The following is a 71,467-nucleotide window of genomic DNA, read 5'->3' on the forward strand; positions in this document are numbered from 1 at the left end:
AGGGCGGGGGGGAGCTCGGAGAGGGCCGGGGGGAGCTCGGTGAGGGCGGGGGGGAGCTCGGAGAGGGCGGGGGGGGAGCTCGGAGAGGGCGGGGGGGAGCTCGGAGAGGGCGGGGGGGAGCTCGGAGAGGGCGGGGGGGAGCTCGGAGAGGGCAGGGGGAGCTCGGAGAGGGCGGGGGGGAGCTCGGAGAGGGCGGGGGGGAGCTCGGAGAGGGCGGGGGGGAGCTCGGAGAGGGCGGGGGGGAGCTCGGAGAGGGCGGGGGGAGCTCGGAGAGGGCGGGGGGGAGCTCGGAGAGGGCGGGGGGGAGCTCGGAGAGGGCGGGGGGGAGCTCGGAGAGGGCGGGGGGGGAGCTCGGAGAGGGCGGGGGGGAGCTCGGAGAGGGCGGGGGGGAGCTCGGAGAGGGCGGGGGGGAGCTCGGAGAGGGCGGGGGGGAGCTCGGAGAGGGCGGGGGGGAGCTCGGAGAGGGCGGGGGGGAGCTCGGAGAGGGCGGGGGGGAGCTCGGAGAGGGCGGGGGGGAGCTCGGAGAGGGCGGAGGGGAGCTCGGAGAGGGCGGGGGGGGGGGAGCTTGGAGTGCCTTCTCCAAGGAGTTTAGGCTGTCTGAACTCTGGTGCTGGAACCCCGTGTGGCTGGGTGCCATTGCTATTTTTGATGTATATTAATGATTTGGATTAAATTTAAGTTCATGGGTGACATGGAATTTGGTCGGGCGGTTAATGGTGAGGAGGATAGCCATAGATGCAGGAGGATATCAATGCACTGGTCAGGAAGGCAGAGCAGCAAGCAAATGGATTTCAAGCTGGAAAAGTGAGATGTGACGTACTTGGGGAGGGCTAACAAGGCAAAGGATTACACGATGAATGGTCGGACCCTGGAAAGTACAGAGGATCAGAAGGACCTTGGGGTACATATCCACAGATCCCTGAAAACAGCATGACATGGTGGCACAATGGTTAACAGTGCTGCCTCACAGCACCAGGGACCAGGGTTCAATTCCAGGCTGTGTCACTGTGTGCAGAGTCTGCATATTCTCCGTGTCTGAGTGGGTTTCCTCTGGGTGCTCTGGTTTTCTCCTACAATCCGAAAGATGTACTAGTTAGGTGCAGTGGCTATGCTAAATTCTCCCTCAGTGTACCTGAACAGCACCAGAGTGTGGTGACTAGGGGATTTTTACAGTAACTTAATTGCAGTGTTAATATAAGCCTACTTGTAACACTGATAAATAATCTTAAAAATAAGGTGGTTAAGGCAGCAAATGGGATACTTGTATTTATTAGCTTCGGCATAGAATGTAAGAGCAGGGAGGTTACGATGGAGCTGGTTAGGCCACAGTTAACAGTCCTGTGTGCCACACTATCGGAAGGATGTGATTGCACTGGAGAGGGTGCAGAGGAGATTCGCCAAGATGTTGCTTGGGCTGGAGCGTTTCAGTTATGAAGAGAGTCTGGTTAGGCTGGGATTGTTACTTAAAGCAGAGAAAGCAGAGAGGGGACCTGACTGAGATGTACAAAATTATGAGGAATTTAGAACCATAGAAAAGTTGCAGCACAGAAGGCGGCCTTTCGGCTATGCCAGCTCAAAGACACCCATCTGCCTGCACCTGGACCAAAACCCTGTGGTTTACAGCACTTAAAGTGCAGATCCAGGTACTTTTAAAAAGAGTTTAGGGTCTCTGCCTCCACCACTCACCCGAGCAGTGAATTCAGACACCCACCACCCTCTGTTTAAAAAATTCTTCCTCATTTCCCCTCTACACCTTCTGCCACTTATCTTGAATGTATGTCCCCGGGTTCTCGAATTCTCCACCAAGGGAAACAATTTTATCCTGTACACTCTTTCCCACATATTTTATTTTTAAATTTACTTATTAGTCACAAGAAGGCTTACATTAACTGAGTTAATTTTGTACACATTTATCAAGTCACCCCTCACCCTTTGTTTCAAGGAAAAACCCCAATTTATCCAATCTCTCCTCATAGCTACATTTTTCTAGCCCTGGCTCTATTCTTGTAAACCTCCTCTGCACTCTCTCCAGAGCAATGATGTCCTTCCTCTAATATGGTGATCAGAACTGCACACTATACTTCAATTGTGGCCTCACCAGTGTTTTATACAATTCCAACATTGCATCCTTACTTTTATATTCTATACCTCTGCCAATGAAGGAGAGCTTTCCAAATGCCTTCTTTACAACCTCGTCCACTTGAACTGCTGTCTTTAGGGACCTGTGCACTTGTACGGCCGATCTCTCACTTCATCAACCTTTCTTTGTATATTCCCATTTATTGTGTATTCCCTATAATTGTTCCACCTCACTAAATGCATTATCTCATATTTCTCTATGGTAAAATCCATCTGCCACTTTACCGTCCACTTCCGCAACCCATCAATATCGCTTTGTAGATCCTCTTTACTATGCACGACTTGACCAATCTGTGTCATCTGCAAATTTTCCAATCGTGCCCGCCACGCCCATGTCCAAATTGTTAATATACAACACAGGGGTCCCAACACCGAACCCTATGGAACATTTGAAACAACTCTCCATTTCAAGGGCATCCATTGACCTTTGTTTCCTGTTACGAAGCCAACTTTTGATCCAGTTTGCCACATTACCCTGTATCCCATGGGCTTTTACTTTTTTGACCAATCTTTCATGTGGGAGCTTGTTAAACATCTTGCTAAAATCCATGTACACAACATCCACTGCATTACCTTCATCAAGCCTTCTTGTCTTGATATGGTAGATATCCCCTTTACCCTTTGCAGAGGGGTCAATAACCTCAGCGCATAGATTTAAGGTAAGGGGCAGGAGATTTAGAAGGGATTTCAGAAGAAACTTCTTCACCCAGAAGATGGCGGGAATCTGAAACTCTCTGCCTTCGAAGGTGGTTGAGTCCAAAACTCTGGTAACATTGAAGTAGTATTTAGATATTTACTCTTGTTGCCGTAACCTCTAGGGCTATAGGCCAAGAATTGGAAAATGGGTTTGGTGCAGTCAGATCTTTGAATGTTGTTTTTACAATGGGCTGAATGGCCTACTTGTGTGCTGCAAATGTTTAGGAAACTATGAATCGAGGGCTGCAAATTGAGGGAGTTATCAAGCCTTACCCTGACACTCATCGCAGTTCCCGATCCCGGTGAGACAGGTGCTGTGCGAGTTACAACCACAATCGATATCGCACTCTATGCCGGTCTGATTGACGGAGTCTGGGTCTGAGGTCCAACCCAGCTCACAGTTACAGGAGTAGTGGGGGGGCCCACTGCACCAGCCATGTGTACAGTCATTGTAACATCTGGGAGAAACAAAGAGAAACACAACGAGTTACGGAACAGCCCACGGATACGATCGGCATGCGGACTGTGACAAGCTGTTTGTATCTGGTGGAGGGCGAACGCAGGTGACAGACGAACACACCAATGCGGAGATGCAATTTGGGAGAGTCACAGCTGCTCTATGCTTCAGAGGTCACCACAAAAGCGGAGGGAGGCCTTTCGGCCCATCCTGTCTGTACCGGCTCTCCAAACGAACATCATGAATTAGTGCCATTCCCCTGCACATTTTTTCGACTCAGATAATCATCTAACATCCCCTTGAATGCCTCAAATGAACCTGCGTCCACCACACTTCCAGACAGAACATTCCAGACCCCAACCACTCGCTGCGTGAACAAGTTCTTTCTCACATCAAGTTTGCTTCTTTTGCAAATTACTTTAAATCTGTGCCCTCACGTTCTTGGTCTTTTTATGAGCAGGAACAGTTTCTCCCCATCTACCCTGCCCAGTCCCCCTCATGCTTTTGAGCAACACTTAAATTCGAGGGGGGGCAGCTGCTCCTCCATCCCCACTCCACATCTTCCCATTCCTTCACCCCATCACCACCTCCTCCACAGGTCTCCCGCATCCTCCCCCCGCCTCTTGCATCCCATCCCCTCTCCCTCTTTCCCACTCCCCTCTCTTCCCCAGTCCTTGGCCCTCCAGACTCTGGTCCTCTCCCCCTGCTACCCGACTCTGGCCTCTGCCCCCCTCCCCCGACCATGGCCCACCCCCCTCAACCCCCCCCCCCCCCACCACCGGGTGGAGGCTCTGCTCCGCCCAGACTCTGCCCTCCCCCCCGGGACTCTGGCACCCCCCCCCCCCCCCCCCCCCACCCGACTCTGGGACCATCTCCCCCCCTGATTCTGGCCCTCTTTTCTCTTCCCCCCCCCCCGCCGACTGTGGCCCTCTTCCCCCCCCTGATTCTGGCCCTCGCGCCTCATTCCCCACTCTGGCCCTCTCCTCAACCCCCACCCGCCTCCCCGCAACGACTCTGTTTGGAAACATGCAGTAGATGCTAAGAATGCAGGCTAATAATTGCTTTTAGCTCGGTGTGTGTTATTTTGCAGAGTTAATGGATCATTTGTTTATTTAGGCTCTTCTGAGATTTTAGATTAGGTACACAGAGTGCTATGAATTTTTGATTAGCTTGATTTGCAGGGCAGAGTCAGGAAATTGATGGGAGGAGCTAAACTTGCAGGAAAGAAATACCGTTTTTAGTTTATTCAAAAAAAAGGGAGTTACTGCCTGGACTGCTGGAAGAAATCAGTGTCTCCCTCTGAAAAGACTTCTTGGCGAGCTGCAGGAAGTTACAGCAAGTACGCCTGTGTTTTACTAACTAATTGTAAAGAGGGGTTTTAAGTCCATAAGAGGAATATTGCTTGAAATGGAATGATAGGTTAGCAGTTAAGACTTGTATGTTGTCATGTTTAAGAATTCTTCAATTATTAAAAAATTAAACTAACTCATTTGTTATAGTTAAACTGTGTTGTTAAATAAATTATGTTTTGATAAAAGCTTCCCAGTGTTTCAGTAGAATTGCATCTGGGGTGAAATATCTTATCCTCAAACTAATGCCAAAATAGGAGATTGTTGGAGTCGAGTCTAACTTCACAATATGCCTTGGGATTTTTGACTGGTACTTAAACACTCTCCATTTCTATTCCCATCTCTCTCCTGTCTTTCTCTCCCACCCTATTTCTCACTCTGTTTCTTTGCCAGTCCCTCTCTTTCACTCGCCCTCAGTCTCTCTCTCACTTCTCCCAATCCCCCACGCGCACTATCTTTTTCTGCAGTCCTGCGAGTCTCCCTCGCCTCTCCACCCTCATTTCCGTCCACTCTCCAAACACAACTCTCCCTCTCCCAGCTCCTGTTCTCCTCCAAATGCCTCAGTCTCACCCCACTTTCCCCTCCTAACTCACGTCTTGTTACAGTATGAGCTGCCATCACCGGCGTATCCTCGGTTACAGTGACATTCAAAGGATTCAAAGGTGTTCTTGCAGGTGGCAAACGAGTTACAGTTGTCCATTTGGAGGCGACACTCGTCGATGTCAGGACAGACCCCATAGGACCAGCTGGCTGGCTCACTGACCGACAGGTTGTACAGACCCAGCAGAGCTGCCGAACAATTCTCAAATCCTCGAAGACTGGAGAAATCCCCGGGCAAACACCTGGGGAAACAGCAGTGGACATGTGAGAAAGGCAGCAGACAGTGCTAATCGCACACAGACACCCAGATACCAGACAGTGCTAATCACACACAGACACCCAGAAACCAGACAGTGCTAATCGCACACAGACACCCAGATACCAGACAGTGCTAATCACACACAGACACCCAGAAACCAGACAATGCTAAACAAACACAGACACCCAATTACCAGACAGTGCTAATCAAACAGACACCCAATTACCAGACAGTGCTAATCAAACACAGACACTCAGATACCAGACAGTGCTAATCACACACAGACATGTCTCAAGTCAGTCACTGACCCACTCACCAACACAACATAGCTCTCCTGACCATTACCTGCCAATAGTGGGATTGTCGGAGTTCCCACACCAACCGCACTCAAAGTTTTGCAGACAGTCCTTACAGGTGAGGAATCGTGAGCAATCCATACATTGGCTGACTGAGTGAATACTGCAAATAAGAGACGGGACACAGCTTCATAAAGGTGTGCATTTAAATTCATCCGGCGTCTATATGGATTTCAGTAAGGCATTTGACAAAGTCCCACATGGCAGGTTGGTTAAGAAGGTTAAGGCTCATGGGATACAAGGAGAAGTGGCTAGATGGGTGGAGAACTGGCTTGGCCATAGGAGACAGAGGGTAGTGGTCGAAGGGTCTTTTTCCGGCTGGAGGTCTGTGACCAGTGGTGTTCCGCAGGGCTCTGTACTGGGACCTCTGCTATTTGTGATATATATAAATGATTTGGAAGAAGGTGTAACTGGTGTAATCAGCAAGTTTGCGGATGACACGAAGATGTCTGGACTTGCGGATAGCGAAGAGCATTGTCGGGCAATACAGCAGGATATAGATAGGCTGGAAAATTGGGCGGAGAGGTGGCAGATGGAGTTTAATCCGGATAAATGCGAAGTGATGCATTTTGGAAGAAATAATGTAGGGAGGAGTTATACAATAAATGGCAGAGTCATCAGGAGTATAGAAACACAGAGGGACCTAGGTGTGCAAGTCCACAAATCCTTGAAGGTGGCAACACAGGTGGAGAAGGTGGTGAAGAAGGCATATGGTATGCTTGCCTTTATAGGACGGGGTATAGAGTATAAAAGCTGGAGTCTGATGGTGCAGCTGTATAGAACGCTGGTTAGGCCACATTTGGAGTACTGCGTCCAGTTCTGGTCGCCGCACTACCAGAAGGACGTGGAGGCGTTAGAGAGAGTGCAGAGAAGGTTTACCAGGATGTTGCCTGGTATGGAGAGTCTTAGCTATGAGGAGAGATTGGGTAGACTGGGGTTGTTCTCCTTGGAAAGACGGAGAATGAGGGGAGATCTAATAGAGGTGTACAAGATTATGAAGGGTATAGATAGGGTGAACAGTGGGAAGCTTTTTCCCAGGTCGGAGGTGACGATCACGAGCTCAAGGTGAGAGGGGCGAAGTATAACTCAGATATTAGAGGGATGTTTTTTACACAGAGGGTGGTGGGGGCCTGAAATGCGCTGCCAAGTAGGGTGGTGGAAGCAGGCACGCTGACATCGTTTAAGACTTACCTGGATAGTCACATGAGCAGCCTGGGAATGGAGGGATACAAACGATTGGTCTAGTTGGACCAAGGAGCGGCACAGGCTTGGAGGGCCGAAGGGCCTGTTTCCTGTGCTGTACTGTTCTTTGTTCTTTGACGCACACAACCCTGAGAATGTAGTGTATGTACACACACTCTCTCTTTGCACTGGCAACAGATCCCCAATTCTCCTGTACCTTGTTTCTCTACTGCCGTCCACCACATATTCTCTGGCTGCATGATGGAATTAAACCCAAGCATAGGCACTGGGACGGGAGGGAGGGTGAGGAGAGGGGGGGTGATGAGAGGCAGTGGGATGGGGGGCCGGCGTGGGGCAGTGGGACGGCGAGGGGGAGCGTGCCGGGGGGAGGGGGGGGCAGCGCAACGGGGGCTGCAGGGCACTCACCTGTCATACCAGTCCCGACACTCCCCAGACGGGTATTTGGCGAGGTAAGTGGTGAAGAGGAAGCAGGTATGTGTGGACGCACACCAGGCACACTGGCTGGAATTGTTCAGACACTCGGTGCACATTGATTGCCTGTGAAAGAGGAACAATCCTGTCAGCAATGTGTCAAACGGAGCCATTGACAGCAATGTGGAGGAACATGACCCAACGCAGCTCTGAGCATCTTTCACCTCAGCCCGCTGCTCCTCCTTGCCCCCTCCCGCCCTGGCGCCCTCCCCGGCGCCCTCCCCCTTCTGCCCCGGCGCCCTTCCCGCGCCCGCCCCCTCTCCATTTCACCCGCTTGTTTGCCCACTATGCCCTGGCCCTATAGGTTGACTCCAGCGCTGCTGCTCACTGGTGACAGGGTTTGGGGCAGCCAGCTGGGGAGCGGATGCCAGTGGGTGACCTCCCTTTTCGGATGCACTGGAAATCTCCCTTCCTGTTGCCGTTGATCTGCCACTCACAGAAGGGATCCTGGAAAGGGAGAGGAGAAAGTGAACCGATTGGAGGAGGACAGAGGCTTCGCAAATCACACGGAAGACACTCAGTGGGATCTCACCGTGCTGCAGGAGTGGCAGTCTGTGTACTCGCTACACAACACGCAGTGTCCCGGCGACAGGACCAGGGGCCTCTTCCTCCCACAATGGCTGTCCACACCTGATATCCGCTGGTGACAAGTGCTGCTGTCCGAGCACCAGCCACAGGCCTGGTCAGCCAGGCAAGCGAGGCAGGATGGGTAAGAATCGCAGTCCTCTGTTCGAAATGGTTCCAGGAAGTGGAAGGAAATTTCCTGGAAGGAAGAGGAACCAGTTCAGTTTCTGTCACAGGAAAATTCTCAAATTCCAGTCAGTTTTAAAACAAAACGGCAAATATTCACACACAGGCAGACTGGCTGCACAGGGTCACCCAGGGCACTCTGTACTCGGCCCTAAACACAACCATACAGCACAGATCCACTGAGGGCTCCACCCAGTGAAATGCAAGCAGGCAGTGCATTGGCCCCCGCAAAGCGGGCAGCGCGACGGCCCCCGCAAAGCGGGCAGCGCGCCGGCTCCCCGCAAAGTGGGCAGCGCGCCGGCCCCCCGCAAAGCGGGCAGCGCGCCGGCTCCCCGCAAAGCGGGCAGCGCGCCGGCTCCCTGCAAAGTGGGCAGCGTGCCGGCTCCCTGCAAAGCGGACAGCGTGCCGGCTCCCCGCAAAGTGGGCAGCGTGCCGGCTCCCTGCAAAGCGGACAGCGTGCCGGCTCCCCGCAAAGCGGGCAGCGCGCCGGCTCCCTGCAAAGCGGACAGTGTGCCGGCTCCCTGCAAAGTGGGCAGCGTGCCGGCTCCCTGCAAAGTGGGCAGCGTGCCGGCTCCCTGCAAAGCGGACAGCGCGCCGGCTCCCTGCAAAGCGGACAGCGTGCCGGCTCCCTGCAAAGTGGGCAGCGTGCCGGCTCCCTGCAAAGTGGGCAGCGTGCCGGCTCCTACAAATGTGCAGTGCCAACCCCCTCAAGTGTGCAGCATACTGGCACACAAGGAGACGCACATGCGGAGACATGCTGCCTTTCCAGCTGGTCACCCTCACACACCTTCCCAGCAACACAGAGAAGCGGGTGCTGGAACTGCTGTGTGGTTGGGATGGATCCTGCAGTAATCCTGTACTCACTGATGTGTCAACAATGTTGGAGCGTTCCCAGGTGAGCGTCATCTCACTGGTCTGCCCATTGCCAGAGTTATTCAGGGAACCCTCCAGGCGGATCACGTACTTGTTCCCACGTTCGAGGTTGGGGAAAAGTCGGTCTCCGCTGTTTCTCTGCAGGAGCCGAGTTTCCTTTTCTGGTTGGCCAGCCCAGTGTCCGACCTCCTCCTGCCCAAAAGGGAGAGAACAGGGAGATGTTATCTGACCATCCGACAGCTCACCCTCCTGTGTCATATCCCAGCTCTCACTCCACCTTCCCAAATCCTTACAAGCTCCCACCTCACATTCAAGCCTCCTGTTAGTATCTCAAATCCCAGACAAGGCCCTCCAGCATCGTAGCCCCCATTACCATTTCAAATCCCAGACCAGCCACCCCAGCCACATCCCTTGTTACCATCTTAAATCCCACCTCCCCGTCTCCAATAGAAGACTCCAGTTAACTGTTCTCTACAAGCAATGAAGTGCCTATTCCTCACCATCTCCAAACTGTTGGCTGTGCGCCCTATCTTCGCCACAACATTCAAACGCTGAAGTTGCACCTTAACCTGGACATTGTCTGAAGGAGCAGGAGAATCAAAGAGAGGATGAATGAATCCCTGATAAACCATGACCGCATCAAGCTCCGTACTGGGATTCTGGATCAACGTCGGGGTCATGGTAATCTCAACCTGTGGAGGAGAGAACAGGAACGATCAGAATGACCACAGCACGGAGAGGGTGCTGGGAAGGAAGGGGGGGGGGGGGAAAACATGAGGGGAGAGAAAGAGAGGGGGGATGAGGGGAAAGAGGGGGATGAGGGGAGAGAAAGAGAGGGGGGGGATGAGGGGAGAGAAAGGGGGGGAACGAGAGGAGAGGAAGAGGGGGAATGAGGGGAGGGGGCGTGGACGGGACGGGAGGGGAAGGGGGGAATGGAGGGGGGAAACAGTGAGTGAGGCAGAGAGGGGGAAAGGGGAGGAACTGGAGGGGGGAGACTGGAGGGGGAGGGGGGAGACCGGAGGGGGAGGAGGCAGGGTTTCGGGGAGGCTGGCGGGGTTTTAGGAAGGCTGGCGGGGGAGCACAGGGAGGGGAACGGGGACGCGGGGGGGAACTTGGCGTCTCCGAGTGTGCACTGAACTTTCCACATTGCTCACTTTGTCAGGCTGTGAGATGTTCCGGGGCTGCATGTATGTCACCAGCTGAAGTCCCGGCATGAAGTTTAATATCTGGCACTGCTCCAGTGCAGTGATGAAGGTGGTTTCTGATCCCCACCAGCCATAGATTCCAGAAACTGGCTCCACCTGACATTTCAGCGGATCTGGAGAGAGATCAGTAACAGTAACCACAAACATCATCAGCCTGCAGACTGGGTTCCCCATTGTTCACCAATTCACATGATCCCAGGGCCAGTTGGTCACTTGATCCATCACTGTTCCATAACAAGATCCCAAGATCAGTTTGGTCACAGGATCCTCGCGCTATAAAGAGATTTCAGGACCAGTTTGGTGACTGAATCTATGTGCAAAAACAGGATCAGTTGGTCACTTGATCTCCATTCTGCAAAGAGACTTTCGGATCAGTTTGATCACTGGCCTTCATCACTTTAAAGCGACCCCAGGACCAGTTTGATCACCGGCTGTCTGCTCTATAAAAGGTATCCAACAGTCAGTTTGGATACTGAATCTCTGCTTTATAACAGGATGATGTGGAGATGCTGGCGTTGGACTGGGGTGAACACAGTAAGAGTTTTAACAACACCAGGTTAAAGTCCAACAGGTTTATTTGGTAGCAAATACCATTAGCTTTCGGAGCGCTGCTCCTTCGTCAGATGGAGTGGAAATGTGCTCTCAAACAGTGCACAGAGACACAAAATCAAGTTACAGAATACTGATTAGAATGTGAATCCCTACAACCAACCAGATCTTAAAGATACAGACAATGTGGGTGGAGGAAGCATTAAGCACAGGTTAAAGGGATGTGTATTGTCTCCAGACAGGATAGCCCGCAAGTCCAGGAGGCAAGCTGTGGGGGTTACTGATAACGTGACATAAATCCAACATCCCGGTTTAGGCTGTCCTCATGTGTGCGGAACTTGGCTATCAGTTTCTGCTCAGCGACTCTGCGCTGTCATGAGTCGTGAAGGAACACACGACAGCGCAGAGTCGCTGAGCAGAAACTGACAACCAAGTTCCGCACACATGAGGGCAGCCTAAACCGGGATGTTGGATTTATGTCACGTTATCAGTAACCCCCACAGCTTGCCTCCTAGACTTGCGGGCTATCCTGTCTGGAGACAATACACATCTCTTTAACCTGTGCTTAATGCTTCCTCCACCCACATTGTCTGTATCTTTAAGATCTGGCTGGCTGTAGGGATTCGCATTCTAATCAGTATTCTGTAACTTGATGTTGTGTCTCTGTGCCCTGTTTGAGAGCACATTTCCACTCCATCTGATGAAGGAGCAGCGCTCCGAAAGCTAATGGTATTTGCTACCAAATAAACCTGTTGGACTTTAACCTGGTGTTGTTAAAACTCTTACTGTTATAACAGGATCACATGGTCAGTTTGGTCACTTGATCTATATTATATAAAGAGATCTCACGATCAGTTTGATCACTGGATCTCAGATCTACAAATAGATCCTGGATCACTTTGACAGCCTGTACGGAAGTGTGTGAGATTGGGATCAATTTGACAGGCTGTAAGGCAGTGAGAGAGAAATCTAGGATCAGTTTGACATCTGTAAGCCAGTGAGAGAGATCTGGGATCAGTTTGACATCTGTAAGCCAGTGGAGACAGCCAGGATCAGTTCAACAGTCTGCAAGGCCATGAGAGAGATGTGGGATTGGTTTGACAGTCTGTAAGGCAGTGAGAAAGAGTCGGGGTCAGAGTGACAGTCTGTAAGGCAGTGAGAGAGATCCGGGATCAGTTTGATAAGTCTGTAATGCAGTGAGAGAGGTCGAGGATCAGTGTGACAGTCTGTAAGGCAGTGAGAGAGACCCGGGATCAGTTTGATAAGTCTGTAAGGCAATAACAGAGATCCAGGATCAGTGCGACAGTCTGTAAGGCAGTGAGAGAGATCCGGGATCAGTTTGACAGTCTGTAAGGCAGTGTGACAGTCTGGAAGGAAATGCGAGAGATCCGGGATCAGTTTGACAGTCTGTCAGGCAGTGAGAGAGATTCGGGATCAATTTGACCGTCTGTAAGGCAGTGAGAGAGATCTGGGATCAGTGTGACAGTCTGTAAGATAGTGTGCGAGATCCTCGATCAATTTGACAGTCGGTAAGGCAGTGTACGAGATCCGGGATCGGTTTGACAGCCTGTAAGGCAGCGAGAGAGATCTGGGATCAGTGTGACAGTCTGTAAGGCAGTGTGTGGGATCTGGGATCACTTTGACATGCTGAAAGGCAGTGTGTGTGATCCTTGATCAGTCTGGCAGTCTGTAAGACAGTGTGAGAGAACCGGGATCAGTGTGACAGTCTATAAGACAGAGAGAGAGATCCGGGATCAAATTGACAGTTGGTAAGACAATGTGACAGTCTGGCAGGAAATGCGAGTGATCCGGGATCAATGTGACAGCCTTCTAGGCAGTGAGAGAGATCTCCGATCAGTTTGACAGCCTGTAAGGCAGAGAGAGAGATCCGGAATCAGTGAAACAGTCTATAAGACAGAGAGAGAGATCCGAGATCGGTTTGACAGTCTGTGAGAGATCCGTGAGGAGAGTGACAGTCTGAAAGACAGTGAGAGAGATGCGGGATCAGTGTGACAGTCTCTAATACAATGGGAGAGATCTGGGATCAGTGTGACAGTCTGTAAGGCAGTGAGAGAGATCCGGAATGAGTGGGATAGTCTGTAAGGCAGAGGGAGACATTCAGGAATAGTATGACAGTCTGTAAGGCAATGTGTGAGATCTGGGATCAGTTTGATATGCTGAAAGGCAGTGTGTGAGATCCTGGATCAGTCTGGCAGTCTGTAAGACAGTGAGGGAGATCCGGGATCAGTGGGACAGTCTGTAAGACTGTGAAAGATCCAGGATCAGTTTGACAGTCTGTAAGTCAGTGTGAAAGATCCAGGATCAGTGGGATAGTCTATAAGGCAGAGAGAGATATCCGGGAATAGTTTGACAGTCTGTAGCGCAATGTGCGAGATCTGGGATCAGTTTGACAGTTTGTAAGGCAGTGTAAAAGATCCAGGATCAGTGGGTTAGTCTATAAGGCAGAGAGATACATTCGGGAATAGTTTAACAGTCTGTAATGCAATGTGCGAGATCCGGGATCAGTTTGACAGCCTCTATGGCAGTGTGTGAGATACGGGATCAATCTGGTAGTCTATAAGACAGTGAGAGAGATCCCGGATCAGTGTGACAGTCTGTAAGGCAGAGAGAGAGATCCCGGATCAGTTTGACAGTCTGTAAGGCAGAGAGAGAGATCCCGGATCAGTTTGACAGTCTGTAAGGCAGAGAGAGAGATCCAGGATCAGTTTGACAGTCTGTAAGACAGTGCGACAGTCTGGAAGGAAATGTGAGAGATCCGAGATCAGTGTGACAGTCCTTAAGGCAGTGAGATAGATCTGGGATCAGTGTGACAGTCTGTAAGGTACTGAGAGAGATCCGATTTCAGTGTGGCAGTCTCCGGGATCAATTTGATCTGGGATCAATTTGACTGTAAGGCAGTGAGAGAGTTCAGGGATCAGTGTGACTGTCTCTCAGGCAGAGAGAGAGAGAAATCTGGGATCAGTGTGACAGTTAGTAAGGCAGTGTGAAAGATCTGGGATCAATGTGACAGTCTTTAAGCCAGTGAAGAGATCCCGGATGGATTTGGCAGTCTGTAAAGCAGTGAGAGAGATCTGGGATCAGTGTGACAGCTTGTAACACAGTGTGAGAGACCCGGGATCAGTTTGACTGTCTGTAAGACAGGGTGAAAGATCCAGGATCAGTGGGATAGTCTATAAGGTAGTGAGAGATATCCGGGAATAGTTTGACAGTCAATAAGGCAATGTGCGAGATCTGGAATCAGTTTGACATGCTGAAAGGCAGTGTGAGAGATTCTGGATCAGCCTGGCAATCTGTAAGACAGTGTGGGAGATCCGGGATCAGTTTGACAGTCTGTAAGGCAGTATGTGAGATCCGGGATCAGTGTGACAGTCTATAAGGCAGTGAGAGAGATCCGGGATCAGCGTGACAGTCTGTACGGTAGTGAATGAGATCTGGGATCAGCGTGACAGTCGGTAAGGCAGTGTGACAGTCTGGGAGGGAACGAGAGAGATCCTGGATCAGTGTGACAACCTGCAAGGCAGTGACAGTCCAAAGATGTGCGGGTTAGGTTGATTAGCCAGGTTAAAATTGCCCCTGAGATGCGTAGGTTAGAGGGATTAGCGGGTAAATATGTGGGGGTAGGGCCTGGGTGGGATTGTGGTCGGTGCAGACTCGATGGGCCGAATGGCCTCGATCTGCACTGTAGGGTTTCTATGAGGGTTTCTATGACAGAGATCCAGGATTAGTGTGACAGTCTAGAAGGTATTCTGAGAGATCCGGGATTAGTGTGACAGTCTGTAAGACAGTGAGCGAGATCCTGGATCAGTTTGACAGTCGGTAAGGCAGTGAGAGAGATCCAGCATCGGTTTGACAGTCTTTAAGGCAGTCTGGGAGATCCATGGTCAGTGTGACAGTCTGTAAGACAGTGAGATAGATCTGGGATCAGTGTGACAGTCTGTAAGGCAGTGTGTAAGATCTGGGATCAGTTTTACAGTCTCTAAGGCAGTCTGAGAGATCGGGGATCAGTGGGGCAGTCTATAAGGCAGACAGAGTGATCTAGAATTAATTTGACAGTCTGTAAAGCAAAATGTGAGATCTGGGGTCAGTTTGACATGCTGAAAGGCAGTGTGTGTGATCCTGGGTCAGTGTGACAGTCCGTAAAGCAATGAGAGAGATCTGGGATCAGTTTGACAGTCTGTTAGGCTGTGTGTGAGATCTGAGATCAGTTTGACAGTCTCTAAGGCAGTGAGAGAGATCCAGGATCAGTTTGACATTCTATAAAGCAGTGGGTGAGATCCGGGATCAGTTTGACAGTCAGTCAGGCAGTGAAAGAGATCTGGGATCAGTGTGACAGTCTGTAAGCTAGTGAGAGAGATCCTGGATTAGTGTGACAGTCTGTAGGAAGTGTGAGTGAATCTGTGTGATAACAGGGACAAGGACCAACCTTTTGCTATATTGATGAATGAGTTCTGTGAACACAGGCCGTAGTGCAACCTCGAGCAGAGTCCGCCATCCTGTCAGACCATGACTGATTAGCTGTTTTCTCAACTGAACTTTGTCCTCAACCCTCATAACTGTTGATTCCTTTTGTCTAGCTCAGTGTTGAGTAAATTCAATGACTCGCAGCCTCCAGTATTCTCTGGGGGAGAGAATTCCACTGCTGACCACCCTTGGAGAGAAAGCATTTCTCCCCTTCGCCGTCTTAAATAGTACTCCATGGATGGAAACAATAGAAAGTCATCTGCAACAGACAGTAGGTTGTTTTCCTTTGAACAGTCAGATGTTTTACCTGTGACAGGGAGGCAGGCAGCTGTCTGAACGCACCACCCTAGTGAGCCTGGGCCTTGAGGAGGTGACACCCGACTCTGTCCAAATACCAAACACGACTGGCAGTCTGCGAGGAGCTGGGCCAATCCGAGACAGCCCACATGAGGACACTGAGAGAACAACAGGCTGTCAGTGCCTGGAGCAGCTTTCACCCCCTCCTTAGCTCACCCATCCCCATATACACCCCTCCCCCTGTTTCCCTTATACATCCCTCACCACACAGACACACCCCCCGTAAACACACCCCCCGACACACACCCCCCCCCACACACACACACCACCACCCCCACCCCCCCATATTCACCTCTCCCCCCACTCACACCCCTCCCCCCGTTTCCCTTATACATCTCTTACCACACACACACCCCCCATAAACACACCCCCCCGACACACACACACCCCCCCGACACACACACACCACCCCCTACACACACACACCACCCCCTACACACACACACACCACCCCCTACACACACACACCACCCCCTACACACACACACACCATAAACACACACCCACACACCACCCCCGACACACACACACCACCCCCTACACACACACACCACCCCCTACACACACACACCACCCCCTACACACACACACACCATAAACACACACCCACACACCACCCCCTACACACACACACCACCCCGTACAGACACACACACACCCTACGCGCACACACACACCACCCCCTACACACACATGTCCGTCCATTCCCCCCCCACCCCCGGACTCACCGTACTGTGTTGTTGGTAACTCTGACACCGTGACTGACACCACACACAATCGGGGTCCTTGTTGCAGCCTTGCTCTACATCATAGAGTGAGCAATAATCCAAGTGGACCTTCAACAAATGGTGAGCACAGATCAGGACAAGAGGGAGAGGACAGGCTTCACTCGTACTCCTGCACTGACACTGCTCTGTCAGATGGCATCAGACTGGGCCGGGGCTCCAGACAGGATCCAGACTGAACAACCATGCCATACAGGACAGGATCCAGAACCAACCATCCCCCTAGATAGGATCCAGAACTAGCCATTATCCGAGACTGGATCCAGATTGAACCACTGTCCCAGACAGAATCCAGACCCAGCCATCGCCTAAGACAGGATCCAGACCCAGCCATCGCCCTCGACATGATCCAGACCCAGCCATCATCCCAGACAGGATACAGTCTGAGCCACTGTCCCAGATGGGATACTGACCGAACCACCGTGACGGACAGCGTCCAGACCCAGCCATCGTCCCAAGCAGGATTTAGACCCAGTCATCACTGCAGACAGGATCCAGAATGAGCCATCATCCAAGACAGGACCCACTGTCCCAGACAATGGAGTCGTGTCCCAGACAGGAGGGGTGCTGTATCCCAGACATGGGCAGCCGTGTCCCTGCCACTGGAAACAGTCTCGTCACTCTCCTGCCAGCAAAACCCTGCATAACACTGAAATTCTGAATTGAATTTTCTTGCAATCCTCTGGCTCCAAGGAGACCCTTGCCAAATTCTTCAGTCTCCCCAGTATGAATGAACACCCGCATCACTTGCATCAACTTGTAAGTCACCATTACAGCCCCTCGAAAGCCTTGACAAGTGCCTGAGACCTGACCAGTGTTTGGTCAAGGTTTAGCTAATCTATACTGAGTTTAACTTTAACTGTCTCAATTTCTCTTGCCTCCATCGAACCATTTGTGTCCAGCACACTCCACCCCTTTCAGCACCCTCTCGGAGATTCTTGCAAGGTGTGACATTTGGTCCAGCGTCCACCTTCTCTTGGGACTCTGCTCCCCCCAGACTTTTACCCCTTCCTCAAACGGCTAATGAGATATTCCACCAAGGAGACAATCCATACTTACATTTTGGACCAACACCTGAGAGACAAAAATTGGAACCTTGTAGGCTATAAGGTCACCCATGGGTCGACCGCTGTATCCCCCGGCAACAAGCAGGATATTTCCGTTCATCACTGCGGCAACATGGGAATAACGTCCTCGGAAGGATTTACTCTCTCGCCCTGAGAAAAGATAAGCAAAATAAATTCCAGCCCTAAGTGTCTAACGGTGAGGCACAATCTGTGCTGTACTTGTCCTGGGAATGTTTGATGGGGCAGCACGGAGGGAGTTTTACTCTGCATTTAACCCCGTGCTGTACCTGTCCTGGGAATGTTTGATGGGGACAGTGTATCTGTACATCTGTATCTAACCTCGTCCCTTGGGGTTAGGGCGGCACGGTAGCACAATGGTGGCTCACAGCACCAGGGAATCGGGTTTGATTCCCCATTTGGGTTACCGTCTGTGTGGAGTTTGCACATTTTCCCTGTGTCTGCGTGGGTTTCCTCCGGGTACTCCGGTTTCTTCCCACAGTCCAAAGATGTGCGGGTTAGGTGGATTGGCCATGCTAAATTGCCCCATAGTGTCAGGGGGCAAATACGTGGGGTTATGGGGATAGGGCCTGGGTGGGAGCGTGGTTTGTGCAGAGTCGATGGCCTCCTTCTGCAATGTTGGGATTCTATATCATAAATTATACTGGCAACGGTAACCTGGAAAATTAGTTAATCGAATGATTTTGAGACAGATTCTTCGATTGGCACATGTTAGAACCATCCAGCAAGCAGACTCAGCTAAGATACATTCTAATGAGAAAGAAAGATTCTAGGCAAGGGCTCACTAACCATGACTAACTAGGGAAGTTAAAAACAGCATCAAATTGAAAAAAGCGTACAATTTGACCGAGGTTTGTGACAAGTCAGAAGATTGGACAAAATATTGTCAGTGAGTACATTCAAGAAAGAGATTGATAGATTTCCAAATACTAAAGACATCTTGGGGCATGGGGATTGTGCAGGGAAAATGGTCCTGAGGTATAGCAACAGACATGATCCCACTGAACAGAACGGATTCGAGGAGCTGACTGGCCTAATCCCAGTTCCTATATACAAAGCAGCAAAGGATGTTCAAAAAGAAAAGGAGGGAGAAATTAAAGCTCGAGAGAAAGCTAGCTAGAAAAACAGATAACAGTTTAAGTATGTGGTTTATAAAGGAAAAGAATAACGAAAGTGATTGTTGGTCTGTAGTAGGATTTGATGGAGGATAAGGAAATGGCAGATTAATTGAATAAAAATTTTCCATGTGTCTTTATGGTAAAAGATACAAATAACATCTCAGGAATAATTGGAAGTTAAGAGGTGACAGGGAGGAAGGAACTTAAAGCAGTTACAATCGCCAGAGAATACATACTGAGAAAATTAACAGAACTAAAGGTAGACGAATCCCCAGGTCCTGATGGAATTCATCTGAGGGTTTTAAAAGAAGCAGCTAGTGAGATAGTTAATGCATTGGTTTTAAAGTCTGTAGATTCTGCAAAGGTCCCATGAGATTGGAAAATTGTGAATGTAATGCCTCGATTCAAGAAAGATGGGTGACAAAAAGCAGGAAACTACAGGCTAGTTAGCTTAACATCTGTCAAAATACCAGAATGTATTCTTCTTAACGTGGCTATAACAGGGAACTTTGAAAATCTCCATCAGGCAGAGTCAACATGGTTTTGTGAAAGGAAATGTTGATAAATTTATCAAAGTTCTCTGAGGAAGTAACAAGCAATGTAGGTAAAGGGGAACCTGTGGATGTGCTATATATGGATTTCCAGAAGGCAGTTAACAAGGTGCCATATCTAAGGTTACTACACAAAATAAGAGTTCATGATGTAGAGGGTAACATATTAGCATGGATAAAGGATTGGTTAGCTAACAGGAAACAGAGAGTAGACATAAATGGGTCATTTTCAGATGCGCAAGGTGTAGCAAGTGGAATGCCACAGGGATTAGTACTCGGGCCTCAACTATTTACAACCTATATATCAATGATTTGGATGAAGGGACTGAATGTATGGTTGCTAAATTTGCTGATGACACAAAGAGAGCTAGGGGAGTAAGTTGTGAAGAGGGCATCAGGAGTCTGCAAAGGGAGACAGACAGCTAAATGAGTGGGCAAAAACTTGACAGATCGGAGTATAATGTGGGAAAAAATGAACTTGTTTGCTTTGGCAGGAAGAATAGAAAAAGAGAATAATCAATTGACAGAATTGTGTAAATGGAGAGGTTGCAGAATGCTGCAGCACAGAGCACTGGTATTTAGTTTGCAGGTACAGCAAATGATTAGGAAGAAAAATAGAATATTGTTGTTTGCTGCAAGGGGAATGGAATAGAAAAGTAGAGAGGTTTTGCTACAGTGGTAGAGGGTGTTGATAAGACCACACCTAGAGTACTGTGTACAGTTTTGGTCACCCTATTTAAAGGATCTAGGGTGCTTCACAGGACAGTATAGAGGGAGCTGAATTCTGCGCCCTTCTCATCCTCCTTGAATTGTCTGCAGCCTTTGACCAGATAGCTTTCCCACATCCTCCTCCTCCAACACCCTCTTCACTGTCATCCAGCTGGGTGGGATCTGCTGTCACCCAGTTCCATTCTTATCTGGCTAATTGAGGCCGGAGAGTCATTTGCACGCAAATCAGATTAGCCACGATGTTATTGAATGGCAGAACTGCAGGCTGGGGGGTGCTGAACGACGTATCTGCTCCTAAATTTTGCGTGGTGTTCTCTTACCATCACCGGTGTTGATCAGGAGACCAAGCTCCTCGCTGGAGACCCACTGGTGGCAACCCAGGTGGTAGAAAAAGATGTCACCATCGTAACACTTCTCCTCGTGATAGTGAATGTGAACATTTCCCCCTAAGATCAGAGAGAACAGCATCAGGTTAAGCTTAGAGCACTGACATCATCATCTCATGGTGATATATCAACATCATGGGGTGAGGGGTGGGTTATCATTGACCAGAAACTGAACTGGACTAGCCAAAAAAATACTATGACCATAAATGCAGGTCAAAGGTTGGGAATCCTGTGGTGAGTAACCCACCTCCTGTCTCCCCAAACCTGTCCATCATCTACAAGGCACAAGTCAGGAGGGTGGTGAAATACACTCCACTTGCCTGAATGAGTGCAGCCCCAACAACACTCAAGAAGCTCGACACTATCCTTGACAAAGAGCTTGATTGATTGGTACCCCATCCAATACCTTAAATATTCATTTCATAGATGAATACTTGGAAGGGCGGGGGGGGGACATGGGCTTGTCTTATGAGAAAAGGATGGACAGACTTGACATGTATCCACGGGAATTTATAAGAGTAAGAGGTGACTTGATAGAAACATATAATGATCCCGAGAGGTATTGACAGGACGGATGTGGAGAGGATGCTTCCTCTTGTGGGAAAATCTAGACGTTCCTTCCAGATCTCCTGACTCACCTGCGGAACCACATGCACACCGATCACACGATCACGCACAAACACACACACCACCCAACTTAACCACATACACACTGATCACTTGCGTACTAACTTCATCTCAGACACACCAATCGCATGCGCACGCATGTATACCAGCTAACTGCCTCACAACCTTCTGCTGCAACCTCTCCCACACATGGATCCTTCACAATCCCGCTGCGCTCACATGCGATGGGCCTCACCGTACACCACCATGTAGTTGCCGATTATGGTGGCAGAATGAAAGGCTCGCTCCCTGGGGCTGCTCGAGGACGGCTTCGAGTTGAGGGTGCTCCAGTAACGCAGATCAACATGGAAGATGTCCGTCGTGTTTGTCCGATAGCTGAACCTGTGATAGAGAAACATCAGAATGGTGAGCAACTGTCCAATAACTGAGACATCACAATAGGAACAAAACAGCTACTGTCTACTGCTCTAGACATGGGGCTGTACACACTGCGCATGGACTGTCTCTTTGGGGGAGTGTACATTGTGTACATGGACTTTCCGCTTGGGGCAGTGTACACTATGTACATGGTGTGTCTCTGTGGGAGTGTGCGCTGTGCACATGGGGTGTATCTCTGTGGGAGTGTACGCTGTATCCACGGAGTGTCTCTCTGGGGGAGTGTATGCTGTGTGCGCACGGATTAAAGTTTTTTTTTAGTTTCTATTTATCAGTGTCACAAGTAGGCTTACATTAACACTGCAATGTTACTGTGAAAATCCCCTAGTCACCACACTCCAGCGCCACTTCGGGTACACTATGGGAGAATTTAGCATGGCCAACGGACCTATTCAGCATGTCTTTCGGATTGTGGCGGGAAACCGGAACACCTGGAGGAAACACGCAGACACGGGGAGAATGTGTAATCTCCGCATAGATAATTACCCAAGCTGGGAATCAAACCCGGGTCCCTGGTGCTGTGAAGCAGCAATGCTAACCACTGTGTCACCATGCCGCCCCACACATGGAGTGTGTTCTGGGGGATTGTACACTGTGTACATGGGGTGCGCCTCTGGGAGAGTGTAATCTGTATACATGGGGTGTGTCTCAGAGAGTGTACATTGTATACATGGGGTGTTTCTCTGGGAGAATGTACACGGAGTGTGTCTATGGGTGAGTGTACTCTGTACATGGAGTGTGTCGCTGGGAGAGTGTACACAGTGTGTCTCAGGGTATCTGCCCACCTCACTGACCTTGGTGACACACGGTGCCCCCCATGGACAAGCAGCGTTCGTGATGCTGGATGAAAAACCATGGAGTGAGCAGCCACTGCCGGGCTCTTCCCTCCCGTAGGAATAACCTCCTCCCAGATTGTTTTTTCCAGGTTAAATCGAAACATCTCGGCACTAAACTGGTCAAAGGCTGTCCTACCTAATGGGATAGAAACAAAACATTATACGCAGGCAGACGGGCGCAGGCGCACGCAGGCAGACGGGCGCAGGCGCACGCAGGCAGACGGGCGCAGGCAGACAGACAGGCGCACACACAGACTCACCTCCATGGACATAGAGATAATTTTCCACCACAGTAGCTGCATGTGCTGCCAATCCTGGTGGGCTGTGAGAATGAACAGCTGACAGCAGCTTCCAACTCTCGGTTAGTGGCTCATACAGCCAGATATCATTGGCCAGGGAGCCATTTGCCAACTGGCCACCAAACAGCACCATTCGTCCTTTCCACTCAACAGCAGTGTGAGAGTGCCGGCCAGGCTGCAGGAACAGAGCACAACAGCATCTTAACACTCATTTAACAGCATTTACAGAAAGGACAGAAAGAGGGGGTGGTCCTAAGTGGAAGAGAGAGGTGAGAGTGGGCGGGGACAGTGGGGCGAGAGTGTGAGGGGTGGGCAGGTCTCGAGGGGTGCGGGTTGTTGCTTTAGTTGGAATTATTAGGCCATCAAGGACTCTGGATGTGAAACTTTTTTTTATTAATTCACGGACATGGGCCTCGCTGGCTGGCCAAAATTTATTGCCCATCCCTAGATGCCTTGAGAAGGTGGTGGTGAGCTGTCTTCCTGAATCGCTGCAGTCCACATGCTGTGGGTTGACCCACAATGCCGTTAGGGAGGGAATTCCAGGATTTTGACCCAGTGACTGCGAAGGAACGGCGATATATTTTCAAGTCAGGATGGTGAGTGGCTTGAAGGGGAACTTGCAGGTGGTGGTGTTCCCATGTATCTGCTGCCCTTGTCCTTCTAGATGGAAGTGGTCGTGGGTTTGGAAGGTGCTGTCTAAGGATCTTTGGTAAATTGCTGCAGTGCATCTTGTAGATAGTACACACTGCTGCCACTGAACTGAACGTCAGTGGTGGAGGGAGTGGATGTTTGTGGATGTGGTGCCAATTAAGCGGGCTGCTTTGCCCTGGATAGTGCCGAGCTTCTTGAGTGTTTTGCAGCTGCACCCATCCAGGCAAGTGAGGAGTATTCCATCACACTCCTGACAGGTGTCTTGTAGATGGTGGACAGGCTTGAGGGAGTCAGGAGGTGAGTTACTTGACATAGTATTCTGGGAGGGTAATGCAACTGAACCTTCAATTACACTTTGCTCAGGTACTGTAACATTTCAGGGCTTACGTCTGCTGATTAGCATTCAATCACAGCCACCCACCGGGACAAATTCAAATCATTGACAGTCCAGCAAATGGTAAAGCTAGTGGCCAGGGGCAGAGGGGGGGAGGGCGGGTGGTGGGAGAGATACCTTGACACAGAGGGGCAGCGGATGAGTTCAGACACTGAGGGACGGGGGCAGATGCTGCCTCAAACCTGAGGGAGCGGACAGCTGCTTACCGGAGAGGGGCTGAGTAAACTTCGATGCCACTGATTACTCGTGAAGTTGTATCGAATAAGATCGCCCAGGACTTCATTCAGATCGAAACCTGCAAGAGTACATAGAAGAATCATAGAATCCCTACAGTGCAGAAGCAGGCCATTCGGCCCTTCGAGCCTGCACCGACAACAATCCCAACTGGGTCCTAACCCCTTAACCCTATGTATTTACCCTGCCAAATCCCCTGACACTAACGTGCAATTTAGCATGTCCAATTCACGTAACCTGTGTATCTTTGGACTGTGGGAGGAAACCGGAGCTCCCGGAGGAAACCCACGCAGACAAGGGGAGAATGTGGAGACTCCACACAGACAGTCACCTAAGGACAGAATTGAACCCAGGTCCCTGCTGTGAGGCAACAGTGCTAACCACTGTGCCACCGTTCTGTACATAATGGAAGATGGCAAAGAAGAGTAGTCCAGCCCGCCCACCCGCGCCATTCAATACGATCGCTGATGGCGTGTGGCTTCAACTCCATTCTCCCACCCACTCCCCAATTCCCATTCCCTGAGAGATCAAAAACCTATCTATCCCCCAACTTTTAATATATTCAGCAATGAGCTACCACAATCCTCTGGGGTAGAGAATTCCAAAGATCCACAACCCTTTTGATGAAAGTGATTTCTCCTCATCTCAGTCCTAAGTGATGCTTCCCCCCAACCTCTTATCCCGGGTCTGTGCCCCGTGATTCCCTAGATTCCCTGACCAGCGGAAACAATCCTGGTGTCCACTCCGTCAAGCCTATAGCCGGATGGCTAAGTGTCTATAAAGCATGATGGGAAAATGGTCAACCTTGCAGCAGCACGAGAACTCTGAAAAGAGCTGTGGTTGCAGTTTCACGAACTGACCTTGTTGACCAGGCATCTGAGGTGACATGTTATCGTCAGGTGGATAAAAACGCTCTTTTCATGCTAATAAATACTGCGACTCCCTTGTACTCTGAGATTTCAGCTGAAAGGTGACATAATGGACAGTACCTGGTTCTTGGCTGTGTTGGCCATACACCACAAAAGAAAACTCCTTGTCCAGCCAACAACTAATCACTACTGCAATGCTTTCGGCCCCAGAGGGGCAGTGAGCAAGGTCAGAGGAGTTAGGCTAATCTGGAATAAAATCAGCAGCATACGACAGAGGATAAATGTTTATAAAATCATGAGGGGCATAGATAAAATGAATAGCTAACGTCTTTTCCTCAGGATAGGGGAACCCAAATTAGAGGACATAGGTTAAATGTGAGAGGTGAAAGATTTAAAAGGGATCTGAGCGGCAACTTTTTCACACACAGAGTGGTGTGTCTATGGACCGAGCTGCCAGAGGAAGTGGTAGAGGCGGGTACTATTGCAACATTTAAAGACATTTGGACAGGTGCGTGGATGGGAAAGGTTTAGAGGGTTATGGGACAATCACAGGCAAATGGGAGTAGTTCATTTCATGAAATCTGGTTAGTATGGACGAGTTGGGCTGAAGGGCCTGTTTTCACGCTGTATATCTCTATGGCTCTATGAGCTATAATTGCAGAAGGTGCTAAACTAAGTGCTGATAAGAGGAACGACAGAAAGGATGTGTCATGTTTACCACAGCTGCTGAACAAATGGATAACTCCAGGTCCTGAGGGTCGTGAGCACACATGGCCAGAGAGAGAGAGATCTTCAAACATTCTGGAGGTTGGAAGGAAACATATTAAAGTGGGAAGTTCGGCGTCTCAGCAGTGACAACTCGGGAAGAACCATCACGGCGGAGAAGATGACCCATTGGAGCGAACCTGGCCAGCTTGCCTTGCACGGGTAATATCCAAATCTAAGCTTTGAGTCTTGTGATTTATTGTGAGTTCCAAGCTATGAGTTTAACAAGCAGTGAGAAGCAATTCAATGTCTGTTCATTGCTTTGAGTGATTCGAGAATCAGTAAAGAGTAGGTTGTATGGAACTTTATGCCAGTGTCTCATTGCAGTAACTTCATTGCAGTGTTAATGTAAGCCTACTTGTGACACTAATAAATGAACTTAAACTGAATGGAGGATTGATTAACAGACAGTGTCTCTGTGTCTGCTACGTTGGTTGACACATTATCGAGACTAGGATCGACAAGCTCCAACAGAACCTTGTAGGTTTCAATGAGATGGTCTCTGATTGTTCTAAATGCCGACAATATAAATTTATACAAATATACCATTTACTCAGCCTGCTTGTCTCAGGGATGAATCTTCAACTCTAAAGCAAGCATATCCTTTCTGAATTAGAGAGACCAAAACTGCACACAGTATTCCACGTGTGGTCTCACTAAAACCCTCTGTAACTGGAGCAAGACTTCCTTATTTCTGTACTCCAATCCGTTTGCAGTAAAGGCCAGTTTGCATTTGCCTTCCTAATTGCTTGCTGTATCTGCATTCTTGCATTCCTTGTATGAGTACACCCAATTCCCTCTCAATATTAACATTTCATAAAATCCTTACAGTGCAGAATGAGGCCATTTGGCCCATTGGGTCTGCACCAACCACAATCCCACCTAGGCCCTATCCCCATAACCCCATGTATTTTCCCCAGCTAGTCTCCCTGACACTAAGGGGCAATTTAGCATAGCCAAACAACCCAACCTGCACATCTTTGGACTGTGTGAAGAAACCAGAGCACTTGGGGGAAATCTACGGAGACACGGGGAGAATGTGCAAACTTCACACAGATAGTGACCCAAGCTGGGAATTGAACCTGGGTCCATTGTGCTGTGAGGCAGCAGTGCTAACCACTGTGCCACCATGCCACCCACAAGTTTATTCAAAATTCTGCCTCTCCATTCTTATTACTGAAGTGAATAACCTCACACATTGCCACAATATACTCCATCCACCACCGTCCTGTCCATCTCTTGACCTGTCCATATTGCTCTGCAGCCTCCTCACAGCTTACATTCCCAACTGGCTTCATATGGTCAGCAAACTAGACTCGGTGCTCTCAATCTCTTTGTCTAAGTCATCAATATAAATCATAAGTAGCTGAGGCCCCAGCACTGATCATATTGACACTCAGCCTGTGAGAATGCCTCATTTATCTCGACTCTCTGCTTTCTGTCTGTTAATCAATCCTCCATTCAGTTTAAGTTCATTTATTAGTGTCACAAGTAGGCTTACATTAACACTATAATGAAGTTACTGTGAAAATCCCCTAGTCGCTACACTCCGGCTCCTGTTCGGGTACACTGAAGGAGAATTTAGCATGGTCAATGCACCTAACCAGCACATTTTTCCGACTGTGGGAGGAAACTGGAGTACCCGGAGGACACCCTGGCGCTGTGAGGCAGCAGTGCTAACCACTGTGTCACTGTGCCTCCATCTATGCTAATATATTTCCCCTACTCCATGAGCCCTAACATTTTGTGTGGCAGCTTATCAAATGACTTAATAAAAACAAAGTATACTATATCTACTGGTTCCCCTGTATTGAACCCACAAACTAAATCCTCAAAAAAAACCCCAAATAACTTTGTCAAACACGATTTGGTAAAACCATCTCGACTCGGTCTGGTTATACGATGATTTTCTACATAAATGCAATATACTGCGGATGCTGGAATCGGGAACAAAAACAGAAAAACGCTGGAAAATCTCATCTGTGGAGAGAGAGTAGAACGAACATTTCGAGTCGAGATGACGCTTTGACAGAGCTGAAGGGAAAGAGGCTCTGACGAAGGGTCATCTAGACTCGAAACATTGGCTCTACTCGCTCTCCACAGATGCGGTCAGACCTACTGAGATTTTTCAGCATTTTTATGATTTTCTACATGTTTTGTGAAAACTTCTTTTGTCACAGATTGCAGCACTTTCCCCAATGATCGATATCAGGCTAACGAACCCGTTTCCTCACTCCCTCCTTTCTTGAATAGCGGTGTTGCATTTGCTAACTTCCGATCCACCATGAGTTTTTACAATCTCGAGAATTTCTGGAAATCATCGTCAGCATACTCACTGCTTCTGAAGCCATCTCTTTTGATATGATGCCATCAGCTCCAGGGTTCATTTTTTAAAGACAACAATGGTTTCATGGTCACCATTATATTTCTGATTCCATATGTTTGATTGAGTTTAAATTACACCATCTGCCATGGTGGGATTCAAACCCGGGTACCCAGAGCATTATCCTCGGTCTCTGGATTGCTAGTCAAAGAACAAAGAACAGTACAGCACAGGAAACAGGCCCTTCGGCCCTCCAAGCCTGTGCCGCTCCTTGGTCCAACTAGACCAATTGTTTGTATCCCTCCATTCCCAGGCTGCTCATGTGACTATCCAGGTAAGTCTTAAACGATGTCAGCGTGCCTGCCTCCACCACCCTACTTGGCAGCGCATTCCAGGCCCCCACCACCCTCTGTGTAAAAAACGTCCCTCTGATGTCTGAGTTATACTTCGCCCCTCTCAGCTTGAGCCCGTGACCCCTCGTGATCGTCACCTCCGACCTGGGAAAAAGCTTCCCACTGTTCACCCTATCTATACCCTTCATAATCTTGTATACCTCTATTAGATCTCCCCTCATTCTCCGTCTTTCCAAGGAGAACAACCCCAGTCGACCCAATCTCTCCTCATAGCTAAGACCCTCCATACCAGGCAACATCCTGGTAAACCTTCTCTGCACTCTCTCCAATGCCTCCACGTCCTTCTGGTAGTGCGGCGACCAGAACTGGACGCAGTACTCCAAATGTGGCCTAACCAGCGTTCTATACAGCTGCATCATCAGACTCCAGCTTTTATACTCTATACCCCGTCCTATAAAGGCAAGCATACCATATGCCTTCTTCACCACCTTCTCCACCTGTGTTGCCACCTTCAAGGATTTGTGGACTTGCACACCTAGGTCCCTCTGTGTTTCTATACTCCTGATGACTCTGCCATTTATTGTATAACTCCTCCCTACATTATTTCTTCCAAAATGCATCACTTCGCATTTATCCGGATTAAACTCCATCTGCCACCTCTCTGCCCAATTTTCCAGCCTATCTATATCCTGCTGACAATACCACTGCACCACCACCTCCTCTGCATATACTATAATGGGAACTCCAGTGTAGTATTTCAGTGCAGCATTGTGGCACGTGGAGAAACATTATTCGTCTGCAACAATTCACCCCAGATCCCAATCTGTGATGGCATTGGCATCTCAATGGGATTTTATGTGAGTGCTTTCTCTTTGGGATGGATCCTGTGTGTTAAGGCTTTGTGTAGGAGTTTCCACACTGCCTGTGTAGCTCTACTAGCCTTGATCCAGGGCCAATCTTTCAAGTCTCATGTTGGGCAATTAATTTTCATAGAATCATAGAATCCCTACAGAACAGAAGGAGGCCATTTGACTCATCGAGTCTGCACCAACCACAATCCCACCCAGGCCCTACCCCCACAACCCCATGCATTTACCCTAGCTAGTGCCCCTGACACTAAGGGGCAAATGCAGCATGGCCAATCCACTTAACCTGCACATCATTTCTCTTAAATATTTTAGTCAAAATACATTTCTACTTGCTTTTACCAAAATGAGCCCTTGAACTAAATATTACAATCAATTCTCCCCAGTAGAAGTTAGAAATCTCATATTCTGAAATCTCAAGATTATATATATCTTCAGCATTTACTGAATTGTCAGAAGCATGTTTTAGAGGGGGCAGTTACTCAATGGTAGGTAGACCAAATACGAGAACTTACAACTAATTAAAGAATTAAAGACTGTACAAACCTGTGAGGGGAAAACTTGAACTTTATTGTTAATCTGTGTCAAGCCAACTCGTTCGTTTTAATGTTGCCATCTGACGCTGAAACTGAGCATGCACAGTAAGAAGCCTCACAACACCAGGTTAAAGTCCAACATGTTTATTTGGTTGCACGAGCTTTCGGAGCGCTGCCCCTTCATCAGTTGAGTGGGACTCACCTGATGACGGGGCAGCACTCCGAAAGCTTGTGCTACCAAATAAACCTGTTGGACTTTAACCTGGTGTCGTTAGGCTTCTTACTGTGCCTACCCGAGTCCAACGCCGGCATCACCACATCATGAGCATGCACAGGAAGTGCTCCCCCTAGTGGTGCGGCAGAGATAAACACACCCTCTCTGGATTTTAGTCCCTCAAATTTCTCCAGAATTTTGTCTCTGTTGGTATTAATTACCTTAAAGCTCTCCACTCTGTTTAACCCTTAGTCACTCACTCTTCCTGGTGTGTGATTTACACTTTCTACTGTGAAGCAGTCATAAAAGATTTGTTCAATGCCTCATTCCCCATAATTTCTCCTGTCTCTACCACTAAGGGACCAACATTGAAAGTTACTTTTATTTATTCTACTTCCTGATTTTCTGAGACAAGATCCTTTCTCACTTATGCCCTTATATCATCCTTTACAGTCCTATACTCCTCATCTTTCATTCTGCCTGTCTTTCTGAAATCTTGCGTAACCTGGAATATTTATTTCCCAACTTTGGTCATCTCGTAATCATGTCCCTGTTATAGCGATTCAATCTAATCCATTTATTTCTATTTGTGCTGCTAGTTAATCTATCTGACTGCGAATGCTACACACATTCAGACAAACATCCTTTAGTTTTATTTTGTAGTGGTGACCATTTCCATGGACCTTACTGATACACCATTTACCCAGATGGCTGGAATTCTCTGTTGCTTTCTGTTTTCTGTTTAGGTTTCAATATGTCCCTTACCTGAATGTCACACCCACCTGGCGCTTACCTCTGCTGGTAGGAAGTTGCAGTCTTTCTCCTACACTATAGGAACACTGAGATTGTTGCTTTGCAGCAAGAGCCACTTACAAGATTACACTCCAAATTTCCTAGATTTTATAGCATCATGGAAATCAGGTTCATTCTGACAAAACATACGAAAGTATGGGTTATATACAAAGGAACTTAATTTTTAGGGCATGCACAGCACAAGGTTAGATACAGAGTAAAGCTTCCTCTACACTGTCTCCATTAAACACTCCCAGGACAGGTGTAGCACAGGGTTAGATACAAAGTAAAGCTTCCTCTAGACGGCCCCCATCAAACACTCCCAGGATAGATATAGCACGGGGTTAGATACAGAGTAAAACTCCCTCTACACTGTCCCCGTCAGACACTCCCAGGACAGGTACAGCATGGGGTTAGATACAGAGTAAAGCTCCCTCTGGACTGTCCCCATCAAACACAGCAAGCGGTAGATACAGAATAAAGCTCGGCAGCTGAACTCTGCTGCTGTTACAAAGGGTAGAAAATGCTGAGACCTACCGCCAAAGATGTAGAGAGAGTTGGTGGTATTGAGGAAAGTGCCAGCAGCTGCAGTGCGTCCTGTGAACTCTGGATCGGATCTGCTGACATTGTACCAACTCCCGGCACTCTGGTTGTCATTGAGTGAAAGGTCACAGTTGTGACCTATGAACCCCGACTGGCACTGGCAATGCTGAGACTAGAATAGGACAGAAATATCTCAGACGAGAACCTTATCAGGATAATCCCAAACCCAAAGTAAACTCACTGTCCCACTCTCTTTCATAGCCCTCTATCATCCCCAAAGTAACCCCTGCACCAACTCTCCCCATAGCAATGTCTCAATTCCAAACTAATCCCACTGCCCTGCCTTCCCCCCATAGCCCTGTATCATCCCGCAAACTAATCCCACTCAGCTGCTCTCTCCCCATAGTCCTGTATCATTCCCCAAACTAAATCCACTGCTCCGCTCTCTCCACATTTCCCTGCACCAATCTCCAAACTAATCCCACTGCCCTGCGTTCCCCCCATTGCGCTGTTCATCCTCAAACTAATCCCACTGTCCTGCTCTCTCCCCATAGCCCTTGATGGGGGGTAGTATAGAATTTTTAGTATGAGGTGCTTCATTTTAGTTTGACGATAATAAGTAGACTAGGTTAAGGTAATTATAAAGTGCCTTATATAAAGTGAGAATTCAGTGTGCCTGGAACAAAATATGCAAAGTTATTATAAACTGTACAATCACAAATTAACCAAGTATTATAAGCTTAAACTGTATTTTCAATATATATGTATTGTGCGCCTTGGCCAACTTCGTTCTGAATGCAGCATGATGGGAAACACAGTGGTAGACAGGCCAAATTATTTTAATATAATGGAGCACAGAAAGGCAGCTTCTGTTATCCGCTTTTGGATATGCGAAAGGCAAGTTTAATTAGCTTGGTATCCAAGGGAGTAAATTTGTTCATGGGTAGTGAGGCTGGAGCAGTCTCTCAAGCTGATAAAGGAGGCCCCAGTTCCAGCGAAAGAGTGACTCCTTTCACCAATTAAAAATCACAGATGTTAACTATGACCTTGGACACTGGTAATGATGTGGGTTAGGTTTCCTAGCTAAGGGGGAAGGAACCTACATGGGTAATAAACTAATAATCTCCTATTCTTGTTGACAGGTGGAATGTTATTGCCTAAGGTAATAATGTGTAATGTTGCGATTGGGCCCTCCAGTCTGACTGACAAGGTTGGATGGGAAAATGAAATGTTCAGAATAATATAATAATTTTACCTTGCAATATGAGTTTAGAGAGGACAGTCAACCCTCATTGACTGTGTCTCTCTCCTGATGCATTAGCAAATAAATTCCTTTTCGTTCTTTAACTACATACTGTCTTTCGCAGTCTGTTTATTGTTTTTTTTTCAACAAATTCAGGGCACCCCAGGGGAAACCCTCAGAAAATTCCTCTTACAATTTGGCGCTACGGCAACAGGGTACTCACCGGTGACTGGCGGCGAGGCGTGTTCCCAAAAGGTGGGTGAGTATATTCTTTAAATACCACCCAGAAGCTAGGGGGCTACGCATCTGGCAGCTGGAAGCCGTAAGGTTGAGTATCTCGGGCTGGGGAAGATGTGCGATAGCAGTGTGGATGTGAAGAGCCCACGCTCAACATAGAGAGGCTGGGGACGGACATTCCCCTTCTATGGAGCAGAGCGAAAAGCCATGTGAGTAGAAGGGGCGTTTGCAGAGAAGCTACGCTTAAACATAGTGGGGCCAGGGACGGACTCACGGACACTCCTATGCAGCGAAGCAAAGAGCCACGTAGCTAGAGAAGCATCAAGGGGCTAGACCATGTATACAGATGGCGGCTGGCTCGGATGCAAGGAACTCACAGGGAGGGATTCCAGAACTAGAGAGGGGACAAGGCCGTGTGAGAAAACCGGCAGAGAGAGGTCCCAGGAGTACAGGTCTTCCGTGAGAGAGAGAGAGAGAGACAGGTTAAATTGGTTGGTCTAAAGCGGCATAGACCAAAGAGGGGAGTAAAGGGTTAAAAGAAACAAGCAGGCACGAACTCTCTGTGAATGGCAAAGATAGAGAAAGGATGTAATTGTGCGATCCATGGTTATTTGCAAGAATAGGAAATCGATACAGATTTGAACTCCGCCATGTTGGAGAAAGGAAAATCAATTTCAAGATGGCGTTACGTTATGTCTGAAAGGTTGTAAGGAGAGTTAACCATTTAGGCACACAGTTGAATTGATTTTGTATTTGCCTGTGTTGGTTACAGAGGCAGAGTTGTAGAAATAATTCATCATGCAAATTTTGAGCTAAACTGGAGAGATTGTAAGTAAGTGTAAAAGTTTTAATTTAGTAGGGATGTTTAAAAGTGATAAAATTGAATTTTGGATTAATCTGGATCAGGCTTCAAAAATGTATTCTTGATAGAACTGACAATGCAAAGATAAATGGAAAGAATTATTCCTGTGTTTGAAGTGATGATGTCAATCTGAGCGAATTTACTCCGCCCCTACTGAAACAAGTGGAGAATTAATCCATTCTGTCCCAGACAGGGTGGATCTGTGTGTTATAAGACTTGCAGTACTTTTAAGACATAAAATCAAAAATCTAACAGAAAGGGAAGTTGCATTAGGTAGAATGGGAGTGTGTGTTTAATGATGGAAATTATTATACTACCAGAATGCATTCTAGTTGAAATGTGACATGGATGTGCAAAGTAATGAATCAACCACAAAACTGGAGGAGTGGTTTTGAACACAAAGCACACCCTGTTGTAAATTTTGAATATGGCAAGGTTGAAAATTGTATTAGACGCCAGCCAGGCTAAAAGGGAGAGCCCGCCTACAACACCAAATTGACAGATTAATATAGTTAGAGATGAGGGAAATAATTCAGTGGAATAAAGAAGGAAAATGAACAGGGTAATAAAAGATACATTATAGAGGAGCTGATAGCAAACAGAGGAGGACAGAATCAAAATTTATTGGATACAAGAGAGATTTAAAGGGATTCTAGGAAGTAGAATACAGTTTAGGTGATAGCTATAGATGAAGGAACAAAGTTGGCTTAAAAGAAAGAAAAGATAAGATAGGCATTAATGGGCAGTTGAAAGCTCAAAACACTCTTTTCTGAGTTTGGGATGATTCTGACATAAGAAAATGTGCTGTAAGCAAGTTACCTTAATAAAATGATGTTATTTATGATAAGAACAAACAATCAAAATAAGTTATGGCCTGGGATCAAATTGAAAGGTTTGATTTCTGTTTCAAAGATGTTATTAGGTTATAGAATTCGGGAAAAAAAAGATAGTTTCCAGAAGACTGGGGGAAGGATATTTGTGTACAAAGGCTTTTCACCGGAAAAGGTGGAAGACAAGTATTGAAGACTTTTTAACTATTGTCGGGATTTTGTGAAGATTATGCCCTAGTGGTAAAACCTTTACAGGACTTGATAAAAGGAGGGACGGCTAGTCAGGAAAAGATAGAGTGAGGAGATGCAGAAGTACAGGCTTTTTCAGATATGAAGCTGGCTTTGGTGACAGTCCCAGCTTTGGTCACCGAACATTACACAATTTCTGTGAAGAAAATGATGGAATACAGGCAGCTGTAGTTGCTCAGCAGCACGGGGACAGGTTGAGACTGATGGGGTGTTACTTTGCTCAGATAGACTCAGTTGCCAGAGCAATGTATTGGTGTGTGAGGGCACTAACTTGCGCCTCGTGGACGGTCAATGTTTCGGAGCCCTTGATGGGAAAAATAATCCTCCATAGCCCGCATACTCAGGAATTTACTCCAGGCAGCCAGTGTTCCTTTAGAAGCAGCAGTAATAAAAGTTCAAGCTCACAGGAAAATTGAGGATAAAGTACAGCAAGGAAATCATTTTGCCAACCAGGCAGCAAAGGCCTGAGTAAAACAGGATTGGGAGTGGACTCAGCCTGTAGGGTTGGAAGCTTAACATATGAGGACAGTCCAGATATTGATGTAAAACAAGTGCAGGAACATGCAAATGAAGAGGAAAAGGAGCAATGGAAAAAAGATGGAGGACGGAATGGTCATGATGGAATATGGAGAGAAAAGGGAAAATAAAGCAATACAGTATTCACTGCTGAAGATTTATCATGGAATAGCACAAACAAGCAGACAGAATGCTTGATTTACTGAAGAAATGTTCGCATTATCAGAGGTGTGTGCAGTGCACCCTAGTGGTGCCAGGACATCACTGCAAGATTAAAATGGGAAGTAAACCCAGACCCAAAGAACCCTAGGAAAATTTACAAATGGATTTTACAGGGTTGTTACCATGGGTACAAATGAAGGGGAACTGTTTAGTAATTGTAGACCAGTTTACTCGATGGGTTGAAGCATTCCCATGTAAGGGTGCCATAGCTACAACAGTAGCTGTGATATTAACAAACGAGATAATTCCCAGGTGGGGAATACCCATCCAGCTGGATTCTGATCAGGGAACACATTTAACAGGGAGAGTTTTGAAAGAGGTCTGTCGTATGTTTGGAATAAAGCAGAGATTTCACATACCATATCACCCTCAGAGTTGAGGGATGGTGGAGAGGATGAATTGAAAATGGAGGGATCTAATAGACAATCTACATTTTCTCAGAAAGCAGGTGATCACACAACAGCAGCACTGAGATTGGGCTAAATTGGCAAAATAAGGTGAGAAATAAGGTAATGGTGAAACTCATGACAGACAAAAAGGGGCTAGGAACTCGCTTGGAAGGGCCTTTTGATATGGTGGTTACAGGGCAGACATGTGCCCTAATTGATGAGAAGTGCAGCCTGTGCTGGAGACAGTGGATTCAGCACAGGCTGCACTTCTCATCAATTAGGGCACATTTAAAGGTCGCGAGCCCATCTGGATTCTATTACAAATTATGTGCACAGAAGATCTCTGACCTGCCACTGCTACAATCAAGGCACAGCTCCAATCAAGATCGACCAAACAGCCCCCAACGCAGAAGCAAGTCAAGTCGCACGAGCATGTGCAAAGTGTGGCGCGGTGATTGCGCAAGTTTTGTAAACAAGCTGTATTATTTATTATTTGACATTGATCAACAATTGTGTTTGATTGTAAGACAGAAGTTGTAGAGACTGCTATAATGAATGCATGTGATTATATCTTTTTAGTATTGAATGTACAGATTTTGACTCAGGTGGGACCAGCAACTGAGGTCCTTCAGCGTTCCCCTCGGGAGGTACATGTTAATGCTTATATATAGCACACACGTCTGCTAGATTGACCAGTCAGGTGAAGTGTTGGGTATGTTTGCACATCCCATACATGTAGAAGGGGGAATACCAATACAGCCAATGCTCTTAACATGGTCAGAATTAGTAATGGTGGATCAAACAGCCAAGAATTCCAAGTATCCTGCACACCCAATACCAGGATTCATCAGTAGAGAGGTAAGGAAAGAATTTCATAAAAGTTAGTCTTGTGCAGGCAAGTTATGTCATATAAACACTTATACACCTATCTATAAACTAGGGAAACCAGCTCCTGGTTTAGTTTTAAAACAGCCAACACCAAAACCAAAAGGGATATATTATGCTAGAAACATGGAAAGCCAAGGGGAAAACTTAGGCGTGAGTGAATGTGGCCACATGATAGATCAAACCACCTGGCTATGCCTGAGTCCACCCAGTAATGACCAATCTTGCAATATTTCTTATTGCTTTAGAGGAGGCAACGCTTATCCAAAGCTCAATGGAACATATTGGATTTGTGGGGATAGGGCATATCCTTGGTTCCCTGTCGGATGGAAGAGGTCGTGTTACCCTGGATATGTAATCCTATACATATATCACATTCCTAAACTCCCTCCCCTGCCAAGACATCGACGAGCTACTACAGAAAATATGCTCTTTGACATATTGTTTCCCTAATATGGAGTAGCTAAAGTGATGCATGATATTCTGGTTCTACGCTCCATTTTGGAACAAGTCGCCAATGATACAGCCCTTGCTCAGGTTAATGACGAGATGGTAGCCACGTGCACTGTGGTACTTCAACACAGATTGGCATTGGATTATGTCTTGGTGGCTAGGGTGGGACTTGCAGTGATTGGATCAGAGTGTCGCACGTACATACCAGATAGTTCAGCAAATATAACTAATCTGGTTAGTCCTATCAGGAAAGAGGTGGAGAAACTCAAAGACCCTGAACCATTTACCTTAGGTGGTTGGCTCTCAGGCTGGCTGGGCTCCTTGGAACATCAATCCTACAAGGGATTACAATATTCTTCATGGTGATCTTGGCATTGATGGTGCTTGTCAATGTACTTAAGTGTGCCTGTGCAATGTTGTCCAAGTCCACAGAAGGGATGTACTAGTGATGGCAGTTAAGTTGAGCAAGCAAGGATATGAAAGGATCAGTCGTCCTTCAGGACACAGGAACAAGCACTGGGACATTTCTATTTAGTAGCCTTATCTTGGGCTATAGCCAAGGGCCAAAAGCAGGGACTGATGGAGGGTAATATAGAATTCTTAGTGTGAGGCCTTTCATTTTAGTTTTACTATAATAAGTAGACTAGGTTAAGGTAATTATAAAGTGCCTTATATAAAGTGAGAATTCACAATGTGCCTGGAACAAAATATGCAAAGTTATTATAAACTGCAAAGGTATTATAAACTGTATAATCACAAATTAACGAAGTATTATAAGCTTAAACTGTATTTTCAATATATATGTATTGTGCACCTTGGCCAGCTTTGTTCTGAATGCAGCATGATGGGAAACACAGTGGTAGACAGGCTGAACTATTTTAATACAATGGAGCACAGAAAGGCAGCTTCTGTTATCTGTTTTTGGACATGCGAAAGGCAAGTTTAATTAGCTTGGTATCTAAGGGAATAAATTTGTTCATGGGTAGCGAGGCTGGAGCAGTCTCTCAAGCTGATAAAGGAGGCCCCGGTTCCAGCGAAAGAGTGACTCCTTTCACCAATTAAAAATCACAGATGTTAACTATGACCGTGGACACTGGTAATGATGTGGGTTAGGTTTCCTAGCTAAGGGGGAAGGAACCTACATGGGTAATAAGCTAATAATCCCCTATTCCTGTTGACAGGAGGAATGTTATTGGCTAAGGTAATGATGTGTAATGTTGCGATTGAGTCCTCCAATCTGATTGACAAGATTGGATGGGAAAGTGAAATGTTCAGAATAATATAATAATTTTACCTTGCAATATTAACTCAGAGAGGACAGTCAACCCTCATTGACTACATCTCTCTCCTTATGCATTAGCAAATAAATTCCTTTTCGATCTTTAACTTTCCGCAGTCTATTTATTGGTTGAGTGAGGTTCAACAAATACAGGGCACTCCAGGGGAAAACCTTAGAAAATTCCTCTTACAGCCCTGTACTAATCCCCAAACTAATCCCACTGCCACGTGCTCCCCTCCCATAGCCCTGTATCATCCACAAACTAATCCCACTGCTCACTTTCTCCCAATAGCCCTATATGAATCCCCAAACTAACTCCACTGTACCACTCTTCCCATAGCCCTGTGCCAATCCTCAAGCTAAATCCACTGCCCCATGCTTTCCCCACCACCCCCCCATAGCTCTATATCATCCCCAAACCAATCCCACTACCACATGCTCTCCCCATAGCCCTGTATCAATCCCCAAACTAATCACACTGCTTCACTCTCCGCATCGCAATGTATCAATCCCAAACTAATCCCATTGCCCGCTCTCATAAGGAGGTGGTGACTGAGCATCTGGAAAAGCAAAGCTCAACTCACCAATGTCAGCACGGTTTTGTGAAGGGCAAATCTTGTTTGACAAACCTGCTAGAGCTCCTCGAGGATGTAACCAGCAAGTTAGATAATGGGGATCCTATTCATGTGAGCTATCTGGGCTTCCAGAAGCCATTTGATAAGATGCCACACAAGGGACTGATCCAGAAGGTTAGATCCCAAGGGGTTGGGGGTAGAGTAATAGCTTGGATCGAGGATTGGCCGACTGATAGAAAGCAAAGGGTTGGAATAAATGGCTCCTTCTTCAGTTGGTGAACTGTAACTAATGGGACCCCGCAGGGTTCAGTTCTCGGGCCACAACTATTTACAATCTATATCAATGATCTACAAGCAGGATCAGAGTGCAACATACTGAAATTTGCTGACGACATGAAACTAGGTGGGAATGGAGGCTGTGATGAGGAGATAAAAAGTTACAAATGGATATTGACAGGCTAGGGGAATGGACCAGAATCTGGCAGATGGAGTTTAATGTGGATAAATGTGAGCTTATCCATTTTGACTGGGAAAGTAAAAGGGCAAATTACTATTTAAGTGGGAAACAGATTCAGAATCTATTGAACTCTCTGCCCCAGAATGCAGTGGATGCAGAATCAATCAATGGATTCAAGAAGAGGTAGATAAATACTTAATCAAAAGTGGGATAGAGGGCTATGGGAAAAGGTGGGGAAGTGGAGATAAGATGAATGGAGATCAGCCATGATCATATTAAATGGCGGAGTGGGCTCAACGGGCTGAATTGCCTACTCTCACTCCTAATTCCTATCTTCCTCCCCATAGCCATGTATCAATCCCCAAACTAATCCCACTGCCTCACTCTCCCCAGAGCAATGTATCAATCCCAAACTAATCCCACTGCCCGCGCTCTCTCCATAGCAATGTATCAATCCCCAAACTCATCCCATAGCCCTGTATCAGTCCCACCAGTGCTCTTGTCATGAATCTGACATTTCTCTTCTCATTAACTTTTATTTAGAGGCACCAACACAGCCTCTATATAACTCCAACACCATCTCTGAGTGCAATGCTATTTACCCTCTACACAGCCACTGCCCACGTTGTGCCAGCTGTGTGCCTGGATCCTGGCCCTCCTTCCCACCAGTCATGGAGTATGATAATTGGGAAAATGGGAGCAGTGCCCACTCTGAGTCTTACCGCGATGCACTGTCCATGCGACGCACAATAATCACTGCAGTTCTGGATGTCGCAGGCCAGACCACTCCAACCCGAATGACAGGTGCATGTCCCAGTGAGGTCACAAGTCCCGTGACCAGAGCAGCCCATAGGGCAGAGGGTGAAGATGTAGGTGGCATTAAACCCCAGCAGGTTGTAATTGGCATCACTGAACAGGTGGAGGAGCATCTGAGAATGGAAAATGATAGAAAAAGGTTGGAATGAATGTTGCAGAGTCTGTCTCACATACACGCATGCGCACAAACACACAGCCATGTTCAGACATCTCAGCATCCGACAGATGTAGTCTTGTGCACACAGACTCACAAAGACATCCAGACACTGACACGCATGGGACATCCAACCACCTTCCCACCCCCAACACTTGTCTGCCTGCCCTGGATCACCCACGCACCGCGGCTCCCCACTTGCACCCACTACGTGTACTACCTGGAGCCAGGTTTACACTGACCTTTCCTGACTGTGCTTCGATCGGCTCGGGCAGAGTATTCCCACTCAGGCTGGCGAGGAGTGGACTGTTGTAGGAGTCTCCATCGTAAATGAAGAGGTAGTCGTACGTGCACTCGGTATCCAAGAACATGAATGTCAGGACGATGCGGAAACTGTTGTTTGGGGCTTTCAATAAACAAACTTTATTCAAAAGCTGATTATTACAACAGCAAAAACCAGCTAACTCATCACACAACAGCACCAAAAATCTGACACCCAGCATATCCCCAGGAGAGGCCCAGAAACCACCCGGAGTATGCACAGAAAGCACCTGGCACCTCCCCAGAGAGCATCCCCCTCGCCTCATCCCCCAGAGAGCATCAGCCCCTGCCACCCTCCCACCCCCCAAGAGAGCGTTCCCCCCCAAACCCCCCAGACAGCATCAGTCCCTGCCAACCCCCAACCAGTAAGAAGTTTAACAACACCAAGTTAAAGTCCAACAGGTTTATTTGGTAGCAAAAGCCACACAAGCTTTCTGAGTGGGAATTCTGTTCACAAACAGGGCATATAAAGACACAAACTCAATTTACATGAATAATGGTTGGAATGCGAATACTTACTCGCTGAGCAGAAACTGATAGCCAAGTTCCGCACACATGAGGACGGCCTCAACCGGGATATTGGGTTCATGTCACACTATTTGTAATCCCCACAGCCTGTCTGGACCTGCAGAGTCTCACTGGCTGTCCTGTCTGGAGACAATACACATCTCTTTAGCCCTGTCTTGATGCTCTCTCCACTCACATTGTTTGTATCTTAAAGACTTGATTAGCTGTAAGTATTCGCATTCAAACCATTATTCATGTAAATTGAGTCTGTGTCTTTATATGCCCTGTTTGTGAACAGAATTCCCACTCACCTGAAGAAGGGGCTTGGGGCTCCGAAGGCTTGTGTGGCTTTTGCTACCAAATAAACCTGTTGGACTTTAACCTGGTGTTGTTAAACTTCTTACTGTGTTTACCCCAGTCCAACGCCGGCATCTCCACATCATAACCCCCAACCACCCAGAGATCGTCGCCGCCCCCCCCCCCCGCCTCAACCCCCCAGAGAGCATCAGCCCCTGCCACCCCCCACACTCCCAAGACAGCATCGCCCCCCCCAGTCCCCACCCCCCCCCCCTGCCAACCCACCGAGAGAGCGCCTTGCCCCCCACCAACCCAGGCAGCACTTGTCTCCCCCACCCAGAGAGCACCCCCCCCCCCCCCCCCCCCCCCCCCCCGGCAACCTGGAGAACGCCTGGCCCTGGGCCCCCGCCAGCCAGAGCGTGCCCAGCCCCCCCCAAACCAGAAAACACCCGCCCCACCTCCCCCCACCAGAAAGCACCTGGTCCACCCCCTCCCCCCAAGAAAACACCCGGCCCCACAAACATCTCGGAGGAAGAACATGGAAAGACAGAATAACAGGTACAATTCTTAAAGCAGTGCAGGAGCAGGTGCATCTGTGCATAGATCACTGAAAGTGGCAGGACAGGTGGTGGGAGCGGTTAATAAAGCATAAAGTGTCCTTGACTTTATTAAGAGTGGCACAGAGTACAAGAGCAAGGAGGTTATGCTGAACTTGTTCAAGACACTAGTTAGACCTCAGCTAGAGTATTATGAACAGTTCTTGGCACCACATTATAGGGAGGATGTGAACACATTGGAGAGTGCAGAAGAGGTTTGCAAGAATGGTTCAGGGATGAGAAACTTCAGTTAAGAGGACAGATTGGGGAGGTTGGGACTGTTCTTCTTGGAGAGAAGGCAGCTGAGAGGAGATTTGATAGAGAGGTTCAAAATCACGAGGAGGCTGTGCAGAGTTGATGGGGACAAACTATTCGCCCCTTGCAAAAGGGTCCACTTTCTCCAATCTATCCACGTCACTAAAGTTTCTTATCACTGGAACCATTGCCATCAATCTTTGCCACAGCCCCTGTTGGGGTGGATTTAGTTTTCAGTTCATGGAGGCTGGGATACACCAGGCCAGGCGTTACCGTTACAGCTGATCAGAGCTGTAGGAAGGACAGATTTATTGGGACAGCTCAGTGGTTAGCACTGCTGCCTCACAGTGCCTGGGACCCAGATTCAATTCCGGCCTTTGATGAATGTGTGGTGTTTGCATGTTCTCCCCACGTCTGCGTGGATTTCCTCCAGGCAATCCGGTTTCCTCCCACAGTCCGAAGATGTATAGATTAGATAGATTGGTCATGGTAAATTGCCCCATATTGTCCAAAGATGTGTAGGTTAGGTGGATGGGCCATGCTAAATTGCCTCTTAGTCCAAACATGTGTAGGTTACGTGGATTAGTCATGGTAAATTGCCCTTTAGTGTGGAAAGGTGTGGTTAGGAGAATTAGCCATGCTAAATTGCCCCTTAGTGTCCAAAGATGTGTGGGTTAGGGAGATTAGCATGGTAAATGCACAGGGTTACGGGGATAGAGTGGAGGAGAGGGCTTGTGTGGAATGCTCTTTTGGAGAGTCGGTGCAGACTCGATGTGTCAAATAGCCTCCTGCACTGTAACGATTCCATGATTCTGTGAACTTTCTGTCTCTTTCTCTCTCTGTCCACACACTGAGGATTTGTACAGCCATGGGAAAGGGACTGAGGCTCCAGGAGGAAGCACTCCTGAACACATTTCCCCGAACTAGAGCTTGCCATTCCGGGCCCCAATTCAACTACACGCTGGAGGGAGAACGCAGGTTCCCTTAAAACAAACTTCTTCAGCAAGCTTGTGGCCACCCGTCCTAACATCTCCTTCTGGCTTCTGTCAACCTCTGTTTGATCAGGCTCCTGCTTTTAGGAGAATTAGCCAGCTCCAGCTCCCATTAAAGGAGTGGTGTAAAAGCAACTTGCTCGTGTTCCAGTCTCACGCACATCGTTTGGCAACAGAGGCACCACAGCCCCCATACACACGTACAGTCACAGCAACCCCACGGGTCAGTGTTGGGAAAGCAATTGTTTACAATTTACATAGATGATTTAGAGTTGGGGACCAAGTGTAGTGAGTCAAAGTTCGCAGATGACACTAAGATGAGTGGCAGAGTGCCAGAGGACACTGAAAGTCTGCAGAGGGATATGGACAGATAGATCTGGCAGATGGAGTACAATGTTGGCAAATGCGAGGTCATCCATTTTGGTAGGAATAACAGCAAAATGGACTATTATTTAAATGGTAAAAAATTGCAGCCGCTGCTGTGCAGAGGGACCTGGGTGTCCTTGTGCAGGAATCTCAAGGAGTTGGTTTGCAGGTGATTAAGAAGGCAAATGGAATTTTGTCCTTCATTGCGAGAGGGATGGAGTTTAAAAACAGGGAGGTTATGTTGCAGCTGTATAAGGTGCTGGTAAGGCCACACCTGGAGTACTGTGTACAGTTTTAATTTCTTTACTTAGAAATCATAGAAACCCTACAGTGCAGAAGGAGGCCATTTGGCCCATCGAGTCTGCACCGACCACAATCCCACCCAGGTCTTACCCCCTTATCCCTACATATTTACCCGCTAATCCCTCTAACCTGCACATCTCAGGACCCTAAGGGGCAATTTTACTTGAGAAAGGATATACTGGCACTGGAGGGGGTGCAGAGGAGATTCACTAGGTTGATTCCGGAGTTGACAGGGTTGGCTTTTGAGGACAGACTGAGTAGACTGGGACTATACTCATTGGAATTCAGATGAATGAGGGGAGATCTTATAGAAACATATAAGATTATGAAGGGAATAGGTCAGTTAGAAGCAGGGAGGTTGTTTCCACTGGCGGGTGAAACTAGAACTAGGGGGCATGGCCTCAAAATAAGGGGGAGCAGATTTAGGACTGAGTTCAGGAGGAACTTCTTCACACAAAGGGTTGTGAATCTGTGGAATTCCCTGTCCAGTGAAGCAGTTGAGGCTACCTCATTGAATGTTTTTATGGCAAGGTTAGATAATTTTTTGAACAGGAAAGGAGTGAAGGGTTATGGTGAGCGGGCAGGTAAGTGGAGCTGAGTCCATAAAAAGATCAGCCAAGATCTTACTGAATGGCAGTGCAGGCTCGAGGGGCCAGATGGCCTACTCCTGCTCCTAGTTCTTATGTTCAACCCCAGAGAATTCTTTGAAGGGAGCTTCCAAACCTGCAACCACTACCATCCAGAAGGTTAAGGGCAGTAGATACCTGGGAACACTACCACCTGGAGGTTCCCCTCCAAGTCACTCACCATCCAGACTTGGAAATATATCGGCCATTCCTTCACTGTCGCTGGGTCAAATTCCTAGAACTCATTCCCTGACAGCACTGTGGATGTCCCTACGCATCACAGTTCAAGTGGAACAGTTCAAGAAGACAGCTCACCCACCACCTTCTCAAGGGGCACTTAGGGATGGGGTCTCGTCAGCGAAGCGAACATCCAATGAACAAAAAAGAAATAAAAGCCACCCTTATGAAGAAAGATTGGACAATCTCATAGAATTCCTACAGTGCCAAAGGAGGCCATTTGGCCCATTGAATCTGCACCAACCACAATCCCACCCACGCCCTATTCCTGTAACCTCACATATTTACCCTGCTAATCCCCCCGACAATTTAGCATGGCAATCAACCTAACCCGCACATCTTTGGACTGTGGGAGGAAACCAGAGCACCCAGAGGAAGCCCACACAGACACGAGGAGAATGTGCAAACTCCACACAGACAGTGACCCGAGGCCGGAATTGAACACCGGTCCCTGGCGCTGTGAGGCAGCAGTGCTAACCACTCAGCTGTTTTCCTTAGAACAGAGTAAGGGAGTGACCTTATTTGGAATCCCCTCTAAAGCCCAGACTGTCCTTCCCAAAGTGAGGGGCCCCAGAGCGGAATCCCGACAGGGGTGGAACCAGATCTCTGATTAACTGTAACGGTCATGTCCGGCTCGGTGTATCCCAGCCTCCTTGAACTGAAAACGAAATCCACCCAAACAGGGGCTGTGGCAAAGGTTGATGGCAACGGTTCCAGGGATGAGGAACTTTAATGACGTGGATAGATTGGAGAAAGTGGGATGGCTTTCCTTGGAGAAGGAAAGGTTGAGAGGAGATATGACCGAGGTGATCACAATCATGAAGGGGGTCTGGAGCAGAGCAGAGAGGGAAAAACTGTTCCCATTGTGGAAGGCTTGGTGGGGGGTGCGGGGGAGAGAGAGAGAGACACAAGCAGAAATCTTTTCCCAGCGAGTGGTCAGGATCTGGAATTTCTGTCTGAGAGTGTGGGAGAGACAGGTTCGATCGAGAATTTCCAATGGGAATTGGATTAAAATCCGAAAGGAAAGAATGTGCAAGGCAATGGGGAGAAGGCAAGGGGAATGGCACCGGGTGAATCGCTCATTCAGAGGAGCAGACATGACGGGCCAAATGACCTCCTCCTCCACTGTAACCCATTCTATGATTCCAAGATCTGTGAAGAGGATCAAGAGAGGTTGAACTTTCTGAAAGGTTCCACATGATAAGGCGAGTTCCCTTCACCAACACCAGGGACTCACCTCGGATCAGCCACTCACAGTTCCCGTTGACAGAATAGTTGCCAGGGCCATCAGTCACGTAACCAGGCTGTTGAAACAGGAGCTGGCGGTGCCCTTTACATTCACCAGCGCGCCCTGATGGGCACAGCAGCAGCACCAGGAGTGCCAGGCTGTTCAACAGCCTCACCCGGGGCCTCCGCTCGCCCCACAGGGCAGAGGCCATCCTGCCCTCTCTGCTGGGGCAGGTGAGGAGGCGCTGCGCCCTTCCAGCCTGCAAACGATTGGCTAACTGACTGCAGTCAATCAGCGGGACAGCATGGGTCAGGGGTCAGCCCCATCACAAGCTGTAAAAGAAAGAAAGCAGGTTTAATCGAGGAGGGGTGCACGGGGCAATACCTGCCACATGGGCACATTGCACACACTCCCTTCATCATGCACAGCTCTGATTATGGGCACATTGTGCACACACACCTTCACCATGCACGCAGCCCTGATAGTGGACACATTAGTTACACACACTTTCACCATGCACGCAGCCCTGATAGTGGACACATTAGTTACACACACTTTCACCATGCATACAGCCCTGATAAACATTCTGCTCCAATAAACCAAATAGCCCAGGGCATGAGCACCCAGACCCCAGCCCCGCCTGAGGAAAGACCAGACCACAAAGGTCAGAAATTGCCATCTGATTGACAGCAAGTCACAGGCAGCGCAGTGTTACTAGGAACACTTAGTGGACAATAGGCGCTTTACCAGCTGAAAATCCAGTAACCCCTTGCCTCCAGCCCATCACACTAACACTGTCAGCCAACCTTCACTCTATGCAAAGTGCCAGAGATGGCAGCTGATTACGCTCTCTCCCCTATCCCAACTCTTGCTCACACACTTCCTCATCTCAATGTCCCAGCAGTTCAATATCAGGCTCTGGACTCTCTAGTTCTGCCTGTCCCCATCTCTCACCAGCTCTCTCTCCCCATCTGCCTCTATCCCCATCTCTCACCGGCTCTCTCTCTCTATCCCCATCTCTCAACGGCGTGCTCTCTCTCTCTCTCCCCGACTCTCACCAGTTCTCTCTCTATCCCTTTATCCCCATCTCTCGCCAGCTCTCTCTCTATTCCCATCTCTTGCCAGCTCTCTCTCTAACCCTATCTCTCACCGGCTCTCTCTCCCCCCATCTCTCGCTGGCTGTCTCTCTCTCTCTCCCCATCTCTCGCTGGCTGTCTCTCTCTCTCTCTCTCTCCCCATCTCTCGCTGGCTGTCTCTCTCTCTCCCCATCTCTCACCGGCTGTCTCTCTCTCCCCCCATCACTTGCTGGCTGTCTCTCGCTCTCTCTCTCTCCATCTCTCACCGGCTGTCTCTCTCTCTCCCCATCTCTCGCTGGCTGTCTCTCTCTCTCCCCATCTCTCACTGGCTGTCTCTCTCTCTCTCTCACCGGCTGTCTCTCTCTCTCCATCTCTCGCCGGCTGTCTCTCTCTCTCCATCTCTCGCCGGCTGTCTCTCTCTCTCTCTCTCCCCATCTCTCGCCGGCTGTCTCTCTCTCCCTCTATCCCCATCTCTCGCCAGCTCTCTCTCTCTCTCCCCCTTTATCCCCATCTCTTGCCAGCTCTCTCTATCCCCATCTCTCGCCAGCTCTCTCTCTCTCTCTCTCTATCCCCATATCTCGCCGGCTCTCTCTCTCTCTCTATCCCCATCTCTCTCTCTCTCTATCCCCATCTCCCTCTCTCTCTATCCCCATCTCTCTCTCTCGCCAGCTCTCTCTCTCTCTCTCTCTATCCCCATCTCTCGCCAGCTCTCTCTCTCTCTCTATCCCCATCTCTCGCCAGCTCTCTCTCTCTCTATCCCCATCTCTCGCCAGCTCTCTCTCCCTCTATCCCCATCTCTTGCCGGCTCTCTCTCTATCCCCATCTCTCGCCAGCTCTCTCTCTCTATCCCTATCTCTCGCCAGCTCTCTCTCTCTATCCCCATCTCTCGCCAGCTCTCTCTCTCTCTCTCTCTATCCCCATCTCTCGCCAGCTCTCTCTCTCCATCCCCATCTCTCGCCAGTTCTCTCTCTATCCCCATCTCTCACCAGTTCTCTCTCTCTCTCTAGCCCCAGCTATCGCCAGCTCGCTCTCCTTCTCCGTGTCTCCCTCTCTCCTTCTGTGTTAATCTCTTTCTCCGTCTCTCTCTCTCTCCCTGTGTCTCTCTCTCTCTCTCTGTGTCTCTCTCTCTCCCCGTGTCTCTCTCTCTCTCTGTGTCTCTCTCTCTCTGTGCCTCTCTCTCTCTGTATGTCTCTCTCCCTGTGTATCTCTCTCTCTCCCCGTGTCTTTCTCTTTCTGTGCCTCTCTCTATGTCTCTCTCTCCCTGTGTATCTCTCTCTCTCTGTGCCTCTCTCTCTCTGTATGTCTCTCTCTCCCTGTGTATCTCTCCCTGTGTGTCTCTCTCTCTGTGTATCTCTCTCTCTCTCTCTGTGTGTCTCTCTCTCTCTGTGTCTGTGTGCTTCTCTTTCTCCGTGTCTCTCTCTGTCTCCGTGTTTCTCTATTTTTTCACTCACTGCTTTTTCTCCATCTTGTTGATCTTTTAGATCTCGCGAGACTGGCGAGGGTCAGGGTTCGCGGCGCCGGATGCCCTCAGCCAATCAGGAGCGAGAGATCCCAGTGTCCAATAGGAATCGGGAGAAGCTCGTCGCCCCGCCAATAAGGAGCGAGGCGCCACAATGGTCCAATCAGAGCTGAGCGACTCATTCCCAGCCAATCAGGAGCAGCTGTCTAATTCCAGCCAATCAGCAGTCAGATATCCACAAAGAGGAGATCCACCCCCCCAACCCCAACCAGCAGAGAGACGGTAGGGGCGGCACGGTAGCACAGTGATTAGCACTGCTGCTTCACAGCTCCAGGGTCCTGGGTTCGATTCCCGGCTTGGGTCACTGCCTGTGTGGAGTTTGCACATTCTCCTCGTGTCTGCGTGGGTTTCCTCTGGGTGCTCTGGTTTCCTCCCACAGTCCAAAGATGTGCGGGTTAGGTTGATTGGCCATGCTAAAAATTGCCCCTTAGTGTTCTGGGATGTGTGGATTAGTGGGTAAAATATGTCGGGATATGGGGGTAGGGCCTGGGTGGGATTGTGGTCAGTGCAGACTCGATGGGCCGAATGGCCTCTTTCTGTACTGTAGGGTTTCTATGATTCTATGAGATCAACTCGATTCCCCATCTCCATTCCTGCTGGGCTGACAAGGCTAGAGACCCTTCAGCCCATTGCCCCTTCCCCCTGCTAGCTCTCTGCAAGTGGAACTTTACCTGCTCTCATTGTCCTGCATCGTTTTCTCCCTTAGGTAGAGTCTTTGTCACCGAGTCCTCGGTTTTACAGCCCGGAAAGACACTCTTCAGCCCATTGTCTCTGTGCCAGCCACCAAGCACCTAACTATCCTAATCCCATTTTCCAGCACTTTGTTCATAGCCTTGTATGCTATGGTGTTTCAAGTGCTTATCTAAATGCTTCTTAAATGTTGTGCAGGTTCCTGCCTCCACCACCCTTTCAGGCAGTGTGCGACAGATTCCCACCACCCTCTGGGTGAAAACGCTTTTCCTCAAATCCCCTCTCAATCTCCAGCCCCAATCTTAAACCAATGCTGTCCTCCACCCGACCACCAAAAGCTGGGATCAAACCCAGGTCTCTGGCAGTGTAAGGCAGCAGTGCTAATCACAATGCAACCGAAAGGGCATTGGTGGCCCAGGTGGGTTTTTAACGACAATAGACAATGGTTGCATGGTCATCATTAGACTTAAAATTCAAGATTTTTATTGACTTCAATTTTCACCATCTAATGTCGTGGGAATTCGAACCCGGGTCCCAAGAGCTTCCTAGCATCATACTGTTCACTGTGTATTTGCTTGTTTTATTTGTCCTCCGAAAATGTATCACCTTTCGTGGTTAAATGCCATTTGCCACTGCTCTGCCCCTCTGATCAGTCAATTATCCAACTGATTTTTTTGAACCTCCCTTGAACACACTACATGTCAGTGGGTTCCAGATCTTAACCATTTGCTGCGTCAAAAAGATTTTCCTCTGAAAAAAAAAATCCTTTCAAACCAATATCCCTCCCATCGGTGGGAACACTTTATCCTCATCTATTTTGATTTGATTTATTATTGTCACATGTATTAGAATACAGTGAAAAGTATTATTTCTTGCATACCATACAAAGCATACCATTCATAGAAAAAGAGAATGCAAAATGTAGTGTTACAGTCATAGCTAGAGTGTAGAGAAAGATCAAATGAGTGTGAGGTAGGTCCATTCAAAAGTCTGATGGCAGCAGGGAAGATGCTGTTCTTGAGTCGGTTGGTACGTGACATCAGACTTTTGTATCTTTTTCCAGAATATTGTATATTTATATTTTTACTCATTCATGGGATGTGGCCCATCCCTAACAGCTCCTTGAACTAAGTGTCTCGCTCAGCCATTTCAGAGGGGCTAAGAGTCGATCACATTGTTGTGGGTCTGGAGTCATATGTAGGACAGACCAGGTAAGGACAGTAGATTTCCTTCCCCAAAGGTATGTTAGTGACGCAGATGGGTTTTTACAACCCTCGACAATAACTTCTCATTGGATTTTTAATTCCAGATTTTTATTGAATTATCTACCATGGTGGGATTCGAACCGAGGTCCCAGCACTTTAAACTGGGTTTACTGGATTATTAGTCCAGTGACAACATCATTGCGCCACCACCTCCCCTGAAGATCCTTGTACCTGGAACCATCCTTATGGAGCTTTTCTGCACCCTCTCTAATGCCTTTACATCCTTCCTGAAGAGTGGTGCCCAGAACTGGATACCTTACTTCAGTGGATGCTGAACATTTTATACCAGTTCCTTGTTGCATGGCGAGAGATTGGGTCAACCGAGTCTGCACTCACTGGAATTTCGACTGGATGCAGAGACGTTGTTTCCTTTGGCTGGGGTCTAGAACGAGGGATCAGTCTCATGATATGGGGGATGCCATTTAGGACTGAGATGGGGAGAAATTTCTTCACTTAGCCGCTGGTGAATCTGTGAAAGGCTGTGGAGGCCAAGTCACTGAATATATTTAAGAAGGAAATAGATTTCTAGACTCTGAAAGTATCAAGAACTATGGGGAGAGAGAGCAGGAGTATGGTGTTAAGATTGAGGATCAGCCATGATTATAATGAATGACGGAGCAGACTCAAAGAGCTGAATGACTTGCTCCCACACCCAGTTTCCATGTAACCCAAAGAGAATCTGCTGTGAGTCACTTTAAAATTGCTGTCACAAAGGGAAGGATTGGGGAACCGCCACAGCCTATTTCAGAAATTAGAACAGTTCTGCTTACAGATGGCGAGAAAGATAAAGGAAGTTCAGCTTGCTTCTCTCCCCTGTCCACAGCATAACGTGTGAAATTTATAAATGCTGATGTTCAGAGACTTGGCTATGTTCGTACTTGGAACTTATAGCTCGCCATCCTGAGAGTCGGCACAAAATACGCTCCCAACTCTCAGACGCCCACTGCTTTTTAACGCTCAATTGAACATTGATTGGCAGGTGGCCAACAGCTCTCCAAACCCTCCAGCCACAGCACTGCAATGGCCACAAGAGGTACTGCAGTGCTGTGCCTGGAACTAAGTCCCAGGACTATTCCCAAGGTCAATCCCAGGAGTCCTGCGGCAGGATAGTTGAGAATATCCTTGGGGGGGGGGGGGGGGGGGGCGGAGGTGGGGGTGGTGGGGAGGGGGGAGTGAAGAAGGCCAGGGGTGGGAAGGGAGCTCCCAGTTCCCGGAGGGAAGCAAACCCCAAATCCATCCATGATTTATGCCCATGCAACCACCTAAATGTTACATGGGCACTTAATATTCCGGGCAACAGGGCAGACAATACCTCAGTTGACTCCGTAATTGTTGACAGCCGCACTGCCAATCCGTGCCTACACCTTTGACTGAAAGTCTGCACAAGTGAAGGATACATAGCCAGCATCATCAGACTATTTTATGCTCACAGCTGCCTGCAACGCCCAAAATTCTGCCCCTGAAATTAGTATGCAGGTTCAGCAAACAATTTTGGAAGTCAAATGATATATTGGCCTTTATCACAAGGGGATTGAAGTACAAGGACAAAGAAATTGTGCTATAATTATTCAGGTCTTTGGTGAGGCCACATCTGTGGAATTCTGTGCGCATTTTGTTCTCCATATCGATGGAAGTATATGCTCGCAATGGGAGTGATGCAGCAAAGGTTCACTCGATTGGTCCCTGTTCCTGTGACAAGAGGCTGGGTAAGCCAGGCCTACATTCCTGGGAATTTGGAAGAATGAGAGGTGATCTCATTGAAAGGTAAAAGATTCTGAAGGGGCCTCGACAGGCGTGGACATTTGAGAGCTTCTTTCCTGAGGCTGAGGAACTTCAAACATGGGGTCACAACTCAGGATAAAGGGACTGAGATGAGGAGAGATTTATTCAGAGGGCTGTGAATCTTTAGAATTGTCCAGCCTCGAGGGTTGTGGACATTGTTGAAGATTGAGATAGACTTTTGACCTCCTAGGGAATCGAGGGATGTGGGGAGGTGACAGGAAAGCATAATTGAGATAGATGATAGAATAACAGAGCAAGTTTAGGGGTCCACTCTTGCCCATTCCACTTATGATGCTTGATCCTTTCCGAAGTCCAAAATACGTGCCTTCTCCATGCGCTGACATCATATTGATCTTAAAAATTCCTTCCCCCTCCGCAGACGATCTGTGACATCTCAGGCTGTCATGAGACAGGCAACGTGACATCCTGGATTCCTGCCTGCGGACAAGGAAACACCAGTTTCCCTATCGCAGTCGCTTTCCCACTCATGTTTCCTGAGCCAACCGTGGACTTGGCCCTGGCTGGACTGTCCAAAAGGAACCGTCACTTACAGCAGAGGTCAGAAAGGAGGAAGCATCCAGTGGAATCCTGCACAACCTACCTGGTGGTCTTCCTCGGCTGTTGGAAACAAATTTCCTCACCACCTGCCTACCCTCAAATTTACAGGCTGAGCACATTCAAAAATATGTTTCCACAAAACGCTCAGTCTGTTGAAGTCACCGTAGTCAATGCCAAAACCCAATGATGAATCTTCTTTGTGGACACCGCCCTCTCGTGGTCATCCAAGGTATGAGAAACATCATGGAATTCCAACATGGAACAGGATTCGCATTCCATGGGACCGAGATGCCCTGCTGTGCCAATATTTATTAGGGTATTAACTGACATAACAGCAATAAACGTAAGGTCCAAATAAATACTGAACAGGAATGAAGACCTTAATAAATACGCACCAGCTATTCACCAATCAGCGGCTCCCCACGTTGACGTCACTTTATTTTATAAGGAGGCTAACTTAAATGTTTTCACTCTTATGATTTATATCGTCTTATATTTTAATTCAGTCAAAAAAATTGGAAGCCTCCCTTCCCTGATTATATTTTAACCTTATTGCCTAAATCTGATTAATAGAACAAATTATAAACTATCGAACGGGCTTTAGTATTTCTAATTAATTGATCCAGTCTTAATTTGAATAAATCAACTATCAAATAATTTTCCACGATACCCAACTGGCATGATTCCTTCGGCTGTGCCGCAATCTGAGCTTTTCTTTTTCTCCATCTGGTTCAGATTTGGAGCACTCAGTCCTTGACCTTGTACTACACATCACACCCCACTGCACGCAGTCTGTATGGCACGAGGTCCAAACACCCTCCTCAATAAGATGACCCAGCCTTTCCCTCCCTACCCATAAATAGGGGGCAGAAATAGCCAGCCACCAATAGGAAGAGAGAGATCTACTGTAACCCTCAATAAGGGCAAAAGCTCCACTCCCCTGGCACCAGGCTTGCCAGAGATCCAAATCCCTCTTCTCTGCCAGAAAGGCAGGTGATCTGAAGCCCCTCAACCCCAACAAACATCCCCACCATCCATCTCTACCAATAGCTAAGCAGATCTGCATACACCTGCAGTCTTGGGCAAAGCAGGAGTCATACCAAGCTGTGATGCAACCATAAAGAATGCTTTCTATGGTGCATCTGTAAAAGTTGGTGAGAGTCATAGCGGACATGCCAAATTTCCTTAGTCTTCTGAGAAAGTAGAGATGTTTGGTGGGCTTTCTTAACTGTAGTGTCGGCACAGATGGACCAGGACAGGTTATTGGTGATCTGGACACCTAAAAACTTGAAGCTCTCGACCATTTCTACCTATCTATCCTTAGATCTGTCACCTACATAGCTATCCTCATAAATGAAGTTACTCATCCCTACAACCAATCTTGTAAATTTCTTCTTCACTCTCCCCAATTTCTCCACACTGACACGAACGTTTACATTAATCACACATGGCCACGATACAGGAGTCATTTTGCTACTTTCAGAAGTATTGTTGTACATCACAACCAGCCATTTGAGGCAGAAATAATCCATCCTTACTTCAGTGATGTCCCGCTGTTTCTGTTTACACTTTGAAACATTTTGCTCTGATAATGTGCAGTTTAAATATCAACACAACTCAAAAAATGTCTAATACTGCAGATACTGCAAATCAGAAAGAAAAACAGAACTGAACTGTTCAAAATTAGCACAACTTTTTTATTTCCAAGTCGGTATTGGCGTACAGTCTACAGTAGATGACAGTCTGCAGCTGCTGAATTATGGTCTACATGCTCTCCCACCATTCAGGGTTCACAAGGGGAGCTGTCTCCCTTCCGATGTCAGCGTTACCAAGTTTCACATTAATCGTCTCATGTTCGGGATTTTAAACCACACAGGCCCAAGAAAATGGTAAACTTTATTGCTTCAAAATCTTGATCTGCAATACTCCCTGGTGAACCCCCGCCCCCAATTTAATTTATTGTAACATTCTCTGTACTGTCCTGACCAACACACACTCTCCACCCACACTGACTCCCTTTCTCTTCCTTTCACGACCCCAACCTACTCTCCCCAGTCTTCCTACCCAGACTCCCTCCATCTATCCTCCCTCCTATTGGATTCTCCCTCTGCTCCAGCACTGGCTCACCGTACTCCCAGTCTTTCATAGAATCCCTACAGTGCAGGAGGCGGCCATTCGGCCCATCAAGTGTGCACCGACCACAATCCGATCCAGGCCATATCCCCGTAACCTCACGCATTTACCCTAGTTATTCCCCTGACACTAAGGAGCAATTTAGCATGGCCAATCCACCTAACACACAAATCTTTGGACCATGGAAGGAAACCCACGCAGACACAGGGAGAATGTGCAAACTCCACACAGGCAGTGACCCGAGGCCGGAATTGAATCCAGGACCCTGGCACTGAGAGGCAGCAATGCTAACCACAGTGCCACCATGCATCCCTTGCACTAACACCCTCCCCAACCCCGCATCAACACTCTTATGCCACCCCCCTCAACACACTCTTACCCCTGCACTGACACTCTCTGACAGACCATATCCCACATTGACACATCCTCCCAACTGTTAAGAGGCCGCTTGCCCTATCACTGTGTCAGTCACTGTACCTGTGACCAATGCTACATTTACAATAATGATAGCAGCGGTGTGTGAGAGCAGGCGGCATCTTGTTTGAGCGGGGGGTGGGTGTGCGTGTGCGGGAAGGGGGCGTGCATGTGCGTGTGTGGATGGGAGGGGGTGGGTGCCCGGGAAGGGGTGGGCGCGCGGGAGGGGGTGGGTGCGCGGGAGGGGTGCGAGTGTAAAATGTGGGGGTCAGGTGAAGGGTTATTATTCGAGTTTTTACTTTGTAACTTGCTCTCCAGCTGGCCTGTATTGTGCTCCTCTGGCCAGGACTGCACCAGCTGCACCAGAGGGGCCGTTCCCTGTGCGAATCAGAACCCTGGATTCACGCTGTCAGAGACAACCTCTCCCAGTAGCTGCTGCACCTGGCTGTGGATCAGTTTGCAGACGCTGGTGTAAGCATGGCGGGTGAGGTGCAGGTAATCATACATGTCATTATGACTAATGGTGCCATCTGAACTCACAAAACCCGGGTCCACATCCAGGAACACAGTGTTACTGAGAACCTCCACTGTGTTCCTCACCAGCTCATTCACCAAGGCATTCTTCACCCGCAGCGGATTATGGTCCTTGCCACGGGGTAACAGACCCTGCAACAGAGGGCAAGGCCGAGTATGAGAGACAGGGCAGGCACCATAGAGCAGGACATGCTCAAATACTGAACATTCACTAGGGTCATGTACAGTGGCTGCTCCGCACACTGGAGACTCCCCATCACCACATGATCTCTCCCCCAGTACACCCAGCCATTCCCCTGCAATGCTGTGCTTCTGTTACTATCTCGTCACACTGCCCCCTCTCCCCAACACACTCCCTCTGCCCCTCTCCCCAAGTCACACCCCCTGCCCCTTCTCCCCAACACACACTCCCCCTGCCCCGTTCTCTTCTGCCCCTCTCCACAACACCCTCTGCTCTGCCCTCTCCCCCACAACATCCCCCCCTGCTCCCCTCTCACCCACAACACCTTCACGCTGCCCCCTCTGCCCACAATACCCTCCCCCCATCCCCCTCTCCTCATAACACCCTCTCCCTGACCCCTCCCCACTGTCCCCTCTCCCCCACAACACCCTCCCCCTGCCCCCCCACGCCTCCTCCCTCTGGCCCCCTCTCCCCCACAACACCCTCCTGCCTGCCCCCCTCTCCCCCACAACAACCTCCCCCCTGCCCCCCTCTACTCCACAACACCCGCCCCCCCTCCCCCACAACACCCTGCCCCCTTCTCCCCCACAACACCCTCCCCCTGCCCCCCACTCCTCCTCCCTCTGGCCCCCTCTACCCCACAACACCCTCCCCCCTCCCTCCCCACAACACTCTCCCCTTTCCCCCCTCTCCCTATAGCACCCTCTGTCTGCCCCCTCCATCGGGCTCTCTCCCACCGTGACCCCGTCTCACCAGTATGATGACTTTGGCCTGGGGCTGCTGTTGATTCAGGAGATGGACGATGGCCTCAATTCCGCCCGCCACCTGCTCCGCTGTGTGTTCATGATTGTTCGTTCCCACCCAAAGAACGATGACCTGCAGACAGGGCCGGGTGTTGGGGGTTGGACGCAGAGGGAACAAGGAAGAGACTGACTTCAACAGCAACCTCACACTTCACCACCCAGATTCAATCTGTGACAGCTTTACCCATCAGCCAAGGCCCCTTTCCGGCATTCTCATCCTACACCCACTCTTTGCTGAGTCATCGGAAACCTTTGAAATAACAACAGATTAAACATGGGCATGGTGGCACAATGGTTAGCACTGTTGCCCCACAGCATAGGGACCCAGATTCGATTCCTGTTTTGGGTGACTGTCTGTGTGGAGTTCGCACATTCTCCCCGTGTCAGTGTGGGTTTCTTCCGGATGCTCCGCTTTCCTCCCACAGTTGAAAGATGTGCAGGTTAGGTGCATTGCCGAATTGACCCTTAGTGTCCCAAGGTGTGTTGTTTCGAGGATCAGCAGGGTTATGGGGATGAGGTGGGCTCTTTCAAAGACTCAGTGCAGATTTGACGGGCCAAATATCCTCCATCTGCACTGGAGGGAATCCACAATTTGTTATAAGCAGTTCAGAGAAGGTTTACCAGACGAATATCTGGAATGGGTGGGTGTCTTATGAGGAAAGGTTGGAGAGGTTAAGTTTGTATCCACTAGAGTTCAGAAGAGTAAGAGGTGACTTGATTGAAACATACAAGATCCTGAGGGGTATTGACAGGGTGGATGTGGAGAGGATCTTTTCTCGTGAGAGAATCTAGAACTAGGGGTTACTGTTTCTCTCAGAGGGTGGTGAGTCCCTGGAACCCTTTTCCTGAAAAGGCAGGGGAAGCAGATTGTTTTAATATTTTTAGGGCAGGAATGGATACATTCTTGGTAAGGAAGAGGGTGAAAGGTTATAGGGGGTGGACGGGATGCAGATTTGAGGTAACAATCAGATGAGCCATGATCTTATTGAATAGGGAAGCAGGCTCAGGGAGCCAGTGGCCTGCTCCTTGTTCAGACAACTCTTGTTTATCCAACTCATTTCTAAATAAAGATGTGAGCAGGGTACAGATCCCCAGGAGACTCCACCTGACTCACTGTGTCAAATCCCTGGTGGCCCTTTCTCGGTCTCTCACTTTCCAACCAGCTCCATATCCAACACGAAATACACACAGACATTACAGCATAGAACAGTCCCAATCAGCCCAGAGCTCTGTATCAGTGCTTTAGGCTCCATCAAAGCCAATAGACTTGATCACACTTAGCTGTCCCATCGTCACCTTCCTTATGAAATGACAGTCATGGTTCCTTTTGGCGCTTGCTTACACACAAGTGCAAATGTCATAGTCTCAAGTCCCACGCAGGACGCTAGAGCCTAGAGTCCAGTCTAATTCTCCTCAGCGTCGGGACTGTGGATGTACTGCATTGTCAGAGGTGCCCTCAATGGACATCACTCAGTGCAGTTCATCCAGTCATTCCCACCTTGCAGACTGGGGACCTCTCCCCGCCCGAGGGGACCTCGTTGCATATCTTGAGATTACATCACTGACTAAACACTGAAGCTGCTTCCACTGGGTCCAAGGGTGGTTCTGAGATTGTGAAATGCGCTAATCAAATCTTCAATGTTATCTCAGTTGGATTCTTAACCAGCCCATCTGAATAGTTGGGAGAATCTCACTGTCTCTGAATCCACAGTGTGAAGAGGTTCCTTTGGACCCATGTTCAAACTTGCTTCCATTTAATCCTGTTCACTCTACAAACGAGAATATTCCCGGGTCTCACTCAGTATGTACCTTTTCTAAAATTCCTGGTTCTCCCTCAACCTATCCCTTTGTTCTGATATTCCCTATTCTCCCTCAATCTATCCCTTTGCTCCAATATTCCCAGGTCTCACTCAATCTGTACCTTTTCCAATATTCTTGGTTCTCCCTCAACCTATCCTTTTGTTCTGATATTCCCGGCGCTCCCTCAATCCATACCTTTGGTCGGATGTTTTCCAGTTCTCCATTTTGCAGTCGCCACAGGACGTGCTGAGTCGCATCGCCTCCAATTCCAAAATTCAGCGCATGAAGTGGTGAGAATAACTGACGCCAGATCTGTCGAGAGAGAGAGAGAGAGGCAGCCGTAAGGGTCAGAGCAACAGACAGATACATGGAGTGTGTGGGACACACCTGGGCGACGGTTGCGGAGGGAGGGAAGGAGGGAGAGAAATGGAGTGTGACACAGGGAGAGAGAGAAAGACAGAGATAATGAGTGGCACAGAGACAGACGGACAAGGACAGAGAGAGAGAGAGACAGAGACAAGGAGTATGACACATGGAGAGAGAGACAGACAGAGTGTGAAATAGGGAGAGAGAGACAGAAATATGGAGTGTGACACACAGGGAGAGAGACAGAGACATGGGATGTGACACACATGGAAAGAGCGAGATGCTGCCCATATTGGGTGATGGGCATATGGGCACAGTGGGCAGCAGCAAAGCAAATGCCCTGTCACACACACTATCTTGGTGCAATTTTAAACATTTTCCATCCTTGCTGCAGTTGGAAACTGCCTTGATCCCGGTTTGTGTGGTACAATTCTGAACTGCGGAGCAGGTTTCTTGTTGTGCAGTCAAGGTTGGCAAGCATTCACAAGTGGAATGCCACAGGTATCATTGTTGGGGTGTCTCTTATTTACAATCTACACTCAATGATTGAAGGGAGTGAATGTCTCTGAGCTAACTCTGCCAATGACTGCAAGATAGATAGAAAGGCAAGTTGTTAAGGGGATTTAGAGAATCTAAAAAGAGAAATGAACAGGTTAAGTGAGTAGGCAAACATCTGGCAGTTAAGAGTATAATGTGAGGAAATGTGAACTTTTCCAACTTGGCAGAATTAAAAAGCAGTGTATTATTGAAATGGAAAGAGAGAGATTGCAGAATTTGGAGATACAGAGAGATCTAGGTTTCCTGCAACATGAATCACAAAAATGTAGACACAGCAAATGGAATATTGATGTTTATCGCACAGGGAATGGAATATAAACATAGCAAAGTTTTTCTACTGCTGCACAGGGCATTGGTGAGACCACATTTGGAATACGGTATAGGGTTTTGATCTCCTATATTAAAAAATATATAGTATTGTGTTCAAGGCAGCTGATTGAAGGTTCACTCCACTCATTCCTGGGGTGAGGGAGTTATCTCATGTAGATAGGTTGAACAGGTTGGGCCCGTACCCATTGGAGTTTGGGAAAATGAAAAATGATCATATTGAGACAAATTGAGGGGGATTTGTCAGGGTGGGTGGATGTTCCCACTTGCGGGAGACCAGAACCAGGGGACACAGTTTGAGAAGAAGGGGTCTCCCATTTAAGATGGAGATGTAGAGGATTATTTTCTCTCAGACGGTGGTTAGTCTGTGGAATTCACCTCCCCGCAGAGAGCAGTGCTGAGCTACGGTTCATTGAATTTATTCAAGGCTGAGTTGGACAGATTTCTGATCGACACTGGGGTCAAGGGTCATTTGTGTGGGGTGAAGGGCGAGTGAGGCAGTGAAGGGGGATTTAGGATAGCAACCAGGTGAGCCATGATCTTATTGAATGGCAGAGAAGGCAGGAATGGGCTGAATGGCCTCCTCCTGCTCCGATGGTGACTGTTCCTGTCCGGTGGTCCTTCCGTTGAGGGGGGTGGAACTCACCTCAAACTGGTGGAGTAACTGAAGCAGTGAGTCTCCCACGAACAGGACGTCAGGTTCCTTGTCCTTCGTGTCAGCCACAAAACGGTTGTGCTGTAGGATACAAAGGGATTAATGTTCAGGGAAGTGATGGCATCCTGTGAGCATGCGAGAAAACTCAAGAACAAAATCAGTCCAAAAATATTCAAGCAGCGACCTCAGGTTTGACAAATTGCTGGATCAAACTCCAGGTCCAAACTCCAAAAGCATTCAGGCTGTTGAGCGCAAAATATGGGAAACAAGGGGTTAAATGCAAGAATATACTAATACAAGTGACAATAATAAATCAAATCAAATCTTACTCTTCTAAATTCGAATGGATACAGGCCTAACCGCTCTGACCTTTCATTGTGAGACAACCTACCCATTCCTGGTACGAGCCTAGCCACGCACAACCCATGAAAAAATTTAAAAGGACAAGTCAGGTGCAGAAGAAAAAGGTGAGGCAAGAAAAATCAAAATAGCAAGTGGAATGTTAGAAGTTATGGACATAATGCAAGTTTAGCAACAGTTGTATAAAGTCCTAGCCAGACCACACCTGGAGTACTGTGTACACATCTACACATCATACCTTAGGAAGTATATGGCCTTGGAAGGAGTGCGAAGCAGAGCAGATTAGATTCACTAGTGTTAGCTGGACTTGATGGGTCAAATTACACAAACTAGGCTTGTCCCCCCTGGAACTTATGACGTGATTTGACTGAGGTGTTTTTTGGATTTCAAAAGGGTCTATCCAGAGGATTTACTTCTGCTAGAGTTGGAGTCCAGAAGGGGACATCAACATAAAAATTAGAATCCGCACACTAAGGGAAGGGCAGACATTTGCAAAGACTTTCTTGCAGCCGGTTGGAGAAGTGCGGGACATTTCCCGGCACTTCAAAAGCAATAGGCGCCAGCTCAAAGAAGTTTTAATCTGAAAACGATGACTTTTTTGCGAGCCAGGGTTTAGTGTCATGGAATTTTACAGCACAGAAAGAGGCCCATCGTGTCTGCATCGCGTTCTGCAGACAAGACAGGTGGATGGAGTTAGGGTACAGATCAGCCCTGGTCACAGCGGCTGGGTGGGGAAAACAGATCCGAGGAGACAAATTGCCTCTGCCTCAAGTACGATCAAACCCCTGCTACTTAACCTGGCGCCATCAACAAACTGTGATGTCTAGCTTTGGAATTGGGATAAAATGTCACGTAATGAAGGGCGGCATAGTAGCACAGTAGTTTGCACTTCTGCCTCACAGTACCCGGGACCGGGGTTCAATTTTGGCTAGGGGGTAACTGCCTGTGTGGAGCTTGCAAATTCTCCCATGTCTACGTGGGTTTCCTCCGGGTGCTCCGGTTTCCTCCCACAGTCCAAAGATGTGCAGGTTAGGTGGATTAGCCATGGGGTTAAGGGGATAGGGCAAAGGAGCACTGAAGCCTGTGGAATAAAAAAGGAGTGTGGAGATTGCCGATTGACAGGTGACATCAGGTTTCCTCAGGGGGCAGGTTTCAAACGGCTGTGTTTTCTTTTCCTGGACAGCAGGAACGTATGAATTAGGAGCAGGAATAGGCCATTTGACCCTTCTAGTCTGCTCCACCGTTTGATAAGATCATGACCACCACTCCACATTCCTACCTGATGCCCCCCACACCCCCAACAAAAAACTTTGACTGTTAACTGTCGTTCTGAAATATCCGAATGAGACAATCAGTTCAATGGGCAATTAGTGTTGGGCATCTAATGCTGGGCCCATCCAGCGACAGCCTCATCACATGAATTTATATATATTTTTAATCATCTCTGGTTCTTCTGAATTCCAATCAATCTAGCCAGTCCAACCTTTCCTCATTAGATAACCGCACCACACCCCAAATCCCAGGTATCGTGGATAAACCTGAGGTTCCCCAGGGGTCAGTGCTCGAACCCCCACTCTCCAAGCTCCACATGAACAGGCGAATGATCTTAGCCACAAGTTCAAACTCTGAAGACGAAATAGAATGTGGAAGGACTGAGAGCCAGGAGAGGGACAGTGATAAGGTGGCTGAAGGGCAGATGAAATTTAATGCAGAGAAGTGTGAAAAGATACATTCTGGTCAGAGGATTGAGGAGAGGCAATCTAAAAGAAAGGGGCTTTCAGGAGCAGAGAGACAGCTGTGGATGTGTGCGCACAAATCGGTGGGAGTGGCGGGACAGGTTGAGAAAGCTGGTCAAGACATACATTCCAGGTTTTATGAATGAGAGTCCAAAACCAAGGAGGAAACATTTTTGTTATAATACCATCGTTTGGTAGCACAGAACTTGAGTATGGCTGAAAAAAGACATTTTCTCAAACCTTTTGTGTCTTGTACTCATCAGGTCAATGGCAAGGATACCAATCTGAATGGAAACAACAATTTTCTACTGAATGAGGAGAGAGTGCCGATTGATTAGCACGTGGACTGCTTGGTAGAGGCATTGCCATGGAGAATGCACCAGTTGATGGTGACTGACAGTTAAGTGCCAAGCAGTTAAACTCCCAAATACAGCTTCGCAGCTATTGTAAGTTAACTGGTGCATTCTCCATGGCAATGCCTCTATCCATCAGAATCCGCTTGCCAACCAATCAACACTCGCTCCTTACACAATATAAAGCTGTTGTTTCCCCTGGTACTCTTGGTAGTGACCTGATGAGTACAAGATTAAAAGCTTTGACAAAATGTATTTTTCAGCCACACACAAGTTTTACAAAACCACTGGTTTGGCCCCAGATGGAATGTTGGGTCAAATCCTGGGCCAGATAATTTGAAAGGATGCAAAGTCTTTGGTGAGCGTGTGGAAGAGATTCGCAAGAATGGTTCCATGGATGAGTGACCTGAGTCATGCGGGTAGATTGGAGAAGCTGGGACTGTTTCTCCTTGAAAAGAGGGTTGCGACAAGATTTGACAGAGATGGAAAGATCCAGAAGCAGAGCTGACACAAAGAAGATCATGCAGAGCGTGGCTAGCATCTGGAACGCACTGTCCGAGTGTGTGATGGAGGCAAATGTAGATTTGGGAAGAGAAATGGATAAGAAACTAAACAGCAACAGATGCGCAGCAATGGGGAAAAGGCAGCAGAGATGGAATAATAGATTTGCTCTTAAGCACAAACAGTGCACTGAATGGCCTCCTCCTGTACTGTAATCAGTCTGTGATTCTATCAGCTATCCCTGAGGAGGATAGAAATGTGGAAACATGGCACATGGATACAGCAGGACTGAACTGGAAGGCGAAATGTCCCTCCTCCATTTTGAGGGCCAGCTGATGTGACTTACAAAGAAAGTGGCTGCTATTTCGCTGTTGTTTTACCTGGGACATCCAGCGACCGTCACCCTGAACATCTGCAACAGGAACAGGAATGGCCGCTGGGTTGTTATCTCCGTCACTCATTCCGGCTAAGCAACGGACACAGGGCCTTCCGGAAAGTTCTCTGCTCAGGCGTCACGTTCGTTCACTGAGACGGCAATCCTGAGACACAAACAAGGAAAAGACAGCACCATCAGAATCTCGGAACCTCCAGATTCTCATCGAGGGAAGGGAGACAGAGGAGAGAACCCGGGATTTGGGGATGGGTGGGGGGGAAGGAGTGAGGAAATGAGGCAGGGTGATGGGACAAAGAGGGAATGCCAGGTCTGAGGGTGCAGAAGGAGGGGGTATTGTCACGGTCTCCGTCTCCCTCTCCTCCTCCATCTGCCTCCCTATCTATCTCACATTCTTACTCCCTCTCCCTGACCCGTAATCTCCCTTTCCCCATCCATCTGTCTCTCTCCCGCCGTGTCCATCCCCACCCCCGTTGCTAACCCACTTTGTCAGTTCCCTTGTTTGCCCTTTCCCCATGTCTGTTTCCTCTCTCTTTCCAAGTGTGTATTTCTGGCCAATCCATCTAAGCCACAGAACTTTGGACTGTGGGAGGAAACAGGGGCTCCCGGAGGAAACCCACACAGACACGGGGAGAACGTGCAAACTCCACACAGTCACCTGAGGCCGGAATTGAACCCGGGTCCCTGGTGCTTTGAGGCAGCAATGCTACCCACTGTGCCATCGTTTTCTCTATCTCCCATCTCTCTGTCTCTCTCACTCTCACACCCTCTATGTCTCTCCATCTTTCTCTTTCCCTCCATTTTCTCTCTCTTTGTCTCCACATTTCTCTCTCCATTTCTCTTTATGTTTCTCACTTTTTCTCTCAGCCGGATGCTACGCCGAATGTTTCTGCGCCTGCGCAACATGTCCTCGGTTTCAACCATTCTCGCCTGGGGGGGGGGCCGAGGGGATAAATTTGCAATGAACCAATCAGGCCGCAGGGGGACGGCTGAGGAGCGCTGATTGGCGGGACGGTTGCAGAAGCCGAGCGCTGATTGGCGGGATGGCTGCAGGAGGTGAGCGCTGATTGGCGGGATGGTTGCAAGAGCCGAGCGCTGATTGGCGAGGCGGTTGCAGGAGGTGAGCGCTGATTGGCGAAGCGGTTGCAGGAGGTGAGCGCTGATTGGCGGGACGGTTGCAAGAGCCGAGCGCTGATTGGCGAAGCGGTTGCAGGAGGTGAGCGCTGATTGGCGGGACGGTTGCAAGAGCCGCGCGCTGATTGGCTGAACCTTTGATGTGAGTGCGGAGAAAAATCCGGAAAGCGACGGAGTGAGTGAAAAAACCGTTAAAGAGAGAGAGAGAGAGAGCGGGACAGAGAGAGAGAGACAGAGAGAGAGAGAGAGAGAGAGACAGAGAGAGCGGGACAGAGAGAGAGAGACAGAGAGAGCGGGACAGAGAGAGAGACAGAGAGAGACAGAGAGAGAGACAGAGAGAGCGGGACAGAGAGAGAGAGAGAGAGACAGAGAGAGCGGGACAGAGAGAGAGAGAGAGAGAGCGGGACAGAGAGAGAGAGAGCGGGACAGAGAGAGAGAGAGCGGGACAGAGAGAGAGAGAGAGAGCGGACCAGAGAGAGAGAGACAGAGAGAGAGAGCGGGACAGAGAGAGAGAGAGCGGGACAGAGAGAGAGAGACAGAGAGAGAGAGAGAGAGCGGGACAGAGAGAGAGAGAGCGGGACAGAGAGAGAGAGACAGAGAGAGAGAGAGCGGGACAGAGAGAGAGAGACAGAGAGAGAGAGAGCGGGACAGAGAGAGAGAGACAGAGAGAGAGAGAGCGGGACAGAGAGAGAGAGACAGAGAGAGAGAGCGGGACAGAGAGAGAGAGACAGAGAGAGAGAGAGAGAGCGGGACAGAGAGAGAGAGAGCGGGACAGAGAGAGAGAGAGAGAGCGGAACAGAGAGAGCGGGACAGAGAGAGAGCGGGACAGAGAGAGAGAGAGAGAGCGGAACAGAGAGAGAGAGACAGAGAGAGAGAGAGAGCGGGACAGAGAGAGAGAGAGACAGAGAGAGAGAGAGAGAGCGGGACAGAGAGAGAGAGAGAGCGGGACAGAGAGAGAGAGAGAGCGGGACAGAGAGAGAGAGAGAGCGGGACAGAGAGAGAGAGAGAGAGCGGGACAGAGAGAGAGAGAGAGAGCGGGACAGAGAGAGAGAGAGAGAGCGGGACAGAGAGAGAGAGAGAGAGCGGGACAGAGAGAGAGAGAGAGAGCGGGACAGAGAGAGAGAGCGGGACAGAGAGAGAGAGAGAGAGCGGGACAGAGAGAGAGAGAGAGCGGGACAGAGAGAGAGAGAGAGCGGGACAGAGAGAGAGAGAGAGAGCGGGACAGAGAGAGAGAGAGAGAGCGGGACAGAGAGAGAGAGAGAGCGGGACAGACAGAGAGAGAGAGAGAGCGGGACAGAGAGAGAGAGAGAGCGGGACAGAGAGAGAGAGAGAGCGGGACAGAGAGAGAGAGAGAGAGCGGGACAGAGAGAGAGAGAGAGAGCGGGACAGAGAGAGAGAGAGCGGGACAGAGAGAGAGAGAGAGCGGGACAGAGAGAGAGAGAGAGAGCGGGAGAGAGAGAGCGCGACAGACAGACAGAGAGAGAGAGAGACACACACAGACAGACAGAGAGAGAGAGCGAGCGGGACAGAGAGAGAGAGAGCGGGACAGAGAGAGAGAGAGCGGGACAGACAGACAGAGAGAGAGAGACACACACAGACAGAGAGCGAGATGGGGTAGACAGAGAAAGAGAGGGACAGAGAGAGAATGGGACAGACAGACAGAGACACAGAGAGAGAGAGACGGGTGTGTGGGGATATAGAGGGAGCAAAACATAGAAAGATAGAAAACAGTGGTAGACAATTTGGCCCTTCGAGCCTGCTCTGCCATTCATTTTGATCATGGCTGATCATCAAATTCTACTTTTCACTCAGCTTTTGACCCCCTTCGCCCCAAGAGCTGTATCCAACTTGTTCTGAAAAACATACAATGTTTTGGTCTCAACTGCTTTCTGAGGTAGTAAATTCCAGAGACTGATCACTCTCTGCGTGTAGAAATTTCTTTTCATCTGAGTCCTGAAAGGTTTACCCCGTATCCTTAGACTCTGAGCCCTGGTCTGGACAACCCCACCATCAGGAATATCCTTCCTGCATTTGCGCTGTACAGTTCTGTTCGAATTTTATGTGTTTCTATGAGACTCCCGATTCATTCTTCTAAACTCCAGCGAATATAATCCTAACTGACAAAAACGGTTGATGAAGGAAGGGCCGTGGATGTCGTCTATATGGATTTCAGTAAGGCATTTGACCAAGTTCCACATGGCAGGTTGGTCAAGAAGGTTAAGGCTCATGGGATACAAGGAGAAGTGGCTAGATGGGTGGAGAACTGGCTTGGCCATAGGAGACAGAGGGTAGTGGTCGAAGGGTCTTTTTCCGGCTGGAGGTCTGTGACCAGTGGTGTTCCGCAGGGCTCTGTACTGGGACCTCTGCTATTTGTGATATATATAAATTATTTGGAAGAAGGTGTAACTGGTGTAATCAGCAAGTTTGCGGATGACACGAAGATGTCTGGACTTGTGGATAGCGAAGAGCATTGTCGGGCAATACAGCAGGATATAGATAGGCTGGAAAATTGGGCGGAGAGGTGGCAGATGGAGTTTAATCCGGATAAATGTGAAGTGATGCATTTTGGAAGAAATAATGTAGGGAGGAGTTATACAATAAATGGCAGAGTCATCAGGAGTATAGAAACACAGAGGGACCTAGGTGTGCAAGTCCACAAATCCTTGAAGGTGGCAACACAGGTGGAGAAGGTGGTGAAGAAGGCATATGGTATGCTTGCCTTTATAGGACGGGGTATAGAGTATAAAAGCTGGAGTCTGATGATGCAGCTGTATAGAACGCTGGTTAGGCCACATTTGGAGTACTGCGTCCAGTTCTGGTCGCCGCACTACCAGAAGGACGTGGAGGCGTTAGAGAGAGTGCAGAGAAGGTTTACCAGGATGTTGCCTGGTATGGAGGGTCTTAGCTATGAGGAGAGATTGGGTAAACTGGGGTTGTTCTCCCTGGAAAGACGGAGAATGAGGGGAGATCTAATAAAGATGTACAAGATTATGAAGGGTATAGATAGGGTGAACAGTGGGAAGCTTTTTCCCAGGTCGGAGGTGACGATCACGAGGGGTCACGGGCTCAAGCTGAGAGGGGCGAAGTATAACTCAGATATTAGAGGGATGTTTTTTACACAGAGGGTGGTGGGGGCCTGGAATGCACTGCCAAGTAGGGTGGTGGAAGCAGGCATGCTGACATCGTTTAAGACTTACCTGGATAGTCACATGAGCAGCCTGGGAATGGAGGGATACAAACGATTGGTCTAGTTGGACCAAGGAGCGGCACAGGCTTGGAGGGCCGAAGGGCCTGTTTCCTGTGCTGTACTGTTCTTTGTTCTTTGATTCAATCTCTCCTCATACGGCAGTCCCACCTTCCCAGAGAGGGAGGGGGGAGGTGCGAAGAGGGAGACATTCACACATGCAAGAGGGCTATATATATGTATAGAGAGAGAAGGGAAAGAGGACCGATCTGTCAGATGTGGAAATTAGGGAGCAATCTAGTCTCCCTGACAACTTTGTCTGCAGGAAGTCTGTCCATCTGCAGCTCCTCACAGATCGCATTGTTCGGTTGGAGCAGCAGATGGACACACTGTGGAGCATACAGGAGGCAGAGAGTGTGCTGGACACTAGTTACAGGGAGGTTGTCACATCACAGGTTTAGTCAGGTAGATGGGTGACCGCCAGGAAAGTCAGGTAGGTCGTGCAGGAATCTCCTGTGACTATTCCCCTTTCAAACAGGTATACCGTTTCGGATACTGTTGAGGGGGATAGCCTGTCATGGGGAGATACCAGCAGCAGCCAAACCTGCGGCACCACACCTGGTTCTGTTGTAGAGCAGGGTCCGGCAATGAGCAAGCGAGCAGTAGTAATAGGGGACTCGCTAGTTAGAGGCACAGACCGGTGTTTCTGTGGCCGCAATCGAGACTCCAGGATGGTGTGTTACCTCCCTGGTGCCAGAGTCAAGGACGTCTCTGAGCGGTTGCAGGACATTCTTAAGGGGGAGGGTGAGCAGCCAGAAGTCATTGTATATCTTGGTACCAACGACATAGGTAGGAAATAGGATGAGGTCCTGAAGTGTGAAGAGTTAGGTAGAAGGCTAAAGTGCAGGACCTCAAAGGTAGTAATTTCTGGACTACTACCGGTGCCACGTGCTAGTGAGAGTAGGAATAGGAAGATTAGGCAGATGAATGTGTGGCTTGAGAGCTGGTGCAGGGGGCAGGGATTTAGATTTTTGGATCATTGGGATCTCTTCTGGGGAAGGGCTGACCTGTTCAAGAGGGACGGATTACACCTGAACTGGAGGGGGAACTAATATCCTGGCAGGGAGATTTGCTGGAGCCATTTGGGAGGGTTTAAACTAGTTTGGTTGGGGCGGGGCGGGTGCAAAGCAGGAGGGAGACAGAAGAGAAAGTTGAGGACAACACAGAAGTTAAAGAAAGCATATTAAATAGTAAAGGCAGTGTCAGTAATCCTAGTACTAGACAGATCAGGCAAAAGCAAGACGGAGAGCAAGGGAAGTCCAGATTAAACTGCATTTATTTCAATGCAAGAGGCCTGACGGGCAAGGCAGATGAACTCAGAGCATGGATGGGTACATGGGATTGGGATATTATAGCAATTACTGAAACATGGCTAAGGGAAGACAGGATTGGCAGCTCAATGCTCCAGGGTACAGATGCTATAGGAAAGATAGAACAGGAGGAAAGAGAGGAGGGGGAGTTGCACTTTTGATTAAGGAAAACATCATGGCAGTACTGAGAGGGGATATATCCGAGGGTTCGCCCACTGAGTCTATATGGGTGGAACTGAGAAATAAGAAGGGGGAAATCACTTTGATAGGGTTGTACTGTAGGCCCCCAAATAGTCGGTGGGAAAAATAGGGTGGTAATAGTAGGGAATTTTAACTTTCCAACATTGACTGGGACAGCCATAGTATTAGAGGCTTGGATGGAGAAAACTTTGTTGAGTGATTCAGGAAGAATTTCTCATTCAGTATGTGAATGGCCCGACTAGAGAGGGGCAAAACTTGACCTTCTCTTGGGAAATAAGGAAGGGCAGGTAACAGAAGTGTTAGTGAGGGATCACTTTGGGACCAGTGACCATAATTCCATTCGTTTTAAGATAGCTATGGAAAATGATAGATTTGGCCCAAAAGTTAAAATTCTAAATTGGGGCAAGGCCAATTTTGATGGTATCAGGCAGGACCTTTCAACAGTTAATTGGGGGAGTTTCTGGGAAGGCAAAGGGACGTCTGGTAAGTGGGAGGCTTTCAAAAGTGTGTTAACCAGGGTTCAGCGGAAGCACATTTTTCTTAGAGTGAAGGGCAAGGCTGGTAGAAGTAGGGAATCCTGGATGAATTGGGATATTGAGGCCCTGGTCAAGAAGAAGAAGGGGGCACATGCGTTAGGCAGCTGGGATCAAATGGATCCCTTGAAGAATATAGAGGGTGTGGGAGTAGAGGTAAGAGAGAAATTAGGAGGGCAGAAAGGGGACACGAGATTGTTTTGGCAGATAAGGCAAAGGAGAATCCAAAGAGTTTCTACAAATACATAAAGGGCAAAAGAGTAACTAGAGAGAGAGTAGGACCTCTTAAGGATCAACAAGGTCATCTATGTGCGGATCCACAAGAGATGGGTGAGATCCTAAATGAATATTTCTCATCAGTATTCACTGTTGAGAAAAGCATGGACGTTAGGGAACTTGGGGAAATAAATAGTGATGTCTTGAGGAGTGTACTTATAACAGAGAAGGAGGTGCTGGAAGTCTTAAAACGCATCAAGGTAGATAAATCCCCGGGACCTGATGAAGTGTATCCCAGGACACTGTGGGAGGCCAGGGAGGGAATTGCGAGTCCCCTAGCAAAGATATTTGAATCATCGATAGTCACAGGTGAGGTGCCTGAAGATTGCCGGGTGGCAAATGTTGTGCCTTTGTTTAAGAAGGGCTGCAGGGAAAAGCCTGGGAACTACAGGCCGGTGAGCCTCACATCTGTAGTGGGTAAAGCTGTTAGAAGGTATTTTGAGAGACCGGATCTACAGGCATTTAGAGACGCAAGGACTGATTAGGGACAGTCAGCATGGCTTTATGAGTGGAAAATCATGTCTCACAAATTTGATTGAGTTTTCTGAAGGGGTAACCAAGAAGGTAGATGAGGGCAGTGCAGTTGATGTTGTCTACATGGACTTTAGCAAGGCCTTTGACAAGGTACCACATGATAGGTTGTTGCATAAGGTTAAATCTCATGGGATCCAGGGGGAGGTAGTCAAATGGATTAAAATTGGCTTGATGACAGAAGCCAGAGAATTGTTGCAGAGG

The 71,467-nt window shown here is 48.5% G+C and overlaps 2 protein-coding genes across 2 annotated transcripts; both read right to left on the reverse strand.

Moving 5' to 3' along the window:
- Nucleotides 1-2,410: 2,410 nt before the first annotated feature.
- On the reverse strand, nt 2,411-48,598 carry LOC144508224 (multiple epidermal growth factor-like domains protein 8). The gene is made up of 23 exons (XM_078236036.1): nt 48,560-48,598; nt 46,042-46,364; nt 40,547-40,710; nt 40,057-40,263; nt 31,132-31,309; nt 23,849-23,937; nt 22,559-22,772; nt 22,257-22,434; nt 21,263-21,408; nt 20,335-20,460; nt 17,591-17,748; nt 16,475-16,582; nt 15,697-15,844; nt 10,308-10,471; nt 9,654-9,845; nt 9,145-9,345; nt 8,063-8,293; nt 7,859-7,977; nt 7,465-7,596; nt 5,846-5,959; nt 5,235-5,483; nt 3,109-3,293; nt 2,411-2,517 (listed from the first exon to the last, which is right to left on the reverse strand). Exons 2-23 carry the CDS (start codon nt 46,241-46,243, stop codon nt 2,411-2,413), a joined length of 3,612 nt encoding a protein of 1,203 aa, XP_078092162.1. The 5' UTR covers nt 46,244-46,364; nt 48,560-48,598.
- A 5,994-nt stretch (nt 48,599-54,592) lies between these two features.
- pafah1b3 (platelet-activating factor acetylhydrolase, isoform Ib, gamma subunit) lies at nt 54,593-64,946 on the reverse strand. Its single transcript, XM_078236291.1, has 6 exons — nt 64,890-64,946; nt 64,024-64,182; nt 60,685-60,774; nt 58,983-59,099; nt 56,938-57,060; nt 54,593-56,135 (listed from the first exon to the last, which is right to left on the reverse strand). Exons 2-6 carry the CDS (start codon nt 64,102-64,104, stop codon nt 55,857-55,859), a joined length of 690 nt encoding a protein of 229 aa, XP_078092417.1. The 5' UTR covers nt 64,105-64,182; nt 64,890-64,946; the 3' UTR covers nt 54,593-55,856.
- Nucleotides 64,947-71,467: the final 6,521 nt, after the last annotated feature.

This window comes from Mustelus asterias, chromosome 20 (assembly GCF_964213995.1).
Source record: "Mustelus asterias chromosome 20, sMusAst1.hap1.1, whole genome shotgun sequence".
Taxonomy (NCBI): domain Eukaryota; kingdom Metazoa; phylum Chordata; class Chondrichthyes; order Carcharhiniformes; family Triakidae; genus Mustelus; species Mustelus asterias.

What these genes read in the sequence shown, in the direction of transcription:
- pafah1b3 (XM_078236291.1), bottom strand. Translation starts at nt 64,104, where the DNA reads ATGAGTGACGGAGATAACAACCCAGCGGCCATTCCTGTTCCTGTTGCA. An exon ending in TGGAAAACATCCGACCAAAG is followed by an intron (nt 57,061 to 58,982) that starts GTATGGATTGAG and finishes CCCTGTCTGCAG; the next exon opens with GTCATCGTTCTTTGGGTGGG. An exon ending in AGGCCAAAGTCATCATACTG is followed by an intron (nt 56,136 to 56,937) that starts GTGAGACGGGGT and finishes CCTCTGTTGCAG; the next exon opens with GGTCTGTTACCCCGTGGCAA.
- LOC144508224 (XM_078236036.1), bottom strand. Translation starts at nt 46,243, where the DNA reads ATGGCCTCTGCCCTGTGGGGCGAGCGGAGGCCCCGGGTGAGGCTGTTG. An exon ending in CTGTGAGTGGCTGATCCGAG is followed by an intron (nt 40,711 to 46,041) that starts GTGAGTCCCTGG and finishes GTTTATTGAAAG; the next exon opens with CCCCAAACAACAGTTTCCGC. An exon ending in GTTTACTCAGCCCCTCTCCG is followed by an intron (nt 22,773 to 23,848) that starts GTAAGCAGCTGT and finishes CTGTTCCTGCAG; the next exon opens with CCTGGCCGGCACTCTCACAC.